At 44.2% G+C, this 71,615-nt stretch overlaps 2 protein-coding genes across 10 annotated transcripts; both read left to right on the forward strand.

Moving 5' to 3' along the window:
* Window positions 1–5,641: 5,641 nt before the first annotated feature.
* Window positions 5,642–38,184, forward strand: MAPKAPK5 (MAPK activated protein kinase 5; the record flags this gene model as incomplete). 9 transcript variants are annotated; one of them, XM_080717358.1, is made up of 14 exons in its annotated part: window positions 5,642–5,677; window positions 13,126–13,199; window positions 15,006–15,081; window positions 15,471–15,568; window positions 17,438–17,546; window positions 19,899–19,988; window positions 22,986–23,081; window positions 24,495–24,575; window positions 28,780–28,967; window positions 31,833–31,953; window positions 33,520–33,650; window positions 33,911–34,032; window positions 35,837–35,941; window positions 38,090–38,184. In XM_080717358.1, 14 exons carry the CDS (start codon window positions 5,642–5,644, stop codon window positions 38,182–38,184), a joined length of 1,422 nt encoding a protein of 473 aa, XP_080573484.1. The 9 variants fall into 9 exon arrangements, with proteins under 9 accessions (XP_080573484.1, XP_080573483.1, XP_080573486.1 ...); XM_080717357.1 differs by having other exon boundaries at window positions 33,911–34,026; XM_080717360.1 differs by lacking the exon at window positions 24,495–24,575.
* A 4,358-nt stretch (window positions 38,185–42,542) lies between these two features.
* On the forward strand, window positions 42,543–45,212 carry LOC308278130 (disintegrin and metalloproteinase domain-containing protein 1-like; the record flags this gene model as incomplete). Its single annotated transcript, XM_080717755.1, has 2 exons — window positions 42,543–44,682; window positions 44,908–45,212. The coding sequence occupies 2 exons, from the start codon at window positions 42,543–42,545 to the stop codon at window positions 45,210–45,212; spliced, it is 2,445 nt and encodes an 814-aa protein (XP_080573881.1).
* Between the last annotated feature and the right edge of the window lie 26,403 nt (window positions 45,213–71,615).

Consider the following 71,615-nt stretch of genomic DNA (forward strand, 5'->3'; position numbering starts at 1 on the left):
TCTATGGAAACGAGGTGTTTTAGTTGATTATTCTCTCTTTCCCAGACTGAAAGAGCAGGGTTGACTTGAGAGGCTTATGCTGTGATATTTTCTTTTTGTGTGTGTGTGTGGTACTGGGGTTCCTGGAAGCCCTTCTACCTCCGGGCTACACTCCCAGACCAATTTTTTATCTTTTATTTGGAAACAGGGTCTCTTAAACCAGCACGGCTGACTTCGAACCTGCGCGATCCTCCTGTCTCTGCCTCCCAAGCGCGGGGATTACAAGCGTGCGCCACCACGCCTGGCTGCTGTGATATTTTCAAAGAACAGATTTTTCGTTTTCTTTCTACCCAGAATTTGGAGTCAGGGTAGCCTGGAGAAGGGATCTGATGACAACTGACTTGCGTAGAAGCCTCACACAGCTGCCACGGGAAGAGCGAGGGGCAGGGTCGAGGTCCACCACTACACAATCGAGAGGGAGTTTTTTTTCAGGGGACCCCGAGAATCACACAGGTTTAGTGAAGGCAGCCATTTGGGTAACTCCGAAGTTAACATGATCCCTGGAAGGTTTAATATGGATTGTAAAATTACAAAGATGTTGACTTATGTGCCCTAGGAATTTGCCATTTTGATTTCGACTAATACAGAGGGGCCTGATAGGCAGGCATGGTGTCTACGGTGACCAGACCCTGGATGGTGACTTCCCGCGAGCTGTATTTGGTGATGTTGTTCGTATAGGAGCAGAGAAGCTGTACAGCTCTGGCTGTTAAAGTTGTTTTAGTCATGTCGGTGATCTGGAACCTGTAGAGGTCATCTAAGCGCATGAGTTGGAAAGGTGCTCCTCCGCGGATTTGTGGGTGAAAGGAAACGTTGGAAGAGGTCCAGGCGTGTAAGCAGGTTGCGACCACAGTGTATCTGGTGAGAGGAAGAGGTAAGCAGAGCTCACAGTCCTGGGTGATGGTCAGGTTTGAAATATTGAGGGGTTGCCGGGCGTGGTGGCGCACGCTTGTCATCCCCGAGCTTGGGAGGTGGAGACAGGAGGATCGCGCAGGTTCGAAGCCAGCAGCGGGCGCTGGCTTTAAGAGGCCGTTTCCAAATAAAAATATAAAATAGGTCTGGGAGTGTAGCCCTAAGGTAGAAGGGCTTCCAGGAGCCTTAGTACCACAAAATAAATAAATAAATAAATAAATATTGAGGGGTTGGCATGTAAGTTCAAGTGTGCATGTGTAGCACTATAGATTTAAGAGATTTTTAATGAGTATGGGGCAGCCAGGGGAGGGCAGAAGAGAAAGAAAGAGTAGAAAGGTGACCGTCTTGGGGGCAAGCGTAGGGTACAGACTTTCATGGTATCTGGCATAATTCCAACCAGAAGGCATGTCACAACCATGGGGTGATCCGGTCCCAGGAATAGCCAACCAAGACACGCTGTAGAAACACGTTCCAGAAAAATGATAGCAGGTGTTCCTCTGTGGTAGGAAATTGGGGAGGAGGAACCGCTTCTGTCAGGTTGCGGAGAGTACAGGAGGAGAGTGGGCCTGTGTAACGGGCCAGGGAGCTCATGAAGAAATCACTGTAGTTACAGGCTCCGATTGTTGATTGTTGATGGTTGCGGTTCCTTGAAGATCCAGGTTTAGGAAGGACCTGCGAGCTGGTAGAGAAGATGTCGGCTGAGGTTGAGAGAGGAGAAGCAGTCTCCTAAGGGATGAGGAAGGTTGCTGGGGAAATTTCCCTACAGGAAAGGTCTGCTACACATGAGCTCAGAGGGGCTTAGGAAGGTGGGGGCCCTGGGAGTTGGTCCAGTTCATGCTCATGCAAATGGAAATAGGGTGATCTAATTTTCTCTAGTCTCCAGGTAAGGCTCGGGGAGGTGACTTGAGAGGGTAACATGTGCGTTTTGTACTTTCCCTGAGGACTGACAGTGGTATGGGTTATTTACATCCTGTTGAATGAGTCAGGCGTGGTGGCGCACGCTTGTAATCCCAGTACTCGGGAGGCTGAGACGGGAGGATCCAGGTTCATAGCCAACCTCAGCTACTTAGTGAGGCCCTCCGCAATTTAGTGAGACCCTGTTTCAAAATAAAAAATAAAAAATAGGGTTGGGGGTGTAGCTCGGAGGTAGAATGCCCCTGGGTTCCATCTCCAATACTGCAAAAAAAGAAAAAAATTGCATTGAGTATGGAGAGACTTAGCTAGCCATTGAGTAACTTTATTTATTTACTTACTTACTTATTTTTGTGGTGCTCAGGTTTGAACCCAAGGGCATTCTACCTCTGATGATCTATATCCACAGCTCTATTTTATTTTATTTTGAAACAGGTTCTAAGTTGCTGGGGGCCTAATTAAATTGCTGAGGCTGGCCTCAAATCTGCAATCCTCCTGTCTCATCCTCCCCGGTTCTGGGATTATAGGTGTGGGCTGCCATGCCCATCTGAGTGTCTTTGTTATTGATGCATTCAGAGAACGTGTGTGGGGAATAGATGGAAGGTGGCTGAGAGAAGGTGAGTTTTTGGCTTTCTTGTGCTAAGAGTCACCGCGCCTGGTTATAATTTTTTTTTTTTTAAGATTTAAAGAAGTTTATTAGAAAGATAGAAATACAGAAAATAGAAATACAGCCCCATGCCAAAATGGCATGGGGGGGTGAGTTGGGCGCCAAATATGTTACAGATTGGGAAACTGTCCCCAGGGATCTTTGTTAGACCCCTGGGAATAATTCCCCCCCCCAAAAAAAAATCCCCAAAGAAAACAACAACAACAACAACAACAACAACAACAAAACAGAAAAAAAGAAAAAGAGAGAAAAAGATAGACATACAGAGAATAGAAATATAGCTCCATACCAGACTGGCATGGAGGGGTGACTCGAAATGAATACACCCTGGTTATAATCTTTGATAAAGGTGGCTGGGGTGGTGGAAGAGGAGCCTAGGTGACCTATCTATCTAAGATCAGTAGTAAGAAAAAGTAGCACAAACACAAACACCATCCTTGGCCCTGGAACTTTACCAAGAGGGAAAATGGGGGCCCTGAGTGGGACTGACCAAGATTAGATATGAGGACAGAAAGAAGGGTCAGGAGAGGACATATAAGGCGCACCTGCTAAATGGGGAGGGCGGCCAGGTGGGGCAGGGGCTGCAGGATGGGGTCGCCGTTAGGGACAGGGGAGAGAGTCCTCAGCAGGACTGGAGGCCTAGGATCTAGAGGAACAGAAGAAGTATGGTGGACACGGGAGCTAAAATTGGGTTGGGAAGGGGCCTTCCAACCCAGTTCCCATGGAGGGAAATATGGTAGGTGGGAAAACATCTGCAGAGAGAAGGTTGGTCACGAAGGGCAGAGAAGGCCTGAATGTAGGGACTTTCTATCCAAGGTTGTGCAAATCATGGAGAATGTGAGGCCTGGCACTCAGTTGCGCTCAGTAAGTAATGAAGTGAATGAATGAAGCCGGGCGTGGTGGCGCACGCTTGTAATCCCTGCATCTGGGAGGCTGAGACGGGAGGATCGCATGGGTTCGAAGCCAGCCTCAGCTACTTAGTGAGGCTCTCAGCAACTTAGTGAGACCCTGTTTCCAAATACAATTATATATTAAAAAAAAAAAAAAAGGTCTGGGAGTATAGCCCAGAGGTAGAAAGCCTCTGGGTTTCGCCCCTAGGACCACCAAAAAAAAAAAAAAAAAAAGTGAATGAATGAAAAACCGTCAAGGGGTGACGAGGACAAACTCCTGAAAGACCCCTTGACAGTTTCTGTCAAGAGCACAAACCTAAGTTCCAACTCTGTGTTCTGATCCTTCTCAGCTGTGTGAAAGAGAGCGCGGAGCCTCAGTTACTAACTCTGAATGGAGTAGAAGAACATGGCCGGCTGGATCCTGGTGGCTGAACGTTGGTAATCTCAGCCCTCAAGAGGCGGAGACAGGAAAATCACAGACTCCAGGACGGCCTCAGAAATTCAGTGAGGTCCTCAGCAACTTACTGGAAACCTGTTTCAAAATTAAAAAATAAAGAGCTGAGCGTGGCCGCGCACGCTTGTAATCCCAGCATTTGGGAGGCTGAGACAGGAGGATCATGGTTCGCAGACAGCCTCAACTACTTAGTGATGCCCTTCACAACTCAGTGAGAACTGGTTTCAAAGAATAAAAAATAGGACTGGGGGTGGCGCTCAGAGATAACATGCCCCTGGGTTCCATCCCCAGTACCGCACACAAAAAAATACGTAAAATAAAAAGAGTTGGGTGCGCTTTGGAGGTAGAATGCCTTTGAGTTCAGTCTGCAGTACCAAATACATAAAGAAAGAAATAAAATACTTATAGTGCAAAAAAATAAATAAAAACCTGCTTCAAAAAGGTGAATGGGAAGCCGGGCGTGGTGGCGCACGCTTGTGATCCCAGTACTTGGGAGGCTGAGACAGGAGGATCGCAGGTTCACTGCCAGCCTCAGCAACCTAGTGAGGCCCTCCACAATTTGGTAAGACCCTGTTTCAAAAGAGAAAATAACTCAGCATTTGGGAGGATCGCGCTTCGAGGACAGCCTCGGCTACTGTATTTAGTGAGGCCCTTTGCAACTCAGTGAGACCCTGTTTCAGAATCAGCCAGTCTTGGTGGCACACGCTTGTAATCCCAGCATTTGGAAGGATGAGGGAGGAGGATCTCGGTTGGCGGGCAGCCTTAGCTGTTTAGTGAGGCCCTTTGCAACTCAGTGAGACCCTGTTTAAAGAAATAAAAAATAAAATGAAAAATAGGACTGGGGGTGTAGCTCGGAGGTAGAATGCCCCTGGGTTGCATCCCCAGTAACTAACACACACACACACACACACACACACACACACACACACACACGGAAAAAAAGATGAAGTTAAGGAGCTTCCCTGAAGGTGAACGTTCCGTACCTGTTTTTCACAGTACGCACAATCCTGTTCCCTCACGGCAGGCCCGCCCAGGTCTCCTTTCCTCTCTATCACCGCCATCCCCGCTGCTCTTCCCCAGAGGTGTCTCCTCCTGGCGCGAAGAAGGTCCGGCTTCGCCCCGCCCCCGGCCCCGCCCTCCAGCGGCCCCGCCCCCGGCCCGCCTTCGTCATCAGCGCGGCGCCGGCGCACAGAAGGCCCGGGGGCCTGTCCTGCCGGCGGCGCGCCGTGGGGCGGCCCGGGCGGGCGCCTGCGTGTCCCCGCGCGGCTCGGGGCGGCTCGGCGGCCGGCGGCGGGGAGCGCGCGGGCCCGGGCCCCGGCGCGGCGGCGGAGGGGCGGCCGGGAGCGCCAGCGGGGCGGCGCGGCCGGCGGGCGGCGGGCGGCCCGGCGCGGGTGTCCCGGCGATGTGCGGCGCTGGAGCGGCGGCGGCGGGCTCGGCTTCGGCTTCGACTCCGCGGCGGTGCCGGCGGCGGCGGCGGCGGCGGCGCAGGCTCCTCGTCGGGACCTGGCGAGCCCGGGCCTGAGCGGCGGCCCGGCCGAGCCCGCCCCGCGGCCCGCCCGCCCCGCCGGGGATGAGGCCGGGCGGCCGCCGCGCGGGGCCCAGCACAAAGGCCCGTCCGCAGGGCCCGCCGCCGCCCGCCTAGAGCCGCCCGCCCAGGCCGCGCCCTCCCGCCGCCCGGGGCCCGGCGCCCCGCGCCCCGCGCCCCCTCGGCTGCCGGCGGGCCGGGCGGCCGCGCTGCCTGCGCCGCAGGCCGCGGGGGCCCCGAGGGGCATGTCGGAGGAGAACGCCATGGAGAAAGCCATCAAGGTAAGGGCGCAGGCCCCTCCGCCCTCGCGGGCCGCGGCGGTCCTTTCGGTTCCAGCCTCGGGGAACCGAGAGGGGCCAGCCTCCCGGGTTCGCCCTCGGGGCTCCGTTGGGCCGCGTTGGACAGCCCCGGGCCGCAGGGTGAGTGCGCACGGCGGATGGCCGGCGCCCTCCGCCAGTTTTCCTGGCCCGTGAAGGTGGGACTCAGCTAGAACGAAGGTGAGGAGCGTGTAGGGCCCGGCACCCCGCGTGCCCATCGCCTCCGAGCGCCTCCGGATGGTCAGCCACGACAGCATCCCCCCCGAGGTGTTTGAAACCACCCTGCAGGAAAGCTGCAGTTTCCGAAGGTGGTTCGTCTTCCTACCAAACCTGTGCTTTGGGAAATAGGTTGTTCTTACTTGCCTATGCTTTTGCCTCCCCTTTCTTCCTTTTCTAGGGAGCATCGAGTTTATGTAGGAAACACTAACAGTGTCCCATGACTTAGGCCTCTGTTGCCCCAAAGAAAAACAAATATGCATGTTCTCAAATGACCCAAATAGAACAAGTTTTCTGAAGCCAACTTTTGTTTTCTTCTGTACCAGGAAATCTCCGCACAATAAGTTATCTGTCAGCTGCAGCACGGAGTGTAAGAGTTAGGTAAACTGAACGCTGAAGCTTAATGTTTAATGTATTACTTATTTTACAGTGGTAAGCCAAAACCCAGTGCACTTAAGAATTTCATTTGCCCTTGAGGGACAAACATTTATTGGCAGATTTGGGGCTCTTTTCTCCTTCAAGGTACTTCACTATACGGTCCCTATTACCAGTAACTATTTTAGAATTGAATCAGTTTTTTTTTTTTTTTGGTGGTACTGGGGGTGGAACCCAGAGGTTTTCTACCTCCGGGCTATCCTCCCAGACCTATTTTATATTTTATTTGGAAACAGGGTCTCACTAAGTTGCTGAGAGCCTCACTAAGTAGCTGAGTCTGGCTTTGAACCCATGCGATCCTCCTGTCTCAGCCTCCCAAGCGCAGGGATTATAAGCATTCGCCACCATGCCTGGCTTGAATCATAGTTTTTGAGGTATATGTAGTTTATAGAACTCATCATTTATTCCAAGGGAACTTAACCTTTTACTTTTTTATTTTTTTGTGGCACTGGGGATGGAACCCAGGGGAATTCTATTTCCAAGGTACACCTCCTAGCCCTATTTTTTGTTCTTATTTTGAAACAGGGTCTCTCTGAGTTGCAAAGAGTCTCACTACTTAGCTGAGGCTGTCTGCAAATAAATGCTGGGATTACAAGCATGCTTAACCTTTTAAAAGCAACAATGTGCACATACACATGAAGATCAAATATTAAATAATAAAAAGGAAATGTTCTAAAAGACTGCTTTGGTTCCGGGAAGATGGCGACAGAGAAAAGCAGGGCTTAGGAGCCCCGCTAACAACCAATCTCTTACCACAAAATCAGCGCCTTTCATAGCCAGAAAACACCATCAGCAGATAAACAAAAAATGTAATTACAAGCGACAGAGAAAAAGAGGGGTGGAAAAACGAGACACCAGAAAGAAACCAGACCGCAGTGCTGCAGCCGGAGCCGCGGCGCGAAGCGGCGGGCGCCATTTTCCCTTGCAGCACCGGGCTCCAGAGAGGAGGGGAACTCATAACGGAGCTCAGAACCAGAGAGGAGATAAGCCGGCCTCACGCCTGAGGATGCAGCAACAGCGCTGCCGGCGGCAGCGGTGAGCTCACCGGACGGCACCAGACCAACGCACTCAACAGCCCACCAGGCTCCAGAGAGGAGTGGACAGCGAGCCGAGGTGAGCCGCTGCGGATCAGCCGGGAGGAATTCGGCAGATTTCTCGGCACAGGGAGCATCTAAAGCTCCCAGTGGCTGGGCTCAGCACACCCTGCAGGGACTCAGAGTGGAGCTCAAAAACAGAAAAGAAATACACCAGCCTCATGGCCGAGGGCGTGGCAGCAGCGCCATATTGCCACTGGCGGCAGCAGCAGCAGCGAATCCACCGAGTCCACTACAGCTCATCTGCGCACTCAACAACAGTGAGTCAAATTGTGGCCCCTAGAGGAGAAATCCCAGTACTGTACTCCCAGGGACTTGACCCAGTGGGGGAGTAGCAGTGGCAGAGATATCACACCATAGGAGAACGACCAACCTGGCACCCCCCCATGGTCTAAAGCAGCCTCGATTGACTCCCTGGGTCTGAGACTCTGCCATACAACCCAGTAAAGGAGTAGTGGGGACTGAGATACCACAGACTCGAGATCCAGAGCACCTTAAGTGAAGTTGTAGTGACCCAAGGGAAGAACCCAGAGAAGGCACAAACTTCCTAAATCATGGGAAAGAGGAGTAACAATGGAGCAATGAATGCCCACAACATCAGAACCTGATAAAACAGAAATTCAGAGATTTCTAGAAGATCAAATCAGGAAAATAACTGTAGATATAATAGAGGTGTTTCAAAAAGAATTCAGAGAGAGCCAAAAAGAGATAAAGGATGCAATCAATGCAGTAAAGCCTCAATTCAAAGTACAAACAACCGATTAGACCACATGGAGAATAGAATCTCGCTCTTAGAAGATGATCATTCAAAAAATGAACGCATAGTTTCTAATTTAGAAAAAAATATCCAACAGCAGGAATCTGACATTGAAGAAATATGGGCTCATTTTAAGAGAGCTAACCTAAGAATAATTGGAATAGAGGAGGGAAAAGAAGGTAAAACCAAAGGGATCAACAATCTCTTCAAGGAAGTAATAGTAGAAAATTTTCCAAACATAGAGCAAGAGGTCGATATACAGGTCCAGGAAACTTATAGAACTCCCTTAGACAGGATCAGAGAAGAGGATCCCCACGCCACATAATTGTCAAAATGACCAATGTGGAAGCCAAGCAGAGAATCTTAAAGGCAACAAAAACAAAGGGCCAAGTGACATTCAGAGGCAAACCAATTAGAATCACTCCAGACTTCCCAAACCAAGTCATGAGAGCCAGAAGGGCTTGGAGTAACATATTCCAAACTCTGAAAGAAAACAACTTCCAGCCAAAAATTTCCTATCCAGCAAAACTTTCTATCAAATTAGATGGAAAAATAAGAAGCTTCCATGACAAACAGAAACTGAAGGAATTTATGTCTTCAAAACCAGCATTAGAGAAAATACTCAAAGAGATTAACTACAAAGAAGAAATAGGTAACACACACCAGAACCAGATAAACAAGATTTTTCCATCCAACAGACAACTAAGATTGGTTATCTGTGGAGATTCATTATTTATGTTAGTCTTTTACCTATCTCTAAATTGTATTGTTTGTTTTTATTGTTGCTAATTTTTAGGATTTCTAGTTGGAATATTAATATACCTTCAGATATAGCATTTGGAAATATTTTATCCCATTCTATCAGTAACTTTTAACTCTGTTTACATTGTCTTTGGATATACAATTTTTTTTTTTTTTTTTTTGGGGGTGGTACTGGGGTTCCTGGAAGCCCTTCTACCCCCGGGCTACACTCCCAGACCTATTTTTACATTTTTTTTTTAAATTTGGAAACAGGGTCTCTTAAACCAGCGCGATCCTCCTGTCTGCCTCCCAAGCGCGGGGATTACAAGCGTGCGCCACCACGCCCGGCCTATACAATATTTTTTTAATTTTTAGGGAGTTTGTTTACCCTTCTGTTGCCTGTGCCATTGAAATCATATCCAAGAAATCACTGCCAATTTCAATGTTGTGAGTTTTTTTTTTTTTTTCTTTTTCTTTTTTTTTTTTGCGGGTCTGGGGATGGAACCCAGGGGCATTTGACCTCCGAGCTACACCCCCTGCCCTATTTTTTATTCTATTTTGAAACCGGGTCTCACTGAGTTGCAGAGGGCCTCACTAAGTAGCTGAGGCTGGCCGCGAACCACGATCCTCCAGGTCTCAGCCTCTCGAATGCTGGGATTACAAGCATGCACCACCATGCCCAGCCTTGTGAGGTTTTATGACCCAGATTTTCTTCTAAAAGTTTATAGAATTAAGATTTATATTTAGGTCTTTTATCTATTTTGAGTTAATATTTGTATATGGTGTTAGGTAAGGGTCCAATTTTATTCTTTTTCATGTAATTATTATTTTTCAACAATATTTAGTTAAAAGGTTAGTATTTCCTCCACCAAATGTTCGTGGAAACCTTGTCAAAAATAACTTGACAATTGGCCGGGCGTGGTGGCGCACGCTTGTAATCCCCGCGCTTGGGAGGCAGAGACAGGAGGATCGCGCAGGTTCGAAGCTAGCCCCGCGCGCTGGCTTAGGAGACCCTGTTTCCAAATAAAAATGTAAAAATAGGTCTGGGAGTGTAGCCCGAAGATAGAAGGGTTTCCAGGAACCCCAGTACCACCAAAAAAATAAATAACTTGACAATATATGGAAGAATTTAGCTCTAGGCTTTTATATAACTCCAATGGTTTATATATCTGCCTTTAGAACAGTACTACGCTGTTTCAATTATTGTAGCTTTATATGGTTTGAAATCAGAAAATATACATCTTATAGCTTTGTTCTTCGAGATTGTTTTGGGTATCTAGAGTCCATATTCCATATCAGGATAGATTTTTTTCTGAAAAATAAATAAATGTATGATAGTTTCACCTAAAAAAAAAAAAAGAAAAATATTCTCTGGTAAGAAAGAAAGCAAAAAGAAATATTGAAATGTTATCTTTAAGTCATCAAAAGCTTGGTATCAGACAAATGAAACTGTTATGTGAGATTATCATCATTAATATTGGATAAATTGCTATAAAACTAGATGTCAACCACTAAGCCAATTTGGGAAGGAGGGATGGGAGGGAACGGGGTGGGGATCGGGTAGGGGCTAAACTGGGCGATGTGTACATGTATGTCTACAAAAATATTTTCTTTATACCATTATGATGTATGAATACAGTGCACCAATAAAAAATTCAAGCAATAAAAATAATAATAATAAAAAAGAAAAAAGAAAATAAAAGACTGCTTTGAAGCTGGACGTGGTGGCGCATGCTTGTAATCCCAGCATCCGGGAGGCTGAGACTGGAGGATTGGAGTATTGTGAATCACAGACAGCCTCAGTTACTTAGTGAGGCCCTCTACAACTCAGTGGGACCCGGTTTCAAAATAAAGAATTAAAAAATAGGGCAGGGAGTGTAGCTCGGAGGTAGAATGCCCCTGGACTCCACCCCAGACCCGCAAAAAAAAAAAAAAAAAGACTGCTTTGATATGTCCATTTTTTCCTTTTGGTTCAGATTTTATTAGTACAGAGTTATGATTTGCTGCCTGAAGTTACTTGACTGGGTGGTGAATCAAAGCATATGGGGCAGATTTTTAAGTTCAGAACTATTTGCTTTATGCCAGGTGCTGTCATAGGCACAGGTGGTATGAGCCAGATTCTTGGTTCCCCACTGATGTGGAGTTTATGTTCTAGAAGATGGAGTTAAGCATGGTTTCAGTGCAGTGGAACACCTGTAATTGGGAGGCTGAGTCACGAGGACCTCAGGTTCAAAGCCAGCCTTGGCAACTTAGACTTTGTCTCAGAATCAGAAATGAAAAGGTTTTGGGGTAGCCAGGGTGCCTGCCTGCAATCCCAGAACTTGGAAGGTTGAGACAGGAGGATTGCTGGATCAAGGCCAGTCTCCAAGACTTAGTGAGACCCTGTTTCAGAGTAAGAAAGTAGGGCTGGGAGTGTGGCACAATGTTAGAAGGCCCTGGGGTTCAGTCCCCAGTACTCCCCCCACCCTCCCAGGTAGAAAAGATGAATAGTAGTATTTGAGTTATCAGGGAAGGCCTCTGAGGAGGTGACACCTGGGTTGAGAGCAACCTACCACTGTCTCAAAAAAGTGACAGACAGTGGGAACAGCAAGTGCAAAGGCCCTGGAGTAGAAGCGGGCCTCCCGTGCTAGAGGACTGGCAGGGGCCTGGAGTACAGTGCAGGGAAAGAGAAATGAAGTGAAGGGGAGTATTTGGGCCTTGCTGGCCATTAGCAAGGGAGCTGTGGGAGAGTTGTGAGCAGAAGATCCCAGTCACAGTGGACAGGTATACAAATGGGGAGGCAGTGAGTGCTTGCTAACAGTTTCTCTAGGGTAGATTCAGTGGGTTGAACTCCCAGCTTCAGCTAGCGCGGTGACTCATTCCTATAATTCCGGTACTTGGAAGGCTGAGAGAGGAGGATCACAGGTTCAAAGCCTCAGCAACTTAAGGCTCAGCAACGTAGAAGACCCTGTTTCAACACAAAAATTAAGAGGGGCTGGGATTGTAGCTCACAGGCAGGATACCTCTGAGTTCAATACCCATTACCACCAAAGAAAAAATATAAATACATAAAATTGGGGGAGACAAAATTGGGTGTAAGAATAATAGGGTTCAGAAATAAGGAATATAGCTAGGCGTGGTTGCGCACACTTGTAGCCCCAGCACTTAGGAGGCTGAGACAGGAGAATTGCAGGTTCACGGCCAGCCTCAGCTACTTAGTGAGGCCCTCCACAAGTTAGGGAGACCCTGTTTCAAAAAAAAAAAAAAAAACCTGGGCATAGTGGCGTAGGCTTGTAATCCCCGTGCTTGGGAGGCTGAGATAAGAGGATTGCACAGATCTGAAGCCAGCCTCAGCTACTTAGTGAGGCTCTCAGCAACTTAGTGAGACTCTGTTTCCAAATAAAATATAAAATAGGTCTGGGAGTATAGCCCGGAGGTAGGTTGGGTTCCACTCTCAGTACCATAAAAAGAAAAATAGAGCTAGGGATGTAGCTCAGAGGTAGAATGTCCCTGGGTTCAATCCCCAGTATTGAAAAACAAAAAAAAAAAACCGCAGGAGTATAGACACCTGGAAGTGCTTCTTTACCTTTTACAAAGTCTCAGAACTCTGGTCAGTCTCTGCAAGCTGAACTTTTTTGGCTGTCAGAGTAAGATACTAAGTACAGTGGAGAATTTGGTCTAATAACTTATCTTTACACCCACAAACTATTTGGACAGCTTGTTCAAGGGTATAGGCCTCTATACCACAGCAATGCCTGACCAGTCTTCTTGGAATAGTAGATAATATATGTGACCATTGCTGTACTTTATTCTCCTTTTCTTGCGGTGCTGGGGCTGGAACACAGGACCTCTTGCATTGCTAGGCAAGCGATCTACCACTTAGTCATATTTCCAGCCCAGTTATTGCATTTTGAAAGAATATCTTCCACCACACACCTCCAGAAAGTACTGCCTGCTTGTGCAAATAGGCCTTGTAGGTGATCTGAATTTTTTTTTTTATTCTGATGTCTGTGCTTTATTAGAAAACTGTGACTCACTGAGTCACTTAGACAATGTATATAGAGCCCTGTAGAGTCTCTTAGAAGCTGAGATGTTGAACCAGGTTTTCTTCTGTTGTCTTACTTCTACTTAATTTTCATGTTTTTAATTGGGGAATCACTCTCTGCCTTTTCTCTCTTTAATTTTCACAGGAAACCTCCATCTTAGAAGAATACAGTATCAATTGGACTCAGAAGCTGGGAGCTGGAATTAGTGGACCAGTTAGGTAAGAGCCCCTGTGAGTATGTGAGATCATTTGAAATCTGTTTTTAATTAGAAGTATCAGGTGTGCCAGATTGGAGGGAAAAGCCTTAACAATTAGAAGATTTTTTGTGTTTTGGTATAGGAGATTTGAGCCAGGGCCTCACACATGCTAAGTACATTTACCACTGACCTATACCCCTAGCTCTTAACAGCAGTTTTGTTTGTTTGTTTGTTTGTTTGTTTTTGTGGTGCTGGGGTTCCTGGAAACCCTCTACTTCCGGTACTTCCGGGCTACACTCCCAGACCTAATATATATATATATATATATATATATATATATATATATATATGTATATATGTGTATATGTGTATATGTGTATATGTGTATATGTATATATGTATATATGTATATATGTATATATATTATATTTATATAATATATATATTATTTATTTATTTATTTTTTAATGTGGAAACAGAGTTTCTTAAGCCAGCTAGCTAGGCTGGCTTCGAACCTGTGCGATCCTCCTGTCTCTGCCTCCCAAGCGTGGGGATTACAAGCCTGCGCCACCTCGCCCGGCTTAACAGCCCTTTTTTTTTTTTTTTTTTTTTTCCTGTACTGCGGTACTGGGGATGGAACTCAGGGACGACATACCTCCGAGCTATACCTCCAAACCTATTTTTTATTCTTTTTTTTTTCCAGTACTAGGGATGGGTCCCAGGGGCATTCTACCTCCAAGCTACACCCCCAGCCCAATTTTTTTTTTCTTTATTTTGAAACAGGGTTTCACTGAGTTGCAAAGGCCTCTCACTGAGGCTGTCTGCGAACTGCGATCCTCCGGTCTCAGCCTCCCAAATGCTGGGATTACAAGCGTGTGCCACCACACCTGGCTTTTATTCTTTATTTTGAAACACGGTCTCACTAAGTTGGCGAGGGCCTCACTAAGTGGCTGAGGCTGGCTTCCAACCTGCGTGATCCTTGTTTCTTAGCCTCCCAAGCACTGGGATTACGAGTGTGCGCCACCATGCCCAGGTCTAATAGCAGTTTTTGTATTAGGTTTTTTTCTCATGCATCTAGGATTACAGTTAAGTGAACAAGTCATATGCTTTGTAGCACAATTCATTTTAGATGTTGGGTCTGTGGGGCCGCTGTGAGAGTCACCTGCAGCCAGCGAAGGACATTATTTCTTCCTTGGCCTGTGCAGTGAGTTGCCAGAGCTAAGGCCTGCGCATGGGCAACGGGGAAGAGGTGTTACATGCTTCCTCATCTGACCTCTGCTGCCTGGGGGCAAGCTTGTGCTGATGCACCTGCACATACCTCAATTAGAAGTATAATTCCTAGCTGGACATGGTCATGCATGCCTATCATCCCCACAACAGAGGCTGAGACAGGAGTATCACAAGTTCTAAACCTCAGCAACTCTGGGAGGTCTTAGTAACTTAGTGACCCTGTTTTAAAATAAAATTGGCCGGCCGTGGTGGCACACACTTGTAATCCTCGTGCTTGGGAGGCAGAGACAGGAGGATCCCGCTGGTTCGAAGCCAGCCATGCTGACTTAAGAGACCCTGTTTCCAAATAAAAATATAACGTAGGTCTGAGAGTGTAGCCTGGAGGTAGAAGGGTTTCCAGGAACCCCAGTGTCACCAAAAAAATAAATAAATAAAAATAAAATTGGTCTGTGTGGTGTAGCTCAGAGGTAGAATGCCCCTGGGTACATTCTCAGCACCACACACACACACAAAGTATAATTCATAAAGGACAGATTGTGAAGTTAGTTTTTAATATAAAATAGATGATCACTGATTGATTTTTCCCCTCTAAATCTAGAGTCTGTGTGAAGAAGTCTACCCAAGAACGGTTTGCACTGAAAATTCTTCTTGATCGTCCAAAAGCTAGAAATGAGGTAAGGTTCTTTATTCTATTGACTTGCCTAATTTGTGTGTGTGTGTGTGTGTGTGTGTGTGTGGTACTGGGGTGGAACCCAGGGGCTCTTCTACCTCCAGGCTATTCTCCCAGACCTATTTTATATTTTTTATTTGGAAACAGGGTCTCACTAAGTTGCTGAGAGCCTCACTAAGTAGCTGAGGCTGGCTTTGAACCTGTGCGATCCTCCTGTCTCAGCCTCCCAAGCGCGGGGATTACAAGCAAGCGCCACCACGCCTGGCTGGTTTTTTGTTTTTTAACTAAAATAGATTATCCCTTGCATCTAGTGTGGTCAGTTTGGGTTAGAAAGTTTGGAGAGAAAATTTTGGTTTCCCTTTGCATAGAAACATTTCCTCTTCTCTCTTCAAGGTACGCCTGCACATGATGTGTGCCACACACCCAAATATAGTTGAAATTATTGAAGTGTTTGCTAACAGTGTACAGTTTCCTCATGAGTCCAGTCCCAGGTAAGACTACACAGGATCATCATACATGCCCACATGTAGGCGGAAGTGTAGTGGGTCTTCATCTGTTCTGTACACTCTTAACTCTTTCTCTCCCTACTTCCCTCCTCACCCCTTAAATCTTAGAAAATCTCAAATATTTGTAAAAGCAGAAATAATTTTGTAATGAATTCCCAAGTACTCATTTCTCAGCTTCCAACAGTTATCATGGCCTCATCCACCCACTCTCCAGGCCCCTCTGATTATTTTAATTACTTTCTCTTTTATTTATTTTTATTTTTTATATTTTGTGGGTCTGAGGATGGAACCCTGAGGCATTCGACCTCCGAGCTACAACCCCTGCCCAATTTTTTTATTCTTTATTTTGAAACAGGGTCTCACTGAGTTGTGGAAAGCCTCACTAAGAAGCTGAGGCTGTCTGCGAACCCCGATCCTCAGGTCTCAGCCTCCCAAATGCTGGGATTACAAGCGTGCGCCACTACGCCTGGCTTTACTTTCTCTTTTATAAAAAGCACTTAGAGCCAGGTGTGGTGGCACATGCTTTTAATCCCAGTACTTGGGAGGCTGACACAGGAGGATCGCAGGTTCGTGGCCAGCCTCAGCAGCTTAGTAAGGTCTCCACAACTTTGTGAGACTCTGTTTCAAAATAAATTTAAAAATAGGGCTGGAGGTGTAGTTCAGAGATAGAACGCCCTGGGTTCAATCCCAGTACTAAAAAAAAAAATCTGTTTAAATTTCACATTCATTTTTTTTTTTTTGTATGTTTTTTGGTATTAAGAATTGAACCCAGGAGCATTCTACCTCTGAGCTACACCCCCTGCCCTATTTTTTATTCTTTATTTTGAAATAGGGTCTCACTAAGTTGTGGAGGGCCTCACTAAGTAGCTGAGGCTGTCCGTGAACCCCAGTCCTCTGGTCTCAGCCTCCCAAATGCTGGGATTACAAGCGTGTGCCACTATGCCTGGCCTGGCTGGCAGATTGTATTTATTTTCTTTTTCTTTTCTTTTCTTTTTTTTTTTTTTTTTTTTTTTTTTGTGGTACTGGGAATAGAACCCAGGAGCCTTCTACCTAGAGGCTACACCCCTGACCTATTTTACATCTTATTTGGAAACAAGGTTCACTAAGTTGCTGAGAGCTTCACTAAGTAGCAGAGGCTGGCTTCAGTGTGAGTAAACCCCCTCTCAGCCTCCCAAGTATTGGGATTACAAGCGTTCGCCACCATACCTGGTCCAGATCCTATTTCTAATCACTGAAAGGTGCCTGTTATTTCTAAACAAAGTCTCAGAGGCTGATATAGCAAAATGTCCTGTTGCTTGAGACTTTCCTTTTACTAGAAGAGATAAAAATTATTCTTTCAGCTACCAAACATTGGCAAGCACATTGGGTGACATTCTGAGTCTCCCTTAGGGATTTACCGGGGAGACTGAGATGTAAACCCAGCATCATAGTGATGTGATAGGCCCTGAGTTCGTAAAATATTCTGAACTTTACAAAGGGGAGCTACTGAGGTAAGGTGTTCCAGGATTTGAAAGGAGTGTAGGAATGTTTACAGGTGGAGTAAGAAGTTGGAATTTTAAAAACAAACGAGAAATCAAATTATTTTTCACAATGCTGCTCTGTTGGTGAAAGCATTTGGATGGAAGCTGGAAGCATTTATATCCAAGAATGGTAACCAAAGTTCATGGTTTTTTTATTTTTATTTTTATTTTTTTAGAACATGAACATTTTTTGCTCTCATTTAATAATTTTATTACCCTGGACTTAGGAAGTGGTTCATCACTTTGTAGATGAGGTTTTATAGGTCAGCTTTTTATGTTTCAGGGGTATTTTTATTTGTTTTTTTTTTTAACACAATCAAATGCTTTCAAACAGGGCTCGACTCTTAATTGTAATGGAGATGATGGAAGGGGGAGAGCTATTTCACAGAATCAGCCAACACCGGCACTTTACAGAGAAGCAAGCCAGCCAAGTAACAAAGCAGGCAAGTCAACCCCGGGGCCAGGGGAGCCGCAGTGACATTGCTTAACAAGCGCTATTCCATTAGGGAAAAGGAAAGAAGCTTAAAGAAAAGCTCAATTTGACTTCTCATTGCCTGCTTTGTTATATAATCAGAAAGGATGCCTTAATGGGACACATGTGCCCCTTTTATTCTTTGGGGGGAGGGCTGTATTCTTAATTGATGTCAACTGTTTTCCTGAGGCTTTTGTAAAATTTAATAACTCTTGCCTTCTTTATGACCTTCATTATCATTAGATATGTAGCTTCCAAGTACTGTGACTGGACTTTGAGATAAAATGCTGTTCATGCCACCTGCAAGACTGTGTAGTGTAAAAGTCTATTCTAAGAATGTGTGCAAAGGATGCTTCTTGTATATGAGTCATCTTGCCCTTATTTCTGCAGATCTTAGTAGTGGTAGAGGATCTTTGTAATTCTGGGTTATTCTCAATATATTTTATCATGACATCACATTTTATTGCTGTATAAATAACTTATGTCATAAATGATACTAGGAATCCAACAGGCACTAACCTGTTACAAAGGTAAAAAAACTAAGCACTCAAGGCCTGGGTTCAGACCAGGCAAACAGGGCAAAGAAAAGCAGGATGCAGAGCCCAGTTAGGTTTAAAGAAAAGCTCTTCCAAGTTTTCCTTGAGATTTGGCGGGGGGGTATTGGGGAGTGAACCAAGGGCATTCTACCTCCGAGCTACACCCCTAGCCCTATTCTTTATTCTTTATTTTGAAATAGGCCTCACTGAGTTGCAAAGGACCTAAGTAGTAGCATGATCCTCCTGTCTTAGCCTCCCAAATGCTGGAATTACAAACGTGTGCCACCACACCCGACTCCTTTTTACAAATTAAAAAAAATTTTTTTTTTTAATTTTAGTGTCTCACTAAGTTGCTGAGTGCCTTGCTAAGTGGCTGAGGCTGGCCTCAAACCTGCAACAGTCTTAGTTTCCCCAGCTCTGTGAGCATTTTTAAAGCATTTTCTTTTTATTTATTTATTTATTTATTTATTTATTTATTTATTTATTTATTTATTTTGTGGTACTGGGGTGGAACTCAGGTGCTTTTTGACCTCTGGGCTATATTCCCAGTTCTGTTTTATACTTAGTTTGGAAACAGGGTCTCACAAAGTTGCTGAGAGCCTTACTAAGTAGCTGAGGCTGGCTTCGAACCTGTGCGATCCTCCTGTCTTAGCTTCCCAAGCGCTGGGATTACAAGTGTGTACCACCATGCCCGGCCCTAAAGCATTTTCTTTTCTGATTGATTAGGGAAGAATTGATAGTTGGATTGCTGAGAAAATTTCATACAGTAGCTGAAGAGCAGTAGAATCTTTTTTTTTTTTTTTGTATTAATTTTTTTTCCCCCCAGTACTGGGGATGAAACTCAGGGGCATTCTACCTCTGAGCTACACCCTCAGCCCTATTTTTTATTCTTTATTTTGAAACAATTTCTCACTAAATTACAGAGGGCCTCTTTAAGTAGCTGAGGCTGGCTGTGAACCTGCAATCCTCCTGTCTCAGCCTCCCAAGTACTGGGATTACAAGCGTGCACATTTGCCCAGCTGTATTAAATTTTTTTTTGGGGGGGGTGGTATTGGGGATGGAACCCTTCTACCCCTGGGCTACACTCCCAGACCTATTTTATATTTTTATTTGGAAACAGGGTCTCTTAAGCCAGTGAGGCTAGCTTCGAACCTGCGTGATCCTCCTGTCTCCGCCTCCCAAGCACAGCAATTACAAGCGTGTGCCACCACGCCTGGTTGTATTAATTTTATCTTTTATTTTTCAAATATTAGAGCCAAAGGATGAAATCTTGATAATCTTCTATAAAAACCCCTTGGGTCCACACAGACAGGCAGCACTTTCAACCAGTAAATGAGTGAATTTTCAGTTGTAAAAGCCATATCAGCTGGTTTAGAGGCAGAGCCTGCTGCTCTGGAGAAAGTATGCTCCTCTTCTGAGCGGGCGATCCTGCTGCTGCTTTACTGGGGAGTTAGGCCTGCCCAAGGTCCCTGGGCCGGCAGGCAGCTTCCCTGAAGTCCCCATCACACCTCAGATGAATAAAAGTGGGAACTTTTCCTTTTCCTCATTTCTTACAGGACGTAACTGTCAGTTTTTCTGACAAAGAATTGTTTTACTGGTATATTTTTCTTTTTTTAACAAAATATCGGTTGCAATTAAACTTCGTTTCTATTTCTTGGTACCCCAAGTCTTTCTTATTTCTGCTTTAAGTGGCCACAGTTGTAATCACAGTTGTAACAGCCTGCCTCTGCAGCACGTGTGCCAGGCTGCGCTCTCAGCGGCGCTCGCTCGGCTCTGTCCTTTTCCAGATCGCTTTGGCTCTACAGCACTGTCACTCGCTGAACATTGCGCACAGAGACCTCAAGCCCGAGAACCTGCTCTTCAAGGATAACTCTTTGGTGAGAAAACTTGCTCTCCTGCTCTTTGTCTCATCATGGTATTGGGGATAGAACCCAGGGGTAGTCTGCGTCCGAACTACATCCCTATATAGCCCTTTTTATTTTTTGTGTGGTACTGGGGGTTGAACTTAGGGCACTCCAACTCCTAGCTATATCCCCAGCCCCATTTTATTTTTCTCATCTCACTATGTGGATGAGTCTTACTACTTGCTGAAGCTTTCTGAGACTGTCCTTGAACCTGGGATCCTCCTGTCTCAGCTTCCCAAGTACTAGGATTAGAGGCATGTGCTACAGTGCCTAGCTTTTTGTTTTTAAACAGGATCTTTAGGTTGCTAAGACTCTTACGTTCCTGAGCCTGGACGCAAACCTGCAGTCTTCCCATCTCAGCCTCCCAAGTACTGAGATTACAGGCATGTGCTACCACATTTGATCTGCATTCAAGTGTTTTCACTTTTTTTTTGTGTGTGTGTGGTGCTGGAGATTGAACCCAGGCGTATTCTACTTTCAAGCTACCACTTCAGCCCTATTTCTTAAACAGGGTCTCACTAGGTTAATGAGAATCTTACTACTTGCTGAGGCTGTCCTTGAACATTTGATCCTCCTGTCTCAGACTCCCAAGTACTGGGATTACAAGCTTTTGCCACCATGCTCGACTTGTGTTTTCGTGTGTGTGTGTGTGTGTGTGTGTGTGTGAGAGAGAGAGAGAGAGAGAGAGAGAATTCATGACAAAGAGGCTTTAAGCCAAAGTGTTTCTAACAGCTTCTTCTCAATATTCCATTTTCTTTTATTTTTTTTGATGGTACTGGGGTGGAACCCAGAGGCTTTCTACCTCCGGGCTATACTCTCAGACCTATTTTATGTTTTATTTGGAAACAGGGTCTCACTAAGTTGCTGAGAGCCTCACTAAGTAGCTGAGGCTGGCTTCAAACCTCTGTGATCCTCCTGTCTCAGCCTCCCAAGCATAGGGATTACAAGCCTGCGCCACCACGCCCAGCCTAAATATTCCATTTTTAAAGCCGGGCGTGGTGGCGCATGCTTGTAATCCCCACGCTTGGGAGGCGGAGACAGGAGAATCGCACAGGTTCGAAGCCAGCCGCTGGCTTTAAGAGACCCTCTTTCCAAGTAAAAAAAAAGTATAAAATAGGTCTGGGAGTGTAGCCCGGGGGTAGAAGGGCTTCCAGGAACCCCAGTACCACCAATAAATAAATAAATAAATATTCCAGAGGCTCAGAGAAATTGTACAATCCCCCTGCTGTGTGTGTGTGGAGGGGCATTCTACCTCTGAACTACACCCCCCGCCCTACTTTGTTTTTATTTTGAAACAGGGTCTCATGAGGCTGTCCTCTAACCTGAGATCTTCCTGTCTCAGCCTCCCAAGTACTGGGATTACAAGGGTGTACCACCATGTCTGGCTTTCACTGATAATTTTGGACAATACTGATATATATTTGTGGGACCTACAGTTTTGGGTATTATTAGGAGGCCTTGGGGGACAGAAATGTCCCCCAAAAGCATGTCATTGCTTCCTTAAGGCATGTCGCTGCTACTTACTACCTTAAACCTGTCAGTTTCCTTTGCTGGTAGCCCTGATAAAGCATGCTTCCTTCTGCCCCGCCTCCTGCCCCTGCACCATATCCCACCACGGAAGCTGCTCTGGCTGTCAGCGGAGTCCCATGTCAGAGTGAAGCCGTGCCCTAGGTTTGTAAGAGGTGAGGGCACCTAGAGCGAGGGGCAGTAGGCTCAAACCTTGATCTGGGAGGTGTCTTGACAAGTTATAATGGAAGGCTAACCAGATGAGTGGGTAGAAATTCCTTTCTTCTGTGAGGATAAGAACAATTCCTGAGTATGAGTCATTGTCTCCAGACCTGGGCCCATGCTATTCATAGGCAGAGATCTCAGCCAGAAGCTCCCAAGAGCTTCACGTCTTTGACCTGGATGTTCCTCTAATGTTTACTAAGAACTCTGGAAGCCAGGTGTGGTGGTATGCACCTGTGATCCCAGTACTTGGGAGGCTGAGACAGGAGAATTGCAGGTTCATGGCCAGCCTTAGCTACTTGGTGAAGCCCTCCCCAACTTTAGTGGAACACTTTCAAAAATAAAAAATAAGCCAGGCGTGGTGGCACAGGCTTGTAATCCCAGCATTTGGGAGGCTGAGACAGGAGGATTGTTCATGGCCAGCCTCAGCCACTCAGTGGAACCTTGTTTCAAAATAAAGAATAAAGCCTGGAGTGGTGGCGCACCCTTGTAATCCCCAGGCTTGGGAGGCAGAGACAGGAGGATCGCGCAGGTTCGAAGCCAGCCACGCTGGTTTAAGAGACCCTGTTTCCAACTAAAAATATAAAATAGATCTGGGAGTGTAGCCTGGAGGTAGAATGGCTTCCAGGAACTCCAGTACCCCCCCCCCCAAATAAACAAAATAAAGAATAAAAAATAGGCTGACAGCCAGGGTGTGGTGGCACCCTGTAATTTTCCTGTAATCCCAGCTTTTGGAAGGCTGAGACAGGAGGATCGTGGCTCATAGACAGCCTCAGCTACTTAGGCCCTTTGCAACTTAGTGAGATCCTATTTTATATTTTATTTTATTTTATTTTAGCGGATCTGGGGATGGAACCCAGGGGCATTTGACCTCTGAGCCACACCCCCTGCCCAATTTTTTATTCTTTATTTTTGAAACCGGGTCTCACTGAGTTGCAGAGGGCCTCACCAAGTAGCTGAGGCTGTCTGCGAACCATGATCCTCCAGGTCTCAGCCTCCCGAATGCTGGGATTACAAGCATGCTGGGATTACAAGCGTGCACCACCACGCCCGGCTATGAGATCCTGTTTTAAAATAAAGAAAAAAATAGGGCAGGGAGTGTAGCTCTGAGGTCGAATGCCTCTGGGATACAGCCACAAAGAAAAAAAAAATAGGGCTGAGGGTGTAGCTCGGAGGTAAAATGCCCCTGGGTACAGTTAAAAAAAAAAAAGACCCTGGAACAGTGGCACCTGTTTATTTCAGGATGCACCAGTGAAGTTGTGTGACTTTGGATTCGCTAAAGTTGACCAAGGTGACTTGATGACACCCCAGTTTACTCCTTACTACGTAGCACCTCAGGTGAGCATGTCATTGCTTCCCTTGCCTATAGACGTATGTTCCTCCTGTGGCACAGTGAGCTTTAGAGATGGAAGGGGGGAGCTTGGCCTCAGAAACCTGCACATTACTTCGTTTAGTATACTTTTTTTTTTTTTCCAGTACTAGGGATTGAATCTAGGGGCGTTATATAACTGAGCTACATCTCCAGCCCTATTTTATTTTATTTTTTTATTTTGAAACAGAGTCTCACTAAGTTGCCGAGTGCCTCACTTAGTTGCTGAGGCTGGTTGCAAACCTGTGATCTTCCTGTCTCAGCCGGCTGAGCTTATAAGCATGTGCCACCACGCCTGGCAATGTTTCATTCTTTTAAAATTACCTTCCATTGAGGTATGGTTTGGAGTTATGATTTATTTATTTTCGTGGTACTAGAGATTGAGCTCAGGGACATTTGGCCCTCAATGTACACCCCCAGCCCTTTTTGTTTTTTTGTTTGGAAACAGGGTTTTGCTACATTGCTGGAGCTATCCTCAAACCTGAAATCTTCCTATCTCACTCCCAAGTACTGGGATTATAGGCGTGTGCCACCACACCCTGTTCAGAGGTTTGATTTAACACTTAATATAATATTGTGGTCCTTTTTTTTGTGGGGGATACATTCCAGTGGACACCTGGAATTATATATGATACCAAACCCTACATATCCTGTTTTTTTTCCTGTACACATATATCCATAAAAACTTTTATTTATTTATTTTTTTTGTAGTACTGGGGATGGAACCCAGGGGCATTCTACCTCCAAGCTACATCTCCAGCCCAGTTTTTTAGTCTTTTTTCTGAAACAGGGTTTCACTAAGTTTTAGATGGCCTAAGTAACTGAGGCTGGCTGTTGATGAGTCTCACTTTTTTCTGAGACTGTTTTCAAATATGCGATCATCCTGCCTCAGCCTGCCCAGCACTGGGATTACAGGCATGCGCCACCACACCCAGCAACTTTTCCTTTTTACTTCAAAGAAGCCCTTGATGGCTACTCTTCGGCAAAGCCAGATTCCATGGCACTGTTCATTAGAATTCTCTCGTTCTCTCTGGGGTTTTCCATTTAGGGTTTTGGGTGGTTGATTTCAAGTAACTGAAATCACAGAAAATGAAGCTACAGATGAGGGCGATCACTGTGCTCCTACATTAGGTGTAGCTTGATTAACTTTTGTTTTATTTTTACTTTTTGTGGTACTGAGGATTGAATCCCGGGGCATTCTACCTTCCAGCATATCCCCAGCCGTTAGAAGCAGTAAGGTTTTCAGAAGTGTGCTGATGCGGAACTATTTTTCAAGCAGTGATTGCCAGTCCCCTCCATCCTTCCACTAGTCTGTCTTACGTTCACAGGACAGTGGTGGTGTGATTTTCAGTTAACTGGCCTGTTGGTCTGATTCCTGACAGGTACTAGAGGCACAGAGGCGGCATCAGAAGGAGAAGTCCGGCATCATACCTACCTCGCCAACGCCCTACACATACAACAAGGTAGAGGAAGAGATGCTGCCTTCAGCCAGCACGTGGCCCTCTCCTCCGCGAGTTATTTCTGGGATGTGATCAATTCCACTCCTACTCTCTTTTTCTGGGGTACTCGGTATTAAATCCAGGGGCATTCTACCTGAGCTACACTCCCAGCCCTCTATTTTGAAGCAAGGTCTTGCTAAGTTGCAGCTGGCCTCAAGCCTTTGATCTTCCTCTCAGCCTTCCAAGTATTGGGGCTCCACGTGCGCACCTCCACGCTGTTGTTGCTGTTGTAGGTTGGTGCTAGGCATTGAACCCAGGGCCTCACACATGCTAGGCAGATGCTCTACCACTAAGCTATACGTCCAGTTCCAAGTTACTGTGCGCGCATTCCCATTTGTCCTTGAGCCTGCGATCATCCTTTCTCAGCGTCCCGAGTATTGAGATTATAGGTGTGCACCACTGTCCCCAGCACCCTGGCATTAGGGGTTGACAGTAGGGATTGAACCCATGACATTCTACTCTGAGCCACATTCCCAGTGATATTTCATTTTTATTTTGAAACAGGGTCTTACTAGGTTGAGTCTCACTTTTTTGCTGACACTTTCTTTAAACATGTGATCCTCCTGTCTCAGCCTCCCGACTACTGGGATTACAAGCGTGCGCCGCCACGCCTGGCTTTTACAAAATGCTGTAATTTTCCCTCTGTATAATGTTTTGTAGCACACATCATGCATCTATACAAATCTGCTAGTATAATGCCAAAGCATGGTACCTACCTGAGCTATCTCATTCCAGCTTCTTTTGTCTCCTAATTCTAGAAGCTGCTATACACTATATTTAAGGACCATGTAGAGCCCCATTTAACTAAATTAGGTTATTTTCTTTATTAACAGCCATGCAGTGATTACAGGCCATGTAGTGACTTTAATACCTATAAACATGGTAGTTGGCAGCAGTTTGCTTTGTTTCATGGTATCTTTCCCTTGAAGGGTGTTTGGTCTGAGTGTTTTGTAGGCAAAGGAATTTTTTTTTTGTTTTTTGTTTTTGGTGGTACTGGGGTTCCTGGAAACCCTTCTACCTCTGGGCTAAACTCCCAGACCTGTTTACACACACACACACACACACACACACACACACACACACACACACACACACACACACACACTTTTTTTTTTTTGGAAACAGGGTCCCTTAAGCCAGAGAGGCTGGCTTTGAACCTGTGCGATCCTCCTGTCTCTCCTTCCCAAGCGCGGGGATTACAAGCGTGTGCCGCCATGCCCGGCCAAAGGAATGGTTTTAAACCTCCTGCTCTTTCAGTCAGTTCATTCTTGTCTCTGATACGTGAAAAACTGCTTTAACCTTTTTCAAAATGGCTCATGCTAAGCCAAGCATGGTGGCGCACGCTTGTCATCCCAGCATTCGGGAGGCTGAGACCGGAGGATCACGGTTCGCGGACAGCCTCAGCTACTACTTAGTGAGGCCCTCTGCAACTCAGTGAGACCCTGTTTCAAAATAAAGAATAAAAAATAGGGCAGGGGATGTAGCTCGGAGGTAGAATGCCCCTGGGTTCCATCCCCAGACCCGCCCCCCAAAAAATGCTCATGCTGTGTGTGTTATGACGTCAGCTTACATGTATCTTAGCTGCTTTTTTTCTGCACCCTCAATCTTGTGAAAAGCACAGAGTACATATTTCCCAGCCCAGTGGTTTTGTGTGTGTGTGTGGGGGGGGGTTCTGGGGATGGAACCCAGAGGCATTCTACCTCTGAGTAACACTCCCAGCACTATTTTTTGCCCTATTTTTTATTCTTTATTTTGAAACAGGGTCTCACTGAGTTGCAGAGGGCCTCACTAAGTAGCTGAGGCTAGCCCGAACCATGGTCCTCCTATCTCAGCCTCCCAAGTACTGGCACTACAAGTGTGCACCAGCATGCCTGGCTCTGCCAGGTGGTTTCTATCTATTTCTTTTCTGGTTCTGGCAAAGTATCCTATTTATACCCAAGAACCCAAGAGGTGAGAAAATCGTGAGTATTTTACTACAGCCTGGCCTTATATGACAATGTACATATATGTGGTGTTAGTGACATCCAAAAAATATGATGAGGTAGGCACAGTGGCACACACCATTGATCCCAGAACTTGGGAGGCTGAGACAGGAGGACTGTAGGTTCAAAGGTCAGCCTCAGCAATTTATTTTTTATTATTTATTTTTGGCGGTACTGGGGATTGAACCCAGATACATTGTACCTTTGAGCTACACTCCCAGCCTAATTTAATTTTTTTTTTTTTTTTTTTTTTTTTTTTTTGCGGGTCTGGGGATGGAACCCAGAGGCATTTGACCTCTGAGCCATACCCCCTGCCCATTTTTTATTCTTTATTTTGAAACAGGGTCTCACTGAGTTGCAGAGGGCCTCACTAAGTAGCTGAGGCTGTCCGCAAACCACGATCCTCCAGTCTCGGCCTCCCAAATGCTGGGATTACAAGCATGCGCCACCACGCCCGGCTGATTTAATTTCTTAATTGGAAATAATCTCACTAGGTTGATAAGAGTCTTAATATTTGCTGAGGCTGTCCTCGAACTTGCAATCCTCGTGTCTCAGCCTCCCAGGTACTAGGATTACAGGCATATGCCAACACTCTTGGCCAGCCTCATCAATTTAATGAGGCTCTTAGAAACTTAGTGAGAGCCGGGCGTGATGGCGCACGCTTGTAATCCCCGCGCTTGGGAGGCAGATGCAGTAGGATCCCGCTGGTTCGAAGCCAACCTTGCTGGCTTAAGAGACCCTGTTTCCAAATAAAAATATAAAATTGGTCTGGGAGTGTAGCCCGGAGGTAGAAGGGTTTCCAGGAACCCCAGTACCACAAAAAAAAAGAAAAAGAAAAAAAAAAAGAAACTTAGTGAGATAGGCTGGGTGTGGGAGTGCATGTTTGTAATCTTAGCATTCAGGAGACTGAGACAGGAGGATCCAGGTTCGCGGACAGCAGCTACTTAGTGAGGCCCTTCGCAACTCAGTGAGACCCTGTTTCAAGAAAAAAAGAGATTGAAAAATAGGGCTGAGGGTGTAGCTCAAAGGTGCCCATGGGTTCCATCCTCAGTACCAAGGGGGTTGGGAGGACTTAATGAGATCCCATATTAAAATTAAAAAGGGCTGGGAGGGGGGAAGAAGGAAATTCTCTAAAACATACAATGTACTTAAACATATCGAAGTCAACCACTAAGCCAAGCAAGGGAAGGAAGGATGGGGAGGGAAGGGTGTGGGAATTGGGTAGGGGTTAAATCACTGATATGTACATGTATGTACACACAAGTTTTATACCCCAGTATGATGTATGAATATAATGCACCAATAAAATTTTTTTTTTTTTTTTTTTTTTTTTTTTTTTTTGGTGGTACTGGGGTTCCCGGAAGCCTTTCTACCTCCAGGCTACACTCCCAGACCTATTTTTACGTTTTTATTTGGAAACAGGGTCTCCTAAGCCAGGGCCCGCGGCTGGCTTCGAACCTGCGCGATCCTCCTGTCTCAGCCTCCCAAGCGCGGGGATTACAAGCGTGCGCCACCACACCCGGCTTCCAATAAAAATTTTTAAAAAAATAAAAAGGACTGGGGACGTAACTTAGGAGCAGAATGCTCCTGAATTCAGTCCCTAGGAAAAAAAAAGAGAAAGGCTAACTCTTCCTAAAATGTCCTGTTCGAATCTCTAGTAAGTGAGTTTTGGATGTATTAGCCTGTGTATGTCAGGGCAGCTCCTGGCTAACACAGGAGCCTTATTTTGGTGGAGTCTCGGCTGTGAGTGAACCTTTTCTTTCTTCTTTCTTTCTTTCTTTCTTTCTTTCTTTCTTTCTTTCTTTCTTTCTTTTTTCCTTTCTCTTTTTCTTTCTTTTCTTTTTTTTTTGTGGTACTGGGGGTGGAACCCAGGGGCTTTTCTAACTCCAGGCTATACTCCCAGACCTATTTTATACTTTATTTGGAAACAAGGTCTAAGTAGCTGAGGCTGGCTTTTGAACCTGTAGATCCTCCTGTCTCAGCCTCCCAAGCACTGGGATTATAAGCATGCGCCACAACGCCTGGCTCCTTTCTTTTTGAAACAGGGTCTTGCTAGGGTGGTGAGAGTCTTACCCAGTTACTGAGGCTGTCCTTGAACCTGGGATCCCTCTTTTTCATCCTCTCAGTACTGGGATTACAGGCGTAATCCACTTTGTGAAGCTGATCATTTTCTTTTTTTTTTCCAGAGCTGTGACTTATGGTCCCTAGGAGTGATTATCTATGTGATGCTGTGTGGATACCCTCCTTTTTACTCCAAACATCACAGCCGGACGATCCCAAAAGATATGCGGAGAAAGATCATGACGGGCAGCTTCGAGTTCCCGGAAGAAGAGTGGAGCCAGATATCAGAAATGGCCAAAGATGTTGTGAGGAAGTGAGTCCTGGCCGCTGCGTGGGGAGGCAAGAAGGCCTGGAGGTGGTGGCGCCCAAGGAAATGCGGGTAGAGGAAAATCATTTGTTTCCCTGCTGCGCTCCTTCCTGCTTTAATATCACAGAAATCTTATCCCTGGAGCCGAGGTGAGAGTTCATTGTCCACCCCTCAGTGAAACGGAGCTTTTCTCCCTTCTGCTGCGTCCCTATACCTGACCCCCAGGATTGTGCATCCAGGTTCCTGTGTAGCCAGTCTCTGTGGTGTCAGCGCAGGACCTTAAATGACAAACCTCCTGATGTGCCCTTCTTGCATGTAAGGTGCTCAGAGGACAAGAACAAGTTTGGCTTTTTATCCCCTAGGTGGTATCGTAGCGTGTGGTTGTCTTTGGCCTGAAGCCCACACACTCCAGCATTCCCTCTGCCAGCTGTTTGCACTGATGTATATTAAGATGGGAAAATTTCGTAAGAATTAGGGTAGTCGATGACAAAGTTGACACTTAGAGACCATTGCTTGCAGGAGGATTAAAGAAAGCACACCTGTAATCCCAGTACTTGGGAGGCTGAGACAGGAGGATCGCACATTCCAGGCAGTCCTCAGCAACTTAGTGAAACCTTAATTTAAAAATAAAAAGGGCTGGGGACGTAGCTCAGAGGTAAAATGCCCCTGGGTTTAATCCTCAATACCAAAAAAAAAAAAAAAAAAGTACAGAAGTACAGAAGCAATACATCTGGTTTAGAAGAAATGCCAGCCCCTTTTTATAGGTTTGATTTTAGCTTTTGAATGTAATGACCTGTCATGATGACATTTAAGTTATTCATAGGGGCTGGGATGTAGCTCAGTGGCAAAGCCCCTGATTATGCAGGTGTAGTGCTTTGGGTTCGGTCGTCAGTTCCAAAAAGACCAAAAAAAAAAAAAAAAAAAAAAAAAAAAGAAGAGCCCTTGAAAAAAGAAAAGCTAAGAATAAACAAAAAACAACCAACAAAAAATGAGTTTAATCATGAAACCAGGTGTGGTGGTGCATGCTTGTAATTCCAGTACTCGGGGGACTGAGACAAGAGTATTGCAAATTTACAGCCAACCTCAGCTACTTAGTGAGGCCCTCTGCACCTTTTTTTTAAAATGTGGCACTGGGGATGGTACCCAGGGGCATTTTACCTCCAAGGTACAACATCCCCAGTCCTATTTTTTATTTCTTTTTTTTTTTGGTCTGGGATGGAACCCAGGGGCATTCGACGTCCAAGCTATACCCCCTGCCCTATTTTTATTCTTTAATCTGAAACAGGGTCTCACTAAGTTGCAAAGGGCCTAAGTAGCTGAGGCTGTCTGTGAACCACAATCTTCTGTTCTCAGCCTCCCAAATGCTGGGATTACAAAGCGTGCGCCACCACGCCCGGCTGATAGTTTTTTTTTTTTTCCAGTACTAAAGATTGAACCCAGGGATATTCTACCTCTGAGCTACACCCCCAGCCCTATTTTTCATTCTTTATTTTGAAATAGGGTCTCACTAAGATGTGGAGGGCAAAGCTGGTGTGGTGGCGCACACTTGCAGTCACAGCATTTGTATGAGGGACTGAGACTAGAGGATCACAGTTCATGGACAGCCTCAGCTACTACCTAGTGAGGTTCTTTGCAACTAGTGAGACCCTGTTTCAAAATAAAGAATTAAGAGCCGGGCGTGGTGGCACATGCTTGTAATCCCAGCATTCAGGAGACTGAGACCGGAGGACCTCAGTTCGAGGACAGCCTCAGCTACTACTAAGTGAGGCCCTCTGCAACTTAGACCCTGTTTCAAAATAAAGGATAAAAAAAAAAAAATAGGGTTCCATCCCCAATACCACCAAAAAAAAAAAAAAAAAAAAGTATGGCTGAGACAGCTCAGTGGCAAAGTGCTTGCCTCATTTGTATAATGCCCTGGGTTTGATTCCCAGTACCAAAAAATAAATAAAAAGTACCGGGGGTATAGTACAGAGATAGAGTATCCCTGGTTTCAGTCCCCAGTACCAAAGAAAACACGAAAGACAGCTGCATGACTCCTCAAATAATTTTGCAACCATCATCAGCTGCAAGGGTACCTTGAGTTCCTTTTGTAAGGTAGAAACTATTGTCTTAGAAACCTCAATGTGAGCCGGGCGTGGTGGCGCACGCTTGTCATCCCGGCGCTTGGGAGGCTGAGACAGGAGGATCGCACAGGTTCTAAGCCAGCCTCAGCTATTTAGTGAGGCTCTCAGCAACTTAGTGAGACCCTGTTTCCAAATAAAGTATAAAATAGGTCTGGGAGTATATCCGGAAGGGAAAAAAAGTTCCTGGCTTCCACCCCCAGTACCAAAAAAAACACCTCTATGAGCAAGGCATGGTGGCATATGCTTGTAATCCCAGTACTTGGGAGGCTGAGACAGGAGGATCACGTATTTGCAGATAGCCTCAGCTACTTAGGCCCTCCACAATTTAAGAGAGACCTTGTTTCAAAATAAAGAATAAAAATTAGGGCTGGGAATGTAGCTCAGAAGTAGAATGCCCCTGGGTTCCAACCCTAGAAACCTCAATGTGGAGACTCAGGGTCTTAGGAACTATAAGCCATGTGTAGGATTACCTTATGGAACCCTAGAACTCAGTCTGAAGTATCACTGGATTAAGCCTTTTTGTATCATTTTCATCTCACTTTATCTAGTACAGAAAGGATCACTTCAAGCCATAGTGCCCCTGTAACAAGTATTGGGGACCAGAATCTCATTTTTGCCCTTCAGGTAGAAGGCACAGGCCTGCAGGAGTTGGTGCATAAGTCTGAAGAGCTGCTTAGAGCCAGACCCAGAAAGTCCTATGCTTCTTCTGGGAGCGTGTTTGAATGGCAACCCTGGTTTTTCTCCACAGGCTCCTAAAGGTCAAACCAGAGGAGAGGCTCACCATCGAGGGAGTGTTGGACCACCCCTGGCTCAACTCCACTGAAGCCCTGGATAATGTGCTGCCTTCTGCTCAACTAATGATGGATAAGGTGTCCTTTTCTTTGTTTTTCTTTCTCTCCTTTTCTTTCTTTCTTCCTCTCCCTCTTGTCTCCTTCTCCCTGTCTCCCTTGTCCCTTCCTCTCTAAGGCTGACTTTGAACCTGCCATCCTTGTTTCAGCCTTCCAAGTACTGAGATTACAGGCATGGGCCACCACGCCCAGCTAGTTTATTCTTTTTTTTTTTTTTTTTTTTTTTTTTTGGTGGTACTGGGGGGTGGAACCCAGAGGCTTTCTGCCTCCGAGCTATACTCCCAGACCTTTTTTTAAAATATATATATATATTTTATTTGGAAACAGGGTCTCACTAAGTTGCTGAAAGCCTCACTAAGTAGCTGAGGCTGGCCTTGAACCCGTGCAATCCTCCTGTCTCAGCCTCCCAAGCACGGGGATTACAAGCGTGCGCCACCACGCCCGGCTAGTTTATTCTTTTTTAAATAAAAAATGGGAGCCTGGCATGGTGGCGCACGCTTGTAATCCCAGCATTCGAAAGGCTGAGATAGAATTGCAGTTCGCAGACAGCCTCAGCTACTTAGGCCCTCTGCAACACAGTGAGACTGTTTGAAAATAAAGAATTAAAAAAATATGGCTAGGGGTATAGCTTGGAGGTAGAATGCCCCTGGGTTCCATCTCCAGTACTGCCCCACTGCCAAAAAATGGGATCATCTCACTCTTGCTAAGTGTTCTGCTGATTATTTAGATTTCTGTTTTGTCTGCTCATGATAAGAGCACTGATCATAAAGGCACAGGCTTCAAGAATCCCAGACCCTCTGGGTGTGGTGGTGCATGCCTGTTACTTTTAGCCACCCAGGAGGCTGTGCAGGAGGATTGAGAGTTCCATGCCAGCTCAGGCAACCTAGGGAGACCCTTGCTTAAAATAAAATCAAAGGAGGGCCGGGCATGTCTTCAGTGTAGAACACTTATTCTACCGCTGAAGTCTTTGCATTCAACCCCAGAATCACAAAACAAAAAGAACCCCAGGCTCAGTGATTTCTCATTCAAACCAGAGGCGTTCAGCCCTCTGGTTTGGCCTCAGTTCTGAGGGTCTGCTCCTTGCTTGGTGTTGCCACGTTCACGTGTGCCTTGCTTGGGGTTCTGAGGCATCAGGGCTGCAGTCAGTGAACAGCTTGGGGCTCCTTGGGCCGCAGCCGGCCGGCCTGCCACCCTCGCCCGAGGTTGTACACACCTCCCCTCACTGTTGCTCTTGTCACTGGCTGTGAGTGTGAGCTTTGTTAGCATTTCTGACATTTCTGTTCCTGTTGCCAGGGAACGAGCACTAGCTGTCGTGTGACCTTTGGTTGGCACATTATTCCCTGGGCTCTACGCATGCCAGGGAAGTGGCTTCTGCCTTATCCAGAGTTATGTACCATCACCATGAGGGTGCATTGGCCTTCAGAGTACTTGGGGCTAATAACTGGCGTGGCACATGCTTGTAATCCCAGGACTTGGAAGGTTGAGACAGGAGGATCACACCCGGTCTCAGCAACATAGTGAGACTCTTTTTCAAAATAAAATTAAGGAAAAAAACAAGGAACGAAAACTGGTAACTGTTATCTTCAGGCAGTGGTTGCAGGTATCCAGCAGGCGCATGCGGAACAGTTGGCGAACATGAGAATCCAGGATCTGAAAGTCAGCCTGAAACCCCTGCACTCGGTGAACAACCCTATTCTGAGGAAGAGGAAGTTGCTTGGGTAACTCAGCTCATTTCTTTGATTCTCCTTCATGGTTGGCATGGTTGAGTGCTGAGTGCCAAAAGCTCAGCCAGGGGTCTACCCTTTTTTTTTTTTTGCCTTTTAAGGAGATGGAGAGGATGAATTGTATAAATAACATCAGGAGTTGTACATACCTCTGTAGTATTTCTCTGAAAATATCTTGTGTTTAGAATACATCTGTCCAGAGTTTGGTGCTGAGGTTTCACCTTGTTGTTACTTCTTCCCCCAAATTTTGAAAGCACCAAGCCAAAGGACAGTGTGTATATCCAAGACCGCGAGAATGGAGCCGAGGATTCAAATGTTGCCTTGGAAAAGCTTCGAGACGTGATCGCTCAGTGCATTCTCCCCCAGGCTGGTAAAGGTCACGCCACTTACTAATGCTTTGTGCATGCGTGCGCGCGCCCACACACGCTGTGTATGTACACGAGAGGAGCGTTTAACTTGGGCTTCTCTCTTCTTTATGTTTTAAGAAAACACATGTATGGGGTCACTAAAAAGAGTGGACAGAGGGAAATTCTATCCCTTTTTTGTTTTCTGTGAAATCTCTCATTTAGGCTTACTTGAGCCTGAGGTAGGTGAAGCGTGTAATCTTGTGTTGTCAAAGGGCACAGAGTAAAGGATGGAGAATAAGGATATGGACAGGGTCGGGACTAGGTTACAGGCTACAGTGAACCATTTCCAGACCTTTAGAGTACGAAATTGCCTCTAGCTTGTGAATACAGGTACCATGTCATCTCAGTTTAGAGATATCCCCTGTTGCTACGTGCATTATGGGCAACATGAATTACACATGGCTTCTTACATGTACTGCTTGCTTGCTTTCTGTTGTACTGGGGCTTGAACCCAGGGGCATGCCACCTCTGAGCTACACCCTATTTTATTTCTTTGGCACTGGGGATGGAACCCAGAGGCGTTCTACCTCCAAGCTACACCCCCAGCCTGATTTTATTTCTTATTTGGAAACAGGGTCTCACTAGGTTGCTGACAGCCTAAGTTGCTGTGGCTAACTTTGAACCTGTGATCCTCCTGTCTCAGCCTCCCAAATAGTGGGACTCCAAGCATGCCCCACCATGCCTGGCGGCCTGTTTTAAGGCAATGTCTCCCAATGGTTGCTGAAGGCCTCGCCAAGTTGTAGCTGGCCTCGAACCTGTGATTCTCTTGTCTCAACTTCCCCAATACTGGTATTACAGGCGTGGGGCACCATGTTTGGATGTTTCCTTGGCTTTTAACAGAACTTTTTTTTTTTTTTTTTTTTGGTGGTACTGGGGTTCCTGGAAGCCCTTCTACCTCCGAGATACACTCCCACGGGCTACACTCCCAGACCTAGTTTATATTTTTTATTTGGAAACAGGGTCTCTTAAGCCAGCGCGGCTGGCTCCGAACCAGCGCCATCCTCCTGTCTCCGCCTCCCAAGCGCGGGGATGACAAGCGTGCCCGCCGCGCCCGGCTTAACAGAACTTTTATGAGGCCTCAGACAGCCTTTGAAAGCAAGGGATGAGCTGAGAAGAAATGGGGGTGTCACACTCAGCCCTGTTCTCTCTCCCTCTCTTGGTCTTAGGTGGCCGGGCATGTTACTCAGTGTGAGGGTCTGCCACAGCGCTTTCTCATCCTCGAGTACTAAGATGCAGAAGTTAGTTTGTTTGTTTTTTCCTGTACTGGGAATGGAACCCAGTGGCATTGTACCTCCAAGCTACACCCCCAGCCCTAGTTTTTAGTGTTTAAATTTTTTTATTTTTTTGCAGGTTTGGGGGTGGAACCCAGGGGCATTTGACCTCCGAGCTACACCCCCTGCTCTATTTTTTATTCCTTATTTTGAAATAGGGTCTCACTAAGTTATGGAGGGCCTCACTAAGTAGCTGAGGCTGCCCGAGAACTGTGATCCTCTGGTCTCCGCCTACCGAATGCTGGGATAACAAGTGTGCACTACCATGCCCGGCCCTCTGAAGCTATTAGAACAGCTTTGTGAGGATGTCGCAGTAAAAGGGTTCAGTGACTAGAAGCAGTCACCATGCAGTGCAGGAACTGGCAGTAAAGCCAGTGCTGGGTGAAGTTTCAAACATCTAAGCATCATTTCTCAGCTAGTGGAACATCATGTCCTTCCATCTCTGTCACTAAAAATCCATGATGGTGCAGGAAAAATGTAACTTCTTTGTCCTTACCAATAGGAGAGAACGAGGACGAGAAGCTGAATGAAGTCGTGCAGGAGGCCTGGAAGTATAACCGGGAGTGCAAGTTGCTGAGGGACACGCTGCAGAGCTTCAGCTGGAATGGTAAGGCCGCTGACATGCCTGGCCCTACGAGTGCCGAGAAGCGGTTGCGTTAGGGTATGTGGGCTCCCTGGGGCCTGAGTGGGGCATTTTCAGGTGGGATGAGGCTGGAGGGTGTGTGGCCTGGTGTTGGGGGCCGGTCGCCACACCAGCTGCCGGGGCTGCTGGTCCTTTCACTTGTGTGTTTTAGACTCAACACCAGGGACTCTCTATCACACAGTACTTGGGTAAAAGAAAAAACACAAAGCCACATCTCAGAACTCCCACCTCATCAGGTCATTAGGAGCAGCTTAGGGGAAAGAGAACAAAGTACCAGGAGGTTCACCCTGCCCATCTGCTTAGCTCAGAGAAGAGCCATTTTACCAGAGTAAGACTTTGCCAAGTTGGCTTCTGGTTGAATTTTTTCCTCAGGCAAACAAGGTAGAGAGTGATTTCCTTTTTTCCCCCCTCCTTAACTAGCATTTTGTGGACTGATTTTTTTCTGTTGTCATTCTAGTTTAGTAGACTGCGTTTAGTGGAGGCTTTACAATTCTCAGAATGTTACAGATTCTTCTTTTTTTTTGCGGTACTGAGGATGGAAACGGGCATTCTACCTCTGAGCTCTGTCTCCAGCCCTATTTTTTGAAACAGGGTCTCACTAAGTTGCAAAGGGTCTCATTAACTATCTGAGGCTGGCCACAAACTGTGATCCTCCTCTCTCAGCCTCCTAAATTCTGGGATTACAAGTGTGCACCACCACGCCTGGGTCAGATTCTTCATTTTTGTATTATTTCTTGAACATGCTACAGAAATCTAAAGAACTAGCCTTGCCATTCTCATTTTTGGAAGGAATTAACTTCCTAGGTTCTTTTATTTGAATATATCATCAGTGTAGAAGAGTGATCACATGTAAGTTTGCACTTGTTAGCCGGGCGTGGTGGCGCTTGGGAGGCTGAGACAGGAGGATCGCACAGATTCGAAGCCAGCCTCAGCTACTTAGTGAGGCTCTCAGCAACTTAGTGAGACCCTGTTTCCAAATAAAATATAAAATAGGTCTGGGGGTATAACCCGGAGGTAGAAAGTCCCTGGTTCCATTCCCCAAAAAAAAAAAAAAAGTCTGCCTTGCTGAATTTTCACAAAGTACGTACCCCTCTGTAACCGGCACCTAGGTCATGTAGTAAAACACATGAAACCATTTTTCTTCTGTGGTATAGCTTTTTTCTTTTTTTTCTTTTTTTGTAGTACTGGGGATGGAATCCAGGGGTAGTCTTATCTCTGAGCCAGCCCTCTTTTTTTATTCTTTATTTTAAAACCAGGTCTCACTGAGTTGCAAATGGCTTAAAAACGCCATCTTCCTGTCTCAGCCTCCCAAATGCTGGGATTACAAGTGTGTACCACCATGCCTGGCTTGGTACAGATCTTTACACATATGTAGTTGTTCTTTACATATCCTGGATATGAGCCCCCTGTTAGACATACATATCATAGATGTATTTGCTTCCTGGAGGGAGGAAAAAAATGGGGGATCTGAATTGCGCTTTTTTTTTTTTTTTTTTTGGTACTAGGGATTGAACTCGGGGACATTCTAGTCTTGAGCTACACTCCCAGCCTGATTTTTTAATTTTTATATTGGTGCATTGTAGTATGCGTCTTTTTTTTTTTTATGTACTGGGGATTACACACCAGGGCATTCTACCTCTGAGCCTCCCCTTCCTCAAACCCCTGCTGCCCTATTTTTTATTCTTTATTTTGAAACAGGGTTTCACCAAGTTGCGGAGGGCTTCACTAAGTAGTTAAGGCTGGCCAGGAACTTGCAATCCTCCTGTCTCAGCCTCTCAAGTACTGGGATTACAAGCGTGTGCCACCACACTTGGCTGGTAGTATACATCTTAACGGGATACAAGATGACAGAGACATGTTATTTTTTATTTGGAAACAGAGTCTTGCTGAGTTGCTGACAGCCTTACTAAGTTGCAGAGGCTGGCTTTGAACCTGTGCTCTTCCTGTCTCAGCTTCCTAAGTACCGGGGTTATAGACGTGCTCAACTTGTGCTGAAGTGGTTCCTGCACTGACAAAGGGTGAATTGGTACTGGTGTCAGGCGTGCCGCCCTGGGTGTCTAAGAGGTGTCATTGTCAGGTTTGAGAACTCATTTGTTCCTTCCTGGGTTTCAGGTCGTGGATTCACAGACAAAGTAGATCGACTAAAACTGGCAGAAATCGTGAAACAAGTGATAGAAGAACAGACCGCTTCCCACGAACCCCAGTAACGACAGCTCCAAGCTTTGTTTTTAACAGTTTGAAAATTATTATTTCATGTATAAAGTAATTTTTATGTAAATTAATAAATCATAATTTCATGTCCACATTGCTTAAAGTTGCTATAAAGATTTAGGTACAGGATTTACTAACAGCATAGTTGTTTTAGGGAGAGCTCAATTCCTAGAGACAGTATTACTTTAGGACTGTTTGCTCTTATATTTGTAAGATGATAGATGCTCATCAAGCCAGATTGTTTTATTTGTAATAAAGTATACAAAAACCACTTGCCAGAGTTAAAGGACCAACTACTGATCTTTCTGCTTAGTAAACAGTTGAATCAAGTACTGTGGAACCTGGTTTCAGTTGCCCTGTGTATTTACTTTCTGTACTTTGAGAGATTAGCGCTAGCACCAGAAATTAGCGTGGCTCAGTAGTTGCAGATCCCTCCTGGAATTCGCAGGATGCACACTCAGGGCCAAAGGAACCACCTTCCGTGATAGAAGAGGCACGAAACTGTCCTCATTCCTTTTGCTTCTAGTCCCCAGAGAAAAGTGGCAGCATTGCTTTTTTGTTCTATCTGTTTAAACAGTATTGGTGACGGTGGGCATAGTGGTGCACGTTTATAATCCCAGTGCTTAGGAGGCTGAAACAGGAGGATTACAGGTTCGAGCCGGCTTCAGCAACTTAGTGAGACCCTGTTTCCAAATAAAATATAAAATAGGGGTGTTTCCTGGAGGCAGAAGGCTCCTGGGTTCCATCCCAGTAGCACACACACAAAAAAGTATTGGTGTCTTATAAAATTGAATGGATTCACGTTGGGGATCATTCTTTACATGTTTAACTGTTTAACCAGCGCTTCCCTCCTCCTTCCCTGAGGTTCCACCTTGTCCTCTCTCCCTGTGGCCCTCACCACGTCCATCACTTCTTGTTTCCTCTCCTTGTTCTTTTAGCCCTCTTTGGGGACGATTTTCCTAAAAAATGTTACATTTGACAGAAACTGGGGGGTGGGTACTAGGGATTGAGTCCAAGGGCACACAACCTCTGAACTACACCCCAACCCTTTTTTATATGGGAACACAGTCTTGCTAAGTTGCTGAGGCTGGCTTTAAACTTGCAATCCTGCCTCAGCTTCCCAAGTACTGGGATTATAGGCATGTGACACCATACCCAACTCAGTTTTTTCCTTTTTAAAATTGCACTTTTTCGGCCGGGCGTGGTGGCTCACACTTGTAATCCCCGCACTTGGGAGACTGAGATAGGAGGATCACACGGGTTCGAAGTTAGCCTCAGCTACTTAGTGAGGCTTTCAGCAACTTAGTGAGACCCTCTTTCCAAATAAAAATATAAAAATAGGTCTGGGAGTATAGCCCGGAGGTAGAAAGCCTCTGGGTTCCATCCCTAGTACCACCACTAAAACTGCTCTTTTTCTCTAATGTTTCTGCCTGGCTTTTTTGTTAGCATTCCACGTGCTGTGTTTACTTTCTTCAGTACCTTCATTTTCAGGAGGCATAGTTCTGTTCCAGAGAATAGCTGTTTGGGTGGAAAATAAGGCTGGATGCTTTTTTTATTGTGCATATGAGCACAACACTTTTTTTTTATTTTGGTCCTGGGGATGGAACCCAGGGGCATTGTACCTCCAAGCTACACCCCAGCCCTATTTTTTATTTATTTTAAAACAGGATCTCACTGAGTTGCAGAGGGCCTAAGTAGCTGAGGCTGCCTGTGAACCACGATCCTCCTGTCAGCCTCCTGAATGCTGGGATTACAAGCTTGTGCCACCACGCCCGGCGCCATTTTTTATTCTTTAGTTTGAAACAGAGTCTCATTGAATTGCAAAGGGTCTAAGTAGTAGCTGAGGCTATCTGCAAACTGCAATCCTCCCGTCTCAGCCTCCCAAATGCTGAGATTACAAGTGTGCACCACCACGCCCAGCTCTATGCTATAAATATTTGACTTAATATAAATTTATGTATGATAAAAATGTAGTCTTATTTTAGTTAATCTTTTTTTTTTTTTTTGGTGGTACTAGGGGTGGAACCCAGTGGCTTTCTACCTCCAGGCTACACTCCCAGACCCATTTTATACTTTATTTGGAAACAGGGTCTCACTAAGTTTCTGAGAGCCTCACTATGTAGCTAAGGCTGGCTTTGAACCTGTGCGATCCGCCTGTCTCAGCCTCCCAAGCACGGGGATTACAAGCGTGCGCCACCACGCCCAGTTTATTTTAGTTAATCTTAAAATGCAAAGGAGAATGAAAGAGTAGACAAAAATTCAGTGGTGGCACACAGTTGTAATTCCAGTACTTTGGAAGCTGAGACAGCAGGATCACAGGTTCGAGGTCAGCCTCAACAATTTAGCGAGACTCTCAGCAACCTAAGGAAACCCTGCTGCAAAATAAGTAAATAAATAAACGGCTGGGGAGATAGCTGTGAGGTAGAACACTGCTGGTGACTGTTTCAAATTAAGAATAAAATAGGAGTGGGGGTACAGCTTGAAGGTAGAATGCCCCTGGGTTCAATTCCCAGAAATACACACACACACACACACACACACACACACACACACACACACTGCCAAATAACAAATAACATCAAGGACATAAAATACAATGGGCTTGGGATGTGGCTTTAGGGTATAGCAGTTGCCAAGTACGCACCAGGCTCTGTGTTGAGGCCCCACTCACCCCCAAAAACAAATACCAACAACCAAAAAAACCCAAATTTGAGGACTTTCACAGACACTATTTTTTAGTTGTAAAAGTAAAAAAAATTTTAGAGGTCTTACAGAGTCCACTTTTATTTTCTTGATGAAATGGTATTTCTTGATGAAACTACATACCTCAATTGTGCATTTTATTTTTATATTGAGGCAGTTGAGGAGTAATTGAATTTTTTTTGTGTGGTGCTGGAGATTGAACCCAAGGGCATTCTACTTCTGAGCTATTCCCCCAGCCCTATTTTTTTGGGGGGGTGGTGCTGGGGATGGAACCCTTCTACCTCCAGGCTACACTCCCAGACCTAGTGTGTGTGTGTGTGTGTGTATACACACACACACACACATATTTTTTTCATTTTTTTTCGGGTTTTAGGATGGAACCCAGGGGCATTTGACCTCCGAGCTATACCCCCTGCCCTATTTTTATTCTTTATTTTGAAACAGGGTCTCACTGAGTTGCAGAGGGCCTCACTAAGTAGCTGAGGCTGTCCAAGAACCACGATCCTCCAGTCTCAGCCTCCCGAATGTTGGGATTACAAGCGTGCGCCACCACGCCCAGCTCTATTTTTTATATTTTATTTGGAAACAGGGTCTCCTAAGCCAGCACTGCTGGCTTCGAACCTGCACCATCCTCCTGTCTCTGCCTCCCAAGCACGGGGATTACAGGTGTGCGCCACCACGCCCGGTTTATTTTTTAGGTTGAAACAGGTCTCTCTTGGTTGCTGGGATCGTCACTAAATTGCTGAGGCTGGCTTTGAACCCATGATCCTCCTCTTTCAGCCTCCCAAGTACTGGGATTACAGGTATGCACTACCATGCCTGGCTAAAATTTTTATTATTTTTTGGTACTGGGCATTGAACCAAGGGGCTGGCAGGTGCTAGGCAAGTATTCTACCACTAGGCTTTATCACCAGCCAAATAACTGAACTCTTACCCCTGTCTCTAAGATATATTCCATGGTGGAAATAAGATTAATTCATTTAACACATATCTGTGCCTTAGAGAAACTTCTTGGTAGAGGAAAGTTGTTTATATATAGATATAACATTTATTGTGAACAAATGGTAATAAGGGAAATTTTGATCCTTGTACAGTTTTTCTTGAGTGGATTAAAAGAAACAACTGACAAAGGAGGTTGAACTGAGAAATAGTACCCTGAGTGTTATAGAAATGAGAAGGTGAAGCCATGGGCAACAGAGAACTCTGTCCTGCTCAGAAATCTCTAGAGAATCCCACCCCCTCCCCCGGGGCCCCTGCCAGAATGTTGGGTTTCAAAGAATGAGATTAAGAGATAGCAGGAGCAGTGTCATCTGGGAAGATAAAGCGTAATTTGTCTGTGTTAAGGTATTGAATGAATCACTATGGGCTTTCTACCTAGTTAATCTATCTGTGATCGTCAAGGGAATTAAGCCAAGGAAACTAAAGCTGTTGCTGTTGAGAGAAATTTCTGTAATACGGACACTCCCAAGAGAGACACAGTAATGGAAAGAGATACAGCCCAAAGGTAGTAAGATTCAGACTTGGATGGTCACTGACCATAAAGGATCCAGCACAGATCTGGGGAAAATACCTTCTCTTGAGAATCGTCATGTCAGCAGGAGTTGTTGCCAGTGAACGTAGACTCGACTCTACCAACTGATTCATTTGGACCATGTCAGCGTGGGCACCATTGAGAAATTCTGCCTCCATTCTGCCATCTCTATGGGACAATCAAGTGGCCTTGAAAGAAGCTAAGAGAAAGTTAGAGACTTGGGCTTCCCAGAAGTGTTGCTTGAGGCTGGGGCCAGTGCTGGAACATTCATGTGTCAGGTTAAGGGTCTTCATGATGTTACTTTTTCTGCCAAACATCTACTGTCACCAAAAGTTGGTAGATTACTCTTCGTACGAAACAGTCATCCCAGAGAGCCTGGCAGTCAAGGGAAGTGGCGAGCCGGGGGAAAAGGCATCCTATGTGCTCCGTGTGCAGGGCCAGAAACAGGTGGTGCACCTGAGAGTGAAGAGAGACCATTTTGTGACTAACTTCCCGGTCTACAGTTACCACAACGGCATCCTGGGGCGAGAAACGCCTTCCGTCTCACGTGACTGCCACTACGAAGGCTACATAGAAGGAGTGCCAGGTTCTTCTGTGTCTGTCAACACCTGTTCGGGCCTCAGGGGCATCCTGGTTAAGGAGGACACATCGTATGGCATCGAGCCCCTGCTTTCTTCCACACGGTTTGAACACGCGCTGTACACCGTGGCAGGTCAAGGGCGAGCTTCCTGTGGGGTCACCTCCAGAGACGGCCGAAGGGTGTCCAGCAGCCGGCAAAGAGGGCACAGGAAGCCTCACGTGCCGGCGCCGTCCTACTTGTGGTCACACACCAAGTATGTGGAGATGTTTGTTGTGGTCAGCAACCAGCGGTTCCAGATGTGGGGCAGTAACGTCAGTGAGACAGTCCGCAGAGTGGTGGACGTCATTGCTCTGACCAACAGCTTCACGAGGGGACTAAACACGCGGGTGGTGCTGGCTGGAATGGAGATCTGGACCGAGGGGGACCTGATAGAGGTCCCGGTGGACCTGCGAGTCACACTCAGGAACTTCAACAGCTGGAGACGAGAGCAGCTCTCCCACCGTGTGCATCATGATGTCGCCCACATGATCGTTGGGCACCATCCCGGGGAGAGCAGGGGCCAGGCGTTTCTCAGTGGCGCCTGCTCCAGCGGTTTTGCAGCGGCCGTTGAGTCCTTCCACCAGGAAGACGCCCTCCTGTCTGCGGCGCTCATGGCCCACGAGCTCGGGCACAACCTGGGCATTCAGCACGACCACTCGGACTGCATTTGTAAAGAGAGCCCCCTTTGCCTCATGCGTGAAAACATCACTAAAGGCGGCGGCTTCAGCAGCTGCAGTTTTGACTACTTCTACCATTTCCTGCAGGAACACAAAGGGGCCTGCCTGTTTAACAGGCCGTGGCATGAAATCCACAAGCGTCAAGCCTCCACTTGTGGAAATGGTGTGGTGGAGGGCTCAGAGAAGTGTGACTGTGGGCCAACCTGTGACAGTCACCCGTGCTGCGAGCCAACATGTCAACTGAAGGCAAATGCACAGTGCAGCGATGAGCTCTGCTGCCATAACTGTACCTTCAAGAGTAAGGGGACCTTGTGCCGTCCTGTTCAAGACGAGTGTGATCTCCCTGAATACTGTAACGGTAATTCTGCAATATGCCCCGATGACTGGTACAAGGAAGATGGCACATATTGTAGCAGAATTTATTACTGCTCAGGGGGTAGGTGTAAGACCCGTGACAAGCAATGTGCCGATATATACGGGTACCCTGCAAGATCAGCCCCAGAAGACTGTTACATGTTAATGAACAGAAAAGTGAGCCGGTTTGCAAACTGTGGTCGCCCCACTGTAGATTCCCCAGAGTATGTTAGGTGTATAGGTGATGATATCTTTTGTGGAAAACTTATATGTACAGATGTTCAATACCTTCGATCACTCAAACCCCAACATACGGTGATCCAGGTCAGTTCTGGAGATGACTGGTGCTGGAGCATGGATGCCTTCAATATCACTGACATCTCTGATGATGGAGATGTGCAGAGTGGCACTTACTGTGCCCCAAACAAAGTCTGCATGGATTCCTCCTGCGTGGATCAAGCTGTGCTTGGGTACAACTGTAAACCACAGCTCATGTGTAACGGGAAAGGAGTGTGTAACAATCTGGGACACTGCCACTGTGATGATGGCTTTGCACCTCCTGACTGTAGACATCTAGGAAATGGGGGTAGTGTGGACAGTGGCCCTTCTGGTATGCCAGAGGATCCAAATATATATACAGATACAAGCAGCAGTGTCATTTCTACTAGGAGTGATGAAAAACAACTTAAGTTGCTGTTCCTCCTTGTCCCTGTATTTATCTTTATATTGCTATGTGGCCTAATGTTAATTGCCTACCTCTGGTCTGAGGTAGAGTCAGTGGTGGTATCTGCAGGGAAGGGATCAGAGATGTCAACCGAGACCTCACTCCCATCAGAGGTGTCTGAGCCGGAGGAGCCCCCTCCGCCCGAGGAGGCCCCTCCGCCCGAGGGGGCCCCTCCTCCCGAGGAGGCCCCTCCCGAGGCCCCTCCGCCCGAGGGGGCCCCTCCTCCCGAGGGGGCTCCCCCGCCGGAGGGGGCTCCCCCTCCGCCAGAGGCCCCCCCACCCGAGGGCGCTCCGCCCCCGCAGGAGCCCCCCCCTCCACCTGAAGCCCCCCCCCCTCCACCACCACCCCCCGGGGAAGCCCCTCCGCCCCCGCCCCCGCCCCCTCCGCCCCCGCCCCCGCCCCCTCCGCCTGCATAGTCCTAACCACCTGCCGCCCCAGAAGAATCTCAGGAAGCAGCTGAAGGTCACGACAAATCAAAGGCGAAACTTTAGTGGAGGGTGAAAGCGAGCCTGTCAAGAGAGGCCAGTGAGATGTGAGAGCGGGCTCTGCGGCGGCTCTTACCCGGAAGCTCATGATTCATTTTGGTAAATCGGTTATATTTTCATCTACAAAATCACACCTAAAATTGTCCATATTTGTTTGCATATTTCATAAAAAGATTTTATTTAAGCTCTTCTCACGGATCGCTGCTATCAACATACATCTTGCGTCCAATAGGGCCAATTCAGAGTCCCCTGAAGTCGTTTTTTGGGGTATGGTATATTCCATCTGCATTGTTTGGCAGCATATTACCGCACCTGTGTTGTTATCAGGTAGCAATATTACTCATCACGTGACAGTCATAAGTACTGTCTTGCTAGGAATGTTATTTGATTGGAATAATTTGCCTTGTCCAATTTTGTTCCAGAAATAAAGGTGGTTTTAAATAAATAAAAGGCTTTTTTCTTATTTTCTTTTCAGAAGAGGTATCATCCAGACTTGTAGGCAGCCTAGTCCTGGGGGCTCCATTGTCTGGCTGTCCTCTCAAAGGGACTGGGTCATGGAGGCCTTGCAGGGCCAGGCCAAGTGCTGAGGAGGAAGACAGCCTAGGACGGGAGCCCTGGGCATAGTGCCAAGTTCACGCCTCAGGTGTTTGTTTTTCATTTGATTCCTTTCAGTTTTTCTGATAAATCTCATATTTTGTACACTGATTAAGCACTGTCAGGAGCATCTGTCTACATAAGAAACTATGATGTGGTAACTTCTTTACGAAACAAGCACAGAGCATTATTATTTGTGTGTGTGTGTGTGTGTGTGTGTGTGTGTGTGTGTTACTGGGGATTAACCAAGGGGTATTCTACCTCTGAGCTACATCCCCAGCCCTATTTTATTTTATTTTTTAAACAGGACCTCATTAGGTTGCTGAAAGTCTAACTACTTACTTGAGACTGTCTTCCAACCTGTGATGCTCTTGCCTCCGCTTCCCACGTGCGCCAGCATGCCCAACTAGAGCACACTTTATAATCTGTACGTAATATGTGATTTTTTCTGTGCCAGGTGCCATTTCCAACACTTCACATTTGCGGTCTTTATCTTCTCTCCTGTAATGAGGAGACAAAAGAGTTTGCTGATGAGCTGGCGGTAGTCAGTACTGGATCCGTGTCCCTCCCCAGCTGTGACTAGAGCTGCATTCTCCTTGCCTTGTAAGCCTTTTCCTACAGCAGAAAGTGAGGTGAAAGCACTTTATACTGTGAGGGACTAGAGGATTAGAAAAGACCCCAGCCTCATGAAGATTTAGATGAACAATATAGGATAGTATTAGGTGTGTAATAGGAATTAGGAATTATAGTATAAGGTGATATTAGGTGAGATTAAAAGGATAAGAAATAGGAAAATAGGATAGTAATAAGTGTGAAGAAGAGAATGACTTTGGAATAGAAAAATAAGTGTTTTGATAGTATTTTTGAGTAAAAGTCATAGGATAGTTTTTCTTGAGAAATGTGTGGGTGTAAGTGTCTTTTATGAATTGCTTGAACTTTAGCTGTTGTACTCTGCTTACGCAAAGATGTGGCCTAGGTTTAAAAAGAGATAAAAAGCCTATAAAGAAATGAATTTTGAAAAGTTTAGAAGTATGCTTTGCTTTTGAAATATGCTTTTGGAATAGGAAGGCTAAAGAAAGTTGAAAGCATTTTACAAGTTCTTTGTTCCAGGAAGCTTGTAACCATGAACTAACCTCTTTGGGAATATGTGAGCAGAGGTTCCCCTCCACAGCATGAAAGTTTAGCAAAGATAGCTTTATAAGTTACTTAAGAGAATAATGTTAAGAGTGATGTGAGAAATTTAAAATTATTGAATGCAGCAACTAGTGGGATTGTATTTAACTGACAAGTTCCTGTTTTTCATCCTGATCTGCTTAAATTATTGCTTCTGTAAAATGCTTATGCATAGGACTGAAGAATGTACAGAAAGAGTGTATTATCTTAGATAGGCTGGTGGGTACTGACAAGTTCCTGTTTTTCATCTTAATCTGCTTAAGTTTTTGCTATCTACTAAGAACATCTGTAGGCCAGAGGCGGCACTAGCAAGCCCAGCATAAGGGAGATAAGCTGGCCCTTGGCGGCAATGACGTAGAAAGGCAGCTCTGTAAAATCATTTGCTGTGCATTAAGTATGAGTATGCTTGCTTTTAAAATTATTGGTTGTACTTGTTTACAAGTTTATATGATTGGATATGCCTTTGGCGGGCTCTGATGTGTGCGACCACCCCCTCTTTGGGCTATAAATTCAGAGCTTTCAGTGAGCTCGGGGTCGACCCTCGACCGAACTCCCTCGCCTACTAAAGGGGCTGCGGCTTGGACAGGGCCACTCTCTGGTAGCCTATAATCCCCTGTGAGGTGTTTGGTGAGTGACGTCTGGGTTTTTATCTGGCCTAGATACAGAGAAGATAAACTTTGTGTGTGACTTCAAAGCAGCCTAGTTGATGAGCAGCCAATACTGCCCAATACAATAGAGCTGAAGGCTAGGAAGATTCTTGACCTTTACACCCAGTATGTGCACTTCCCGAAACAGGGAGGTGCCACGTGGTTAAGAAATGTATATGTCAGAACAAAGGACAGATATAATAAATGTGTAAGTATGAAAGAAAGGAAATATGGTAAGAATAAGAAAGCATTTTTGTATGAAGAAGAGCTTATCCTAAGATTGTCCAAAATGGGAAAGAGAGAATCAGGGTAATCAGAAAAGAAAAGGAAGTTGCAAAGGGTCTGTGATAGGAATATGGATTATTAAAAGAGGAATAGGCTTCTAATAAGCCTATCGTTTGAGGAAAAGTGCTCAGCAGCTAGAGAAGTACATCTGACAGCTAAATCTAAAAACTTCATGTTATTTTTGGTGTTTATCTGCTAAACGGTGTTGTGAGCTTGTTTAAGCTTTCAGACTTTGGATGGCAATGCGGACAAAACCTGGGAGACCTCCATCGCATCCCCTTGGATCACCATATCTCCCCATGCCTGCCATATGGACTAAGCCCTAGAAACAGAAAATTCCGAAAAAAAAGTTTAAGGAGATTCCATGAGAGGCCGTATTCTCCAAGCCCTGGGCATGCCTGTGCCTTCTGGAATTTGCCCTTTGGAGCTGCCTGTCTGCAAGGGCAGGGGGCTCAAGGACAGGGGGCTGGATCTGGTCACAAGATCCAGAGCTAATCTTTTTACTTTGTTTACATGTCCTTCACTATTGTTTTGAGGTGATTGCACTTCTCTTCTTCTTCTTCTTCTTCTTCTTCTTCTTCTTCTTCTTCTTCTTCTTCTTCTTTTTTTTTTTTTTTTTTACTATTAATCTCACTGGTGAAGGATATAAATTTTCTGGGTTCTTGTAATAAAGTATCAATCGCACAAGGGGCTTTTGTCCATGTCAGATTCTTTCCCAGAGAGGAATCTCCACATTAAGCGCCATGAACAGGAACTTAAAGGAATTTATTTCATAAAAGGGAAAAAATCGCTGCAGATAAGTGGCTGCAGAACTGCACCCGAATCCTTTGCACATCTTTCTGAGAAACTCGATCTCGAGCGGACTCAGTGGCCATATTCAGTGCTGGATTTATTATTCCCGACTGAACCAGTCGGCCACAATATGCTTTCACACGGAAGTATTTGGTATTAACAACTTGGCAAAACATGTTGTTATACAAATTTCTCAGCACACACCTGCCCCAATAAGCTCATATATCATGGTTGGAAAAACACACAAAACTATTCAAATTAATGTCATACAATTTATTCTGGTTGCCTAGCCACAAAAAACAATTCTATTTAATATTATCCTAAATAACAATGTAATTCTGCATAGCTGCAGAACATGTTCACACCCAAGGCTAAACCAAAAGTACAGAAAATACAGGGGACTTTACCATTAGAAAGGACACAAAGATTTTAAGAGATCTTTAAGGGGCACAAGGCATTTTACTTTTATATTTTATATTCTAAAATAAAAGTATATAATTTATTTTCTTGAATTCTTATGATCTTTGATCAGAAAACACCAAAAGGGGGGCCCTACCTTGCCTATATCTCCGTCACTCATAATAAACTTTAAGTAAACTTATCCTTAACTATTAAATGCTATACTGTTTCTACTTCTAAAAGTAACTGGTATTTTACCTTTTTTTTTTTTTTCTTTTGCGGGTCAGGGGATGAAACCCAAGGGCATTCGACCTCAGAGCTATATCCCCTGCCCTATTTTTTATTCTTTATTTTGAAACCGGGTCTCACTGAGTTGCAGAGGGCCTCACTAAGTAGCTGAGGCTGGCCGCGAACAGCGATCCTCTGGGTCTCAGCCTCCCAAATGCTGGGATTACAAGTCTGCACCACCATGCCCGGCTTTTACCTGCTATTTTTGACCACTAGGTATTCTATTAACTTATTCTGACCCAACCACCAAACTCATATGGAACTTATTCTATTTCAATAACATATAATGTCTATATCTATTTTTCTATACCTATTGTTTACTAAGAAAATTCTTTTGTGCTTTAGTAAGCAAGCACCAAGGAGGTCTCTGCCTACACAACTTTTCCATGAATCTATTTTCATGCTAAAACCCATTTTTCCTCACCCTTCCTATCTATTCTCCATCCTGTATTATTTCTATAAATGGTGTGGCAACCATGGCTCCTTGATCATATAAACTGACCCAATTAATTTTGCGGGTATCACATTTGGCTTTTCCTCAAAAGACTCAGCATCTATAAACAACTGTAATTGCTTCAATTTTTACTAGCCAGATTCTTACTATTTGGGATTTTATGAATTTCTGAGCAACTCCCAGGTTTCTTAATACCCTTTTCCTGTAACATCTTCACATATAAAGAACAGCATGTTTCATTGAGACCACCTAGATGGTTTGGCTTTATTAATAATCTAATTAGAACACAAAATATGAAACAGGGTCAATGTGAGCGTAGTCATCCTCCTGCCTTGCAGGAGTCCTCCGCTCACTGGGACCTTGTCAAACAGCTCGAGGGACCTGGGCCTCACCACCCTGGCCCTATTTTTTATTCTTTATTTTGAAACAGGTCCCATTAAGTTGCAGAGGTTCTCGCTAAGTAGTTGAGACTGCCTATGAACCTGAGGTCCTCCTGTCTAGGCCTTCCAAGTACTGGGATTACAAGTGTGCATCGCCGTGCCTGGCTAAAGCTTACATTAAATTAAAAAATGTAAAAAGAGCCGGGCACGGTGGCGCACACTTGTAATCCCTGCACTTGGGAGGCGGAGACAGGATGATCCTACAGGTTTGAAGCCAGCCATGCTGGCTTAAGAGACCCTGTTTCTTTCTTTCTTTTTTTTTTTTTTGGTGGTACTGGGGTTCCTGGAAGCCCTTCTACCTCCGGGCTACACTCCCAGACCTATTTTTACATTTTTATTTGGAAACAGGGTCTACTAAGCCAGCACACGTGGCTGGCTTCGAACCTGCGCGATCCTCCTGTCTCTGCCTCCCAACGCGGGGATTACAAGCATGCGCCACTACGCCCGGCTAAGAGACCCTGTTTCCAAATAAAAAAAAGTATAAAATAGTTCTGGGAGTATAGCCCGGAGGTAGAAGTGCTTCCAAGAACCCCAGTACCACAAAAAAAAAAAAAAAAAAAAAAAAAAAAGTAAAGACACATAGAGGGTTATAGATAAAAGAATCAATTTAACAAGAAGATATAATAATTGAAAATGAATACACCAAACATGGAACTAATCAAATGTGTAAGGCAAATATTCGATTTAGAACAAGAGAAAGACTCCAGGAGAATAATAATTGGGTACTTCAACACTTTTTCTTCAATGGACAGATTATACAGACTGAAAAGCATTGAAGAAACATCTGAGTTGAACTATGCTAGAGAGTAAATGGACCTAACAGGTATTTATAGAGCAGGCCATGGTGGAACATGCCTGCAAATCGTATCTGGGAGGTTGAGATAGTAGGATCACAGGTTTGAGGATGGCCTGAGCAAGTAGCAACATTTTCATCAACCTAGTGAGACTCTGTTGCAAAATAAAAATAAAAGCTGGCCCTGCGTGGAGGCACACACTTGTAAGGCACACACTTGTAATCCCAGTGCATGGGAGGCTGAGATAGGAGGACTGCACAGGTGCTCACCTGTAATCCCAGTACTTGGTAGAATAAGACAGTAAAGTCGGAAGTTCATGGCCAGCCTCAGCTACTTAGTGAAGCCCTCAGCAACTTAGTGAGACCCAGTTTCAAAATAAAGAATAAAAAATAGGGCTAGGGGTGTAACTTGGAGGTAGAATGCCCCTGGGTTTCATCCCCAGTACCAGGAAAAAAAAAAAAAAAAAACCCAAAAACCCTCTGCCTCTATCTCTGACTGGTATGTGTTGAAATTCTTTTCCCATGGAAGTCAAGAACACACAGAAGGTTTTGTGTTGACTCATGACAGTTCTAGCTGAAATGTAAACATTTGAAACAAAATTGTAATTCTTTTTTAAAAAATTAATTAAATTTTTATTTTTTTGGTGGTACTGGGGGTGGAACCCAGAGGCTTTCCACTTCTGGGCTATACTCCCAGAACCATTTTATATTTTATTTGGAAACAGGGTCTCACTAAGTTGCTGAGAGCCTCACTAAGTAGCTGAGGCTGGCTTCGAACCTGCGTGATCCTCCTGTCTCAGCCTCCATGCGTGGGGATTACAAGCGTGCGCCACCACGCCTGGCTTAAAATTGTAATTCTTTAAAGTCTAGCCCACTGTAAGATGTAAATAGATGATCTTAGTTTGTTATAAAATATGAAAAGTGAAGCCAGGCGTGGTGGCACATGCTTGTAATCCTAGTATTCGGGAGGTCAAAACTGGAGGATCATGGTTCACGGACAGCCTCAGCTACTTAGTGAGGTCCTCCGCAACTTAGTGAGACCCTGTTTCAAAAATAAAGAATAAAAAATAGGGCAGGGGATGTAGCTCTGAGGTCGAATGCCCTTGGGTTTCATCCTGAGACCCACAAAAATAAATTAATTAAATTAAATATAAAAAGTGTACCAGTATTGGGAAAGGACTTCAAAATGTATTAATTTGCTGGTATTGGGAAAGGGCTGCAGAGTTCCAGGCACCAAGGGTGAATAGCAAGAAAATAGAGGAAGCCCAAGGTCTTTTATATTTCTAAGAGAAGCAAACTTCCTCCAAAATGTAGGGGGGGATGCCATAAGCCTTCAAGAGATCCCAGATGGATAATCAATTAACACATTTTGGGGTGTAACAAAAGGCTTGGGGTCTGTGCTGGAGGCAGGGCAGGTGTACAGGAAGGAATCCCTACATCAGGATACCTGCCCCGAAGAAAGGGAGAATCTAGTCTGGTCAGAAGACTTGGTATAAAATGTTCTGGGTCCGCCGGGCGTGGTGGTGCACGCTTGTAATCCCCGCGCTTGGGAGGCAGAGACAGGAGGATCGCGCAGGTTCGAAGCCAGCCGCGCGCGCTGTCTTAGGAGACCCTGTTTCCAAAAATGAAAATGTAAAAATAGGTCTGGGAGTGTAGCCCGGAGGTAGAAGGGCTTCCAGGAACCCCAGTACCACCAAATAAATAAATAAATAAATAAATAAATAAATAAATAAAATGTTCTGGGTCCAAAAACCTCCGGTAACTTCTTTTCAAGTCACCCCCCTATATTACCTCTGGTAAAGGGCTTTATTAACTCTGTCCTGTCTTTTTGTCTTTGTAATAATAAAATCGTTTAAGCTTACAGAGTTCGGGCTATTGTTTTCTACACATAGCTCAGAACAGGAACCCGTAGCTACATCTCTCACTGACTTCTTTTCAAGTCACCCCCTATACTACCTCTGGTATAGGGCTTTATTCTGTTCCTTCTTTCTGCCTTTGTAATGGTGCCATAACAAAAAGTTTATAACATTGTAGCTGGATGTGGTGGTGCACACTTGCAATCCCAGAGCTTGGCAGGCTAAGACAGGAGGATTGCACTGGTTCAAAGCCAGCTTCAGCTACTTAGTGAGGCTCTCAGCAATTTAATGAGACCCTGCTTCCAAATAAAGTATAAAATAGATCTGGGAGTATAGCCCAGAGGTAGAAAAGCCCCTGGGTTCCATCCTCAGTAGCACTAAAAAAAATGTTTATAAGATTGTTTCAAACAGGCCGGGCATGGTGGTGCACGCTTATAATCCCTGTGCTTGGGAAGCAAAGACAGGAGGATAGCACAGGTTTGAAGCCAGCCTTTCTGGTTTAAGAGACCCTGTTTCCAAATAAAAATATAAAAAATAGGTGTCTAGCTCAAAGGTAGAAGGGTTTCCAGGAACCCCAGTACCACCAAAAAAAAAAAAAAAAAAAAAAAGCCAAAGAAATTAAGGCAAAAAACCCCAAAAAAAACCCAGTATGTAGGAATGAAAAAAATATGTAAAGAAAGAACATGAGTATGAGAAGTTTTGGTAAAGAAGTACAAAAAAAAGTAACATTTTGGGAGATAAGAAAGGATTTTATATGATAAAGTTTATCCTAAGATTATCCCAAATGGGAGAGACCAGGTTAAATTCAGAAGTTTAAAAGCAAGTTGCAAGCCAGTCATGGTGGCACACACTTGTAATCCCAACATTTGGGAGACTGAGACCGGAGGATCGCGGTTCGCGGACAGCCTCAGCTACCTAGTGAGGCCCTCCGCAACTTAGTGAGACCCTGTTTCAAAATAAAGAATAAAGGCCGGGCGTGGTGGCGCACGCTTGTAATCCCCGCGCTTGGGAGGCAGAGACAGGAGGATCGCGCAGGTTCGAAGCCAGCCGCGCGCGCTGGCTTAGGAGACCCTGTTTCCAAATATAAAATGTAAAAAGAGGTCTGGGAGTGTAGCCCGGAGGTAGAAGGGCTTCCAGGAACCCCAGTACCACCAAAAAAAAAAAAAAAAAAAAAAAAAAAGAATAAAAGCCGGGCGTGGTGGCGCACGCTTGTAATCCCTGCGCTTGGGAGGCTGAAACAGGAAAATCGCACAGGTTTGAAGCCAGCCTCAGCTACTGAGTGAGGCTCTCAAGCAACTTAGTGAGACCCTGTTTCCAAATAAAATATAAAATAGGTCTGGGAGCATAGCCCGGAGGTAGAAAGCCTCTGGGTTCCACCCCCAGTACCACCAAAAAATAAAAAAATAAAAAAAATAAAAAAAGTAGGCCCTAATTCTCGCGCTTGGGAGGCTGAGACAGGAGGATTGCACAGGTTCGAAGCCAGCCTCAGCTACTTAGTGAGGCTCTCAGCAACTTAGTGAGACCCTGTTTCCAAATAAAATATAAAAAAGGTCTGGGAGTGTAGCCCGGAGGTAGAAAGCTTCTGGGTTCTACCCCTAGTACCACCAAAAAAATAAATAAACAAATAAAATAAATTTAAAAAAATTTAAAAAATTTAAAATAAAAAAAAATAGGGCAGGGAATGTAGCTTGGAGGTCAAATGCCCCTGGGTTCCATCCCCAGACCCGCAATAAATAAATAAATAAATAAATAAATATAATAATAAAAGCAAGTTGCAGAAGGTTTGAGTACATTACAAAATGTTTGTAAAAGATAAAGCATGTGGTAGTGCATTCTTGTAATCCCAGTACTTGGGAGGCTGAGACAGGAGAATTCCAAGTTCAAGGCCAGCATCAGCTACTTGGTGAGGCTCTCCACAACTTAGTGAGAACCTGTTTCAAAACAAAAAAATAAAAATAGGGCTGGAGGTGTATCTCAGAGGTAGAATGCTCCAAGTTCAATCCTCTGTATTGCAAGAAAAAAATTAGAAATGATAAAGCTTATAAAAGAAATGCTGCATGTATGGCAAAGATGTTTATATTTGAAAATTATTTTTGTGGTGCTAGAGATTGAACCCAGGGGCATTCTTCCTCCAAGCTACACCCCCAGCCCATTAAAAAAAATTTTTTTTTAATTTTATTTTATTGGTGCACTGTATTCATACATCATAGTGGGATACAAACTTTTGTAGACATACATGCACACATCGCCCAGTCAGCCCCCACCCGATCCCCACCCCATTCTCTCCCCATCCCTCCTTCCCATGCTTGGCTTAGTAGTTGACATCTAGTATTATAGCAATTTATCCAAAATTAAAAATGATAATCTCACATAACAGTTTCATTTGTCTGATACCAAGTGTTTGATGATTTAAAGATAGCATTTCAATATTTCTTTTTGCTTTCTTTCTTACTAGAGCATATTTTTTTCTGTTTTTTAGGTGAAACTATCATATATTTATATATTTATTTTTCAGAAAAAAATCTATCCTAATATAGAATATGAATTCTAGATACCCAAAACGATCTTGAAAAAGAACAAAGCTAGAAGACATATATATTTTCTGATTTCAAACCATATAAAGCTACAATAATTGAAACAGTGTAGTACTGTTCTAAAGGCAGATATATAGACCATTGGAGTTAAATACAAGCCTAGAGCTAAATTCTTCCCTATATTGTCAAGTTATTTTTGACAAGGTTTCCACGAAGATTTGGTGGTGGAAATAATAATCTTTTAACTAAATATTGTTGAAAAATAATAATTACATGGAAAAGAATAAAATTGGACCTTTACCTAATCCCATATACAAGTATTAACTCAAAATAGATAAAAGACCTAAATATAAATCTTAAGACTATAAACTTTTAGGAGAAAATCTGGGTCATAAAACCTCACAACATTGAAATTGGCAGTGATTTCTTGGATATGATTTCAATGGCACAGGCAACAGAAGAATATACAAACTCCCTAAAAAATAAAAGAAAATATTGTATATCCAAAGACAATGTAGACAGAGTTAAAAGTTACTAATAGAATTGGATAAAATATTTCCAAATGCTATATCTGAAGGTATATTAATATTCCAACTAGAAATCCTAAAAATTAACAACAATAAAGGCAAACAATACAACTTAGAGATAGGTAAAAGACTAACATAAATAATGAATCTCCACAGATAACCAATCTTAGTTGTCTGTTGAATGGAAACTCTTGTTTCTCTGGTTCTGGTGAGTGTTACCTATTTCTTCTTTGTAGTTAATCTCTTTGAGTATTTTCTCTAATGCTGGTTTTGAAGACATAAATTCCTTCAGTTTCTGTTTGTCATGGAAGCTTCTTATTTCTCCATCTAATTTGATAGAAAGTTTTGCTGGATAGGAAATTTTTGGCTGGAAGTTGTTTTCTTTCAGAGTTTGGAATATGTTACTCCAAGCCCTTCTGGCTCTCATGACTTGGTTTGGGAAGTCTGGAGTGATTCTAATTGGTTTGCCTCTGAATGTCACTTGGCCCTTTGTTTTTGTTGCCTTTAAGATTCTCTGCTTGGCTTCCACATTGGTCATTTTGACAATTATATGGCGTGGGGATCCTCTTCTCCGATCCTGTCTAAAGGGAGTTCTATAGGTTTCCTGGATCTGTGTATCAACCTCTTGCTCTATATTTGGAAAATTTTCTGCTATTACTTCCTTGAAGAGATTGTTGATCCCTTTGGTATCACTTTCTTTTCCCTCCTCTATTCCAATTATTCTTAGGTTAGCTCTCTTAAGATGGGCCCATATTTCTTCAATGTCAGATTCCTGCTGTTGGATATTTTTTTCTAGATTAGAAACTATGCATTCATTTTTGGATTGCTCGTCTTCTAAGAGCGAGATTCTGTTCTCCATGTGGTCTAATCGGTTGTTTGTGCTTTGAATTGAGGCCTTTACTTCATTAATTGCATCCTTTATCTCTTTTTGGCTCTCTCTGAGTTCTTTTCGAAGCACCTCTATTATTTCTACAGTTATTTTCCTGATTTGATCTTCTAGAAATCTCTGATTTTCTGTTTTATCAGGTTCTGATGTTGTGGGGTTGTGCACATTCATTACTCCAGTGTTATTCCTCTTTCCCATGATTTCGGAGGTTTGTGCCTTCTCTGGGTTCTTCCCTTGGGTCACTATGGCTTCACTTAAGGTGCTCTGGATCTCGAGTCTGTATTATCTCAGACCCCACTACTCCTTTACTGGGTTTTATCACAGAGTCTCCGACCCAGGGAGTCGATAGAGGCTGCTTTAAACTATGGGGGGTGCCAGGTTGCACGTTCTCCTATGGTGTGATATCTCTGCCACCACCACTCCCTCACTGGGTCAAGTCCCAGGAGGCCCAATACTGCGATTTCTCCTCTGTGGCCCGCAATTTGACTCACTGTTCTTGAGTACGCAGATGTAGCTGTACTGGACTCGGTGAATTCACTGCTGCTGCCGCCGCCGGTGGCAATATGGCGCCTCTGCCACGCCCTCGGCCATGAGGCTGGTGTATTTTTTCTTCTCTGGTTTTGATTTCCACTCTGAATTCCTGCAGCGTGTGCTGAGCTCAGCCACTGGGAGCTTTAAATGCTGTCTGCGCCGAAAGGTCCCGCCTGGCTGTTCCGCAGCGGCTCACCTGGCTTGCTGTAGCCGTCTGTTGAGTTCGCCGCTGCCGCCGGCAGTATGGCGCTGCTGCCGCGTCCTCGGGCTCGTGTGTCTCCTCTGTAGCCCTGAGCTCTGTTCTCAGTCCGCTTTCTCTCTGGAGCCTGGTGGTTTTTTTTGTTTTTCTGGTGATGGTGTTTTCTGGCTATGAAAGGCGCTCTTTTTGTGGTAATGGAGATTGGTTGTTAGCGGGACTCTTAAGCCCCGCTTTTCTCGGTCGCCATCTTCCTGGAAGTAAAAATTTTTTTTTTTGAAACAGGTTCTTGCTAAGTTGCAGAGGGCCTCACTAAGTAGCTGAGGCTGACTACAAACCTGCAATCCTCTGTCTCAGCCTCCCAAGTACTGGGATTACAAGTACTGGGATTATAGAGCCACACACCTGGCTCTATTTTTAAATTGTTTAAAAGGTTTACAGTGAGGTTCTGTTAAGATAATTTCCTGTGTTTTCTTTTCTTTTCTTTTTCAGTATAGGGGATGGAACCTAGAGGCATTGTACCTCTGAGCTACACCCACAGCACTATTTTTTAGTCTTTTAATTTCAGAAACAGGATCTCACTGAGTTGAGAAAGGCTTCACTAAGTAGCTGAGGCTATCCTTGAACCATGATCCTCCTGTCCCAGCCTCCAAAATGCTGGGATTACAAGCATGTGCCACAACGCCCGGATCTTCTGTTTTTTTTTTTTGTTTGTTTTTTGTTTTGTCTGTTTTCTATGATTATCTTACAGAGCCCTGGATTCTAAATTTCACTTTAAAAGTTAACTTGTGTGTGCCGGGCGTGGTGGCACACGCTTGTAATCCCCGCGCTTGGGAGGCAGAGACAGGAGGATCGCGCAGGTTCGAAGCCAGCCGCGCGCATTGGCTTAGGAGACCCTGTTTCCAAATAAAAATGTAAAAGTAGGTCTGGGAGTGTAGCCCGGAGGTAGAAGGGCTTCCAGGAACCCCAGTACCACCAAAAAAAAAAAAAAAAAGTTAACTTGTGTGCAATTGTAATGTTACATTTGTGTATCCCAAATGTTAAAAATGCATAAACATATAAATGGGCATTAAAATACCAGTTTAGCTACTTCAGTTCATCCTTATAAGCATAAAAATGTAATTTGAGTCAAAAACTAAAATCAGGCTCTCCTCAAGGCAAAATGGAAAGAGTCCTTTATTGTTATTCTTGCCACCCCAAAAGCAGTGTAAGCTGAGAATACTGCTGCCTGTATCAGAGGTAGAAGAAATAAAATTTTAGGTAGAAAGGGGACAAATTGGGAAGAAAAAAATATTTATATATTTTTTGGTAGTACTGGGGTTCCTGGAAACCCTTCTACCTCCGGGCTACACTCCAAGACCCATATTTTATATTTTTATTTGGAAACAAGGTCTCTTAAGCCAGTGAGGATGGCTTAGAACCTGAGCGATCCTCCTGTCTCTGCCTCCCAAGGGCGGGGATTACAAGCATGCACCACCACGCCTGGCAAAAAAAATATATTTTTAAAATTTAAACACTTCATAATCTTTAGTTTAACTTTACAGAGCTTTTTATGCTCTTAGACAAAAGTCAGGCCCACACTTTTAAAACATAATGGCCTAGATATACACCTCAAATTCCTGATGCAATTAGATCCCAGAAAAAAAGTTTCACCTTTTGTCAAAAGCTCCATACCACATCTACTCAGATTCCAAAGGAAGTCACACATTTGCTTGGCACCCCCCCCCAACCACACCCTTGGCTCCATGGCTTCATGCCTCTATTCCCTGGGATTCTTATACTGAAAAAATTGTCACCTTCTGTCACCCTAAAGATTCAAAGAAAGGAGACCACATCCCATGTTGTCCCATTTCCCATCATGTGCCCCTAGCCATCCCCCTTCTAGGTACCCTATTAAAAGGGATTGTAACGCTGGGCGTGGTGGCGCACGCTTGTAATCCCAGCATTCGGGAAGCTGAGACTGGAGGATCGCGGTTCATGGACAGCCTCAGCTACTTAGTGAGGCCCTCTGCAACTTAGTGAGACCCGGTTTCAAAATAAAAGAATAAAAGTAGGGCAGGGGGTGTAGCTTGGAGGTCAAATGCTCCTGGGTTCCATCCCCAGACCCGCTAAAAAAAAAGAGGGATTGTAAAAGATCCTGGGGCTGCTATCACACTCTTGAGGTAGCTCATGTTTCCCTTTGAATGTGTATCTCTACTTTTCTTGAATTAAACCTTTGTCTTTGTCTCTGTTGCATGTGGAAATTCTTTTTGCTACAGAAGCCAAGAACCCATAGAATTATTGTGCTTTCCCATGACAGAGCCAACACAGCTGGCTTGAAGCCAGCAGCTCCAGAGACGATTAACTGGAATGCGTGGGTACGCACACACACACACACACACACACACACACACACACACACACACACATCCCTTAAGAGACAAAAGAGCTAATCCTGAAAAAGATACTTCTTCTGCTCTATCACACCCAGAAGCTGACAGGCTGGTGCATAACAAAAGACTAAGGAATGCCACAAAACCAGACTTTAAGTTTTATGTCATAAGTGTTTTAAGACTGATTTATCACTGAGATTGACAGTAGTCTTAATTTTAACAGGTGCCTGCCAAATTTGACTTTGCATTGCTAAAATTAAAAAATTGGCAATTCTAATCCTGTTGGGAGGACTAATAGGGTTGTTACAATCAGTTTCTGCAGTCTTTACCATTAATGTAACCAAAATTGACAAACCTATTATTGTCAGATTTGATACATCAGATTATATCTATGGCAGCCTGAAAAATCAATGGCAGATTTCCCAGGCTGACAAATACCTTTGCTCTGAATTGAGTTTAGGTAATACCATCACAATGGAGGCCTCTAAAAAATAAGATACATAATATCCAGACAAAATCTCCTCAAGCTTATAAAATTAACCAGTGTAATCCAGTGATATTATTTATTACTCTTATGGAATAGACTAGTAGCCACCAGGGTCTACCAGATAGGACCAGATATCCCTAGATTTCAAGTTATAGCTCTTTTTTTTTTTTTTTTTTTTGTGGTACTGGGGGTAGAACCCAGAGGCTTTCTACCTTCGGGCTATACTTCCAGACCTTTTTTTTTTTAATATTTTGTTTGGAAACAGGGTCTCACTAAGTTGCTGAAAGCCTCACTAAGTAGCTGAGGCTGGCTTCGAACCCGTGCAATCCTCCTGTCTCAGCCTCTCAAGTGCGGGGATTACAAGCGTGTGCCACCATTCCAGACAAGTTATAGCTCATTAAGCCAAATAGACCTACAGCCCTATCAACACAGACCCCCTTCTCTTGTAACTTCCAACAAAATATTACTAAGAGAAGCAAAAAAAAAAAAAAAAAAAAAAAAAAAACAACCAAAGTAAATATAACAGAAAAAAAAAAAAAAAAAGACAGACTAGCAAAAGAAACCAGGTTTGGAGACACAAATGTGTGGCTGGTGTGGGTTAAATATTCTATAAAGATTGTTGACAAGACAAACTGTTATGCATGTGCCATGGGTTGGCCATAAGCATAAATGTTCCTTTCCAAGCCAAGCATGGTGGCACATGCTTGTATCCCAATACTTGGGATGCTGAGACAAGAGGATTGCGGTTTGAGGTCAGCCTCAGCTACTGCGTGAGGCTCTCAGAAACTTAGTGAGACCTTGTTTCAAAATTTAAAAATAAAAAGCAAGCCGGGCGTGGTGGTGCACGCTTGTAATCCCTGCGCTTGGGAGGCTGAGACAGGAGGATCACAGAGGTTCGAAGCCAGCCTCAGCTACTTAGTGAGGCTCTCAGCAACTTAGTGAGACCCTGTTTCCAAATAAAGTATAAAAAATAGGTCTGGGAGTGTAGCCCAGAGGTAGAAAAGCCCCTGGGTTCTATCCCCAGTGCCACACACACACACACACAAATTTGTTAATTTCCCTTTGGGGTAGAGTTCAGCCAAGGCTGGTTTAAGATGCCTTTTATTTTTATATTTATATTTTTACTTTTTGGAGTAGTGGGGGTAGAACCTAGGGGCATTCTACTTCTAAGCCACACTCCCAACTCTACTTTTTATTTTTTATTTATTTTTTTTTTTTGGTGGTACTGGGGTGGAAACCAGAGGCTTTCTACCTCTGGGCTATACTCCCAGACCTATTTTTTATACTTTATTTGGAAACAGGGTCTCACTAAGTTGCTGAGAGCTTCACTAAGTAGCTGAGGCTGGCTTCGAACCTCTGTGATCCTCCTGTCTCAGCCTCCCAAGCGCAGGGATTACAAGCGTAGGCCACCACACCCGGCTTACTTTTTATTTTTAAATTTTGAAACAAGGTCTCACTAAGTTGCAGAGAACCTCACTAAGAAGCTAAAGTTGTAAAATGACTTATAGATCTTTTTAAGGGCAACAAAAACCCTTCCAGTAAGACTTCTAAGACTGGCACTCTCATTCCCTGAGATAGATACCAGCACTAAGATGGCAAATATTCTCCCCTGAGAACAAACCCTCTGGGATGTCCATCCTCACTCCAAGTCAACCAACTTATAGCATGTCTCACTTGAGAGATACCTGTATCTTCCTTGGAAACCTGACCTACAAAGAAGTTAGAACTTACACCAAAGCAAACAAACAAAAAACAAAACAAAAAAAATCTGGGTTATCTCATTCTCAGGCAGACATCCAGTGGTATTGTGGCTAAAATTTATTCTCAACTCTGACATGTTCCTGAGGAGAAACTGTGCACTGGCTCAGCTAGATGTCCCATTCACTATTGCTTATCAATGCAAAGGGGGGCAAAAAGGTCTCCACAGGTAGTTGTGTGAGATCATACTTGGACTGGGACTTTTGATCCCTATGTGTACATAGAGCCATATGGGTACCCAGGAGAGTTCTGGACCAGTTCAAGGCAAGAAACCAAATAGCCACAGGCTTTGAATCTCTTTTCTGGTGGGTCACAATAAATAAAAATGTAGATTAGATAAATTGCATTTACTATAATCATCAAAGGTTTGTCAATTACACTCAGGATGTAATTAAGGGTACTGCTGATCATTTAGGCCACCAGTTGGCACGACCTTGCCTCCCTTGGAGTCTGCGTGACCCTGCATACATGACGTGGCACATGCTTCAAGGAAGCAAGCCCTGAGGAAAATGGGTTCGTTGGCAGGAGTACTCCTTGCTCTTGGATGTTCTTTTGTAGCCATTGTCCTTTGGTAATGATTCTATAACTTTTCACACACATGGCTCCAGTGATGTAGAACTAGGTCCCAGAATCAGGACTGTGGGAACGGGTAAAACTGATTCGTGGAAGATAAATTTTCTGGTAATATGTTTGAGCCCTCAGATGCCCCCTGCTTTGCTCCAAGCTATAATAAAATTGGCTAGAGAAGAAAAAGGGAATTTCAGCACATTAGTGGACATATTACAACAGCAAGATATACTTCAGGAAAGCCCAAAAAAGAACTTAGTCATGCAAAAAGCTAATCGGTACCATTTACTGGAGATGAGGTAAATTAATTTAGAGAAGCTCTTCGATGGATAGGAAATCAATTGGTAAAAACACAGTATCAATTATCTCTTGAGATGTCATTGAAACATTAGTCAATTTTGTGTTACTAATTTAGAATACAATCAGACAAAGTATAAATAGGACTTTTGTAACAATGTGGGTTTTTATTCTTAGTTAACTCCCCTTTCCCATCCTGATTGGCAAATAGTTTTTCTTTTACCAATTACTATGGCAGGCAAACCCGCCAATCATTTTTGCTTCTTGTTTTAGATTAATTATGAGAATATTGTACTTGGTTAGCAAGATCAGGGAGGTTTGAAGTAGCTTATCTTCAGCTGTTCTTTAACTTCAGAGACCACCCAGATTTCTTTATTAGACCTATATGAGATGTGATTAAATACAATATACATTGCTTTTAAAGTTCCTTTGACAAAATTAATGTTTTAAGACACTCGTGTTGCTTATGATGTTGTGGATTTCTGTAGTAATCTATTATACATTTATTAAGTTATGATCAAATGCGATATGCATTGTCTTTTATTTTTTATTTATTTATTTTTGGTGGTACTGGGGGTGGAACCGGAACCCAGAGGCTTTCTACCTCTGGGCTATACTCCCAGACCTTTTTAATATTTTATTTGGAAACAGGGTCTCACTAAGTTGCTGAAAGCCTCACTAAGTAGCGGAGGCTGGCTTCCAACCTGTGCGATCATCCTGTCTCAGCCTCCCAAGCGTAGGGATTACAAGCGTGTGCCACCACGCCCGGCCATGCATTGTCTTTTAAATTTTATTCCTTTTGCAGAACTAAGGTTTTAAGGTGCTAGTGATATTTACCTAATGTCTTATAATTCAGTTATTAAATTGGGGAAATGCAGAATGCAATGCTTTAAAGTGCTCTTAACTTCATTAGGTTTAAAATAACACATAAGTCTTTTTAATTTAATTTTTTATTTTTTTGGTGGTACTGGGAATGGAACCCAGGGACCTTCTACCTCCGGGCTATAATCCCAGACCTATTTTATATTTTATTTGGAAACAGGGTCTCTTAAACCAGCTGAGGCTGGCTTTGAACCTGCACGATCCTCCTGTCTCAGCCTCCCAAGCAGGGGGGGGGGGGTTACAAGCGTGCGCCACCACACCCGGCTTACTTAAGTCTTTTTAAATGGGTTTTTAATTGCTGGTACATAAACAACATTATAAAATGGATTTTTTTGGTTTAGCTAGTAGGTCAGAACAAAAGACAGATATAATAAGTGTTCAGGTATAAAGTTTTGATGGATATAAAGAAAGGAAATCTTGTGAGAATAAGAAAGCATTTTGTATGAAGTAAAGTTTATCCTAAGATTATCCCAAATGGGAAAGAAAAGACCAGGATAAAAATCAGAGGGTTAAAGCAAGTTGCAGAATGTTTGTGGTATGTTGTTTGCATATGTGATGAAGATGGATTCATCGCCCTTATTCCTTTGCTATGGGTACATGTATATAATGGTAATGGGAGAAAATTGAGGAGAAATTAGCTCATGTTAACTGTTTGAAAAATTGTAAAAGTCAAAATGTATTTTCTATGTTTACCTTTGTCCTGATAGGTGTCAGGAAGTTACTAGACAGAGGGGGCTGATCTTAATCACAAGGCCAGGGGGCTGACCTGAATCACAAGGTCTGGGGCTGATCTTAATCACAAGACCAGTGATGTTGCAGGTCTTCCTTTTGTCTTGCTTATGGTTGGTGATTTACATGTCCTTCACTTAATACCCCACTATTGTTCTTTGGTGTTTACATTTTTCTACTAGGATGTGATGATCAACCTCACTGGAGAAGGGTATAAGAATCTTGGTTTTAGAAAAGAATCTTCGTCAGTTGCACAAGAGGCAATTGTCCGAGTCCGTCATTTCAGGTCTCTCCCTCCCAAGTCCCGGAGACGAATCTCCACATTTAGTGCCATAAACAGGAACTTGAAGGATCCCCGTACAAAAGAGGGAGGAGTCCGCTGCAGAAAGAGCAGAAAAGGCTGAATCATTGCCCACTTTCCAAGACCCCTGTCCCAACAGTCCCATTGCTCCGGCCGAGCTGGTCCATCGCAACCAGTCAGATGACCTGAGAAAACAAGATGGCTTCAGATATGTTACTGGCATAAAGTGGAGATGTGTGATGCTGGGGGGACAAATGCTGTACTTTTTTTTTTCGGTGGTACTGGGGGTGGAACCCAGAGGCTTTCTACTTCTGGGCTATACTCCCAGACTCATTTTATACTTTATTTGGAAACAGGGTCTCACTAAGTTATGGCTCTGAATAAAAGTAATTCCAAAAGTTGAGAACTTCACCTTAAGTATATTGAAAATTCTAAAAAGGAGGAAAGACAGGACCCCAAACTTTGTCCTTAAATCTATATTTGGCTAAAAACAAAATAAAAATAATATAGCTTCTTCACATTCCCCCCTTTGATAATAATAAGCAAGTACTTCAGAAGACAAGACAGCACAGTCTCTCTCAAATATAAACAAAGCAGAGTCATCCTAGCCAGCTCGACAAAGTATCTCTCATTAGAAACAAAGCAGTGATGAAAAGAAGAACATTGCTTGGTCTCCTTCCCTCATCATGCTTATGCTAGGAAATGCATGCCTCACGCCTATTCCTACCCTCCCAACATTAGGTGACCAAAGAACTAGTATGTTCATGATTGATGCTCAGGTTAATTTTTATTTCTGGTGGTACTGGGGTTCCTGGAAACCCTTTTACCTCCGGGCTACACTCCCAGACCTATCTTATATTTTTTTATTTGGAAACAGGGTCTCTTAAGCCAGCGAGGCTGGCTTCGAACCTGCGTGATCCTCCTGTTTCCACCTCCCAAGTGCAGGGATTACAAGTGTGCACCACCATGCCCGGCTCAGATTCATTCTTGAGCCTTCACTAGTTAAAACACACACACACACACACACACACACACACACACACACACACACAAACCGCTTCAAACTCTAGTCTCTATCACCTGATTTTGAGGACCTAGTTTTCCTGCGACATTATTATTATTTTGTGATACTGTGGATTGAACTCAATGGTATTAACCTTCAAGCTGTACCCCAAACCTTTTAATTTTTTGTTTTGGAACAGGGTCATGCTAGGTGACTGAGAGACTCACTAACTTGCTGAGGCTGCCCTCCAACCTGAGATTCTCCAATCAAAGCCTCCCAAGTACTGGGATTAAAAGCCTGGACCACCATTCCTAGCAGAGCAAAGTACTGATTGATTGATGGTTGTATTGAGGATGGAACGTAGAGGCCTTCAACCTCCAGCTAAATCCCCAGTCCAATTTCATTTTATTTTTAATTGTAAACAGATTCTGTCTATGTTATAGAGGGCATCATTAAGTAGCTTAACCTGACACTAAACCTATGATAGAAATAGATAGAAACCACCTGGCAGAGCCAGGCATGCTGGTGCACACTTGTAGTACCAGTACTTGGGAGGCTGAGATAGGAGGACCATGGTTTGGGCTAGCCTCAGCTTAGTGAGGCCCTCTGCAACTCAGTGAGACCCTGTTTCAAATTAAAGAATAAAAAATAGGGTTAGGGGTGTCATTTGGAGGTAGAATGCCCCTATGTTCCATCCCCAGTACTGCAAAACAAAACAAAACAAAACAAAACAAAACAAGCTTCTCTTCAGTTAAGCCCCTATGAAATACTTTATGGAAGACCTTCCCTAACTTCAGATCCTGTCACTGATTCTAAAACACAAGAAATGATTAAATATGTAATTAATTTGTTTTTTTTTTACAAATTTTTTTTTTTTTTTTTTGGTGGTACTAGGGGTGGAACCCAGAGGCTTTCTACCTCCGGGCTATACTCCCAGACCTATTTTATATTTTATTTAGAAACAGGGTCTCGCTAAGTTATTGAGAGCCTCATTAAGTAGCTGAGGCTGGCTTGGAACCTGCGCAATCCTCCTGTCTCAGCCTCCCAAGCACGGGGATTACAAGCATGAGCCACCATGCCTGGCTTTTTTTTTTTTTTTTTTACAAATTTTTTATTGAACATAAATGGTATACATTTAAACTATACTTGGTGCCCTCTCCCCCCCGCCTCCACTTTCCCTTCCCCCCTCCCACCAATAGTTGTCCAGGGTAACCATGCCATTTCATAATTTTACACATATTCGCATGTAGACCCTCATTAATCAAGTTCAGCCTTCCTCCTCTCCTATCTTTCCATTCAAACTTTGCTGATATTTCCCCTCCATTATTTGGAGTCCCACTGGTATCCTCTGTGTTCCCTAGTTTGGGCATATTAGAGGAAACATATGTACCTTCTCCTTCTGTGCTTGGCTGATCTCACTTAACATAATGTTCTCCAGGACTTTCCATCTACTTGCAAATGATATAATTTTGTTCTTCTTTATGGCTGAATAGAATTCCATTGTGTGTATTTCCCAAAGTTTTGCTATCCATTCATCTGTTGACGGAGATCTGGGTTGGTTCCATATTTTGGCTATTACGAATTGTGCTGCTGTGAACATAGGTATGCATATGTTGCTGTAGTTTTCTGAATTCAACCCCTTTGGAAAGATACCCAGGAGTAGTAGAGCTGGATCGTATGGGGGATATATTCCCACCTTTCTTAGGAATCTCCACACAGATCTCCATAGTGGCTGAACTAGTTTGCACTCCCACCAACAGTGTAAAAGAGTTCCTCTTTCCCCACATCCTCGCCAGCATTTGTTGTTATTTGATGTCTTTATGCTTGCCACTCTGACTGGGGTTAGATGGAATCTCAGTGTAGTTTTGATTTGCATCTCCCTGATGGCCAGTGATGTAGAACATCTTTTCATGTATCTATTGGCCCTTTGTATCTCTTCTTTTGTGAAATGTCTATTCAGTTCATTTGCCCATTTCTTGATTGGGTTGTTTGTTTTGCTAGTGAAGAGTCTTTTGAGCTCTTTGTATATTCTGGATATTAGCCCCCTATCAGAGTGGTGGCTGGTAAAGATCTTTTCCCATTCTGTAGGCTTCCTCTTTAGGTTATTGATGGTTTCCTTTGATGAGAAGAAACTTTTTAGTGTGATGCTATCCCACTTGTTAATTCTTGCTTTAATTTCCTGAGCTTTGGAGGTTTTGTTGAGAAAGTTACTGCCTGTGCCAATATGTTGTAGTGTTGAGCCTATGCTCTCCTCTAATAACTTCATAGTCTCAGGTCTAATTTCTAAGTCTTTGATCTATCTTGAGTTGATTCCTGTGCATGGTGAGATATAGGGGTTTAGTTCCATCTTTCTACAAATTGATAGCCAGTTCTCCCAGCACCATTTGTTGAAAAGTGCCAAGACATCCTGCTGCCTCAGCATCTATGTGTTGAGACCCCCCACTCCACATAGTTAATCGGCAGAAAGCCCCGAGAAAGAGGTATCGTCTCTGGCCAAAATATCCCCCACTTTTACCCTTCATGACTATTAATATTTCCTTTAACTTTCTACACGAATTGCTCCAGTGATGTGAAATCAGGACTATAAATAGAAATTGAGTCCGTGGATATAAATTTTCTAATAATTTGTCTAAACGTCCTTGGCTTTGCTCAATAGTAAGGAAAAAAACTGGCCAGAACTCAGATGCTGTGATAAGCATTCCAGCTGCAGCAATCACAAAGGGTCTCCGATCCTCACTCCTATCACTAGGTTAAGCTATTAACTCCGGTAACCGATAGCTCAGTTTAAGGAAACTTTGTTTACCCTTGAGATCCTGCCTAGAGACAGAGAAGATAAAATTTTGTGTGTGACTTCGAAGCAATTTAGTTGATGAACAACTTAGTTGCCAAAATACAATAGAGCCAAGGAGAAAGATTGTTGACCTTCACGCCCAGTGTGAGCGTTCTCCCGAGACAGGGAGAATGCCGCATGGCTAGAAATGAAAATGACAAAATAAAGGACAGATATTCTAAATATATATGTATGAAGGAAAGGAAATACCGTAAGAGTAAGAAAGCACTTTTTCATGAAGAAGAGCTTATCATAAGAACGTCCCGACTGGGAAAGAAAGGAATTAGAAAGTTAGAAGCAGGTTGCAGAGGGTTTGTGATAAGGAAATGGATTATTAGAGACCAATAGGCCTTTAATAGGCTTTTTGTCTAAAAAAGAGTGTTCAGCAGTTAAGGAAATACATCTGACAACTAAATCCAAGAACTTCATGGTGTTATTTGTGGTGTCTTATTTGCCAAGCTGTGTTGTGAGTTTTTGTAAGCTTTCAGACTTCAGAAGGCAAGGCGGATGAGATCTGAGAGACGCCCATCGCATCTCCCTGGACCGCCACATCTCCCCATGCTTGTCATATGGATATAGATGGAAACTTCAAAAAAGAAAGCAAAAGAAGATTCCATGAGAAGGCGTATTCTCCAAGCCCTGGGCTTTGGGCGTGCCTGTATTGCCTTTGGAATTTACCTTTGGACCTGCCCTGCTGCAATATCAGAAGAAAGATCCGGAGCTTATCTCCTAAATGCTGGACTAGTCATTTACTTTGTTTATATGTAATTTACTATTGTTTTGCTGTGATTGCCCCCCTTCCCTTTCTTTTTTCTCCTATTATTAATCTCACTGGTGAAGGGTATAAATTTTCTCTGGGTTCCTGTAATAAATTGTCATTGGCTCAAGAAGCCTTTGTCCACCTCAAATTCTTTCCCAAGTGCCGTACCTAAAAACTTAGGGAATTCATAGAGGGAACAGAATTGCTGCAGATAAGTTTCTGCAGAACTCCACCTGCCTTTTGCCCCATCTTTCTGAGGCTCCCGGTCGCGAGTGGACTTGCCCCCACAGGACTGAGCCAGTCGGTAACAGAAAAGGCTGTCTTTTCTCCAACGTATGAGTTTGGCCCCTTTGTCAAAGATTAATTGACTAAAGATGTGTGGATTTGTTTCTGTATCTTCTATTCTAATCCACTGGTCAGTATATCTGTTATTGTGCCAGTACCATGCTGTTTTTACTACTATTGCTCTATAGTATAGTTTGAAGTCTAGGACTGTGATGCCTCCTGCATGTTTCTTATTGCTGAGAATTGCTTTGGCTATTCTGGGTCTTTTCTTTCTCCATATAAAGTTCATGATTGATTTTTCTAGGTTTGTGAAGAATGTTCCTGGTATTTTAATGGGAATTGCATTGCATCTATAGATCACTTTTGGCAGAATGGTCATTTTGATGGTATTTATTCTGCCTATCCATGACCACGGGAGGTCTTTCCATCTTCCAAGGTCTTCTTCAATTTCTTTCTTTAATGTTTTATAGTTTTTGTTGTAGAGGTCTTTTACATCTTGGGTTAGGTTTATTCCTAGGTATTTTATTGGTTTTGAGGTTATAGTGAATGGAATTATTTTCTTTGTTTCTTTCATTATGGATTCATTGTTGGCGTAAAGAAAAGCCACTGATTTCTTTAGGTTGATTTTGTATCCTGCGACTTTGCTGAATTTGTCAATCAGCTCCAGAAGTATTTTGGTTGAGTTCTTTGGGTATTCCAGATAAAGGATCATGCCATATGCAAATAAGGATAATTTTAATTCCTCTCTTCTTATGTGAATTCCTTTGATTTCCTTCTCTTGTCTTATTGCTGTGGCAAGGGTCTCAAGGACTATATTGAAAAGGAGTGGTAATAGTGGGCATCCTTGTCTTGTTCCTGATTTTAGAGGAAATTTTTACAGTTTTTCTCCATTCAATATAATGTTGACTTTGGGTTTACAGTATATTGCCTTAATGATGTTGGAGTACGTTCCTTCTATCCCAATTTTCTTTTCTTTTCTTTTCTTTTTTGGTGGTACTGGGGGTGGAACCTTGAGGCTTTCTACCTCCGAGCTATACTCCCAGACCTATTTTATATTTTATTTGGAAACAGGGCCTCACTAAGTTGCTAAAAGCCTCACCTAGTAGCTGAGGCTGGCTTCCATCTTCCTGTCTCAGCCTCCCAAGTGCGGGGATTATAAGCGTGTGCCACCACGCCCGGCTCTTCTATCCCAATTTTCTGCAGTGTTTTTAACATAAATGGGTGTTGGATTTTGTTGAATGCTTTTTCAGCATCTATTGCTATGATGATGTGTTTTTTGTTCTTGGTTCTATTTATGTGGTGAATAACATGTATCGATTTGTGCATGTTGAACCAGCCTTGTTTTTCTGGGATGAAACCGACTTGGTCACGATGTATTATTCTCTTGATAGTTTTGAATGCGTATGGCTAGTATTTTGTTTAGAATTTTTGCATCTATGTTCACTAAGGATATTGGTCTGTAGTTTTCCTTTCTTGAGGTATCTTTATTTGGTTTGGGGATTAATGTGATACTGGCCTCATGGAATTTGGGAGAGTTCCATCTCTTTCAATTTCCCGGAACAAGTTCTAAAGTATTGGTATTAGTTGTTCACTGAAGGTTTTGTAAAATTCAGCTGGAAACCCATCTGGGCCTGGACTTTTCTTTGGTGGAAGAATTTTTATTGCCAT

The sequence above is a fragment of the Muscardinus avellanarius genome (genome assembly GCF_963383645.1).
Source record: "Muscardinus avellanarius genome assembly, chromosome: 21".
Taxonomy (NCBI): domain Eukaryota; kingdom Metazoa; phylum Chordata; class Mammalia; order Rodentia; family Gliridae; genus Muscardinus; species Muscardinus avellanarius.